Below are 71892 nucleotides of genomic sequence, written 5' to 3' on the forward strand. Positions count from 1 at the left end.
GCTTATTCTATTTTAATAATTTATTAAGAATTTACACAAACAGTCGATTTTTTATTAGATCATTTTAATTCATGCATAAAACAATTAAAGTTTTAAATTTAAAGAAGCAAAATGTAATTTTATTAGAATTTTTTTATTAAATTTACAAAAAAGAAAATTTGTAGCATCTCTTAATTTTTTTTTTTTGTGTTTAACTAGTTATATATATAGGTTTTTTTTTTTAAGGAAAAAGATCATGTATAACTGTGGTTTTAAAACAACAAGCTTACGAATAAAGAAAAATGCTTGCGATCATGTTATTTTCTTATGAAAAATCCAAGGAAAATAAAAATTTTGATAGCGAGTCTGAATCGTGTATTAAAGAGGTGAATAAGCTAAAGAAGATTTGGAGGAGAAAATTAATTTTATTGTTATATAATTTTATTTATTTACGTATTGTACAATGATAAACAAATAGTTTTTATTAAATAATTAATAACTGTATTGATAGGATTACTAACTTTGATACTAAGTAGGTATCGGTTTCTTATAGATATATTTTAAATTAAAAATTTTATTTATTTACGTTTGTTATGAATAATATATACATATGCAAAAAATTTATCACTTCATTTTAAATGTGTAAGTTTTAGTCTTTTTGTTCATTGAAGATGTTTTTAGATAGAAATATATTTAAATGTAAATTGAATATATTCATAATGTACTATAAAATACCCTTTATATACTTAAAATATATTTATATTATATTTATCATATACTTTTATGACACCCATTGTATATTTGAAATAAACTTGGTCTAAATTATATTACCGAAAGTATACTGTAAGTTATTAATCATGAGGTTTGAAAAACTACCATCCGTTGGTATGAGAATGTCAATTACATCAAAATTTACATATTTCATATTTTTTTACCAATATTTGTAGTAGTGAAAAAATAAATATTGTAGCCAATATTTAAATAACAAAAAAAAATTAAAATTGGAATGATGAACCTCAATGAGAAAAAAAAATTGAATGGTGAAATACACTCATAATATATTTCTATAAATTGTTTATTGGATTCATTTGGTCAATAATAACAATCCCAAAAGATTATTTGATTCTTTTTACACATACATTTTATTACATATCTAAATTGTAATATATGATTTAGTAAAACAATTACATTTATAAGTGATTTTTCATCTAAAACAAGAACTCAAAATATAAACACGAAAGCTAAAGAATATAAATCTTGTTTCTTTATTTACATAAAAGTTTCTATAAGCGTCTCAAACAATTCTCAACAACAACAAAAAGAATGACCCACTCTAAATTCTTTCAAAATTAATCCAAACCGTTGACAAGGGTAGCCATCCATCTTCTTTAATGCTTGCTAATATATGGTTCTTTTCTCATTATGATGTCCGTTTTAAAGAAGGAGTAAAGGCACTCCAAATCTTTTATGAAAAAATAAAAAGGGACATCTCAAATCTAAACATTTTGGGTTCGTATAGTTTTGGCCTATACTCTTTTTTTTATCTTGGTAGAGACCTAGTTTAGTTAATTTGATATAAATTATATCTAAATCTTTTGATATAATTGCTTTTATATTTTGATATATATATATTTTTTATTTTAAAACATATATTTATTTTTAATATATAAAATTTAAATTTATATATAATTTTTAATTTTTTAATTAATAATTACATTTTGAATTAAACATAGATTTTAATTTTAAAATATAACATTTAGATTTTATAATTTAATATTATATTAATTAATAAATTAATTTTCTAATTATTTGAAAATAATATTTTAAATTATGGTTTTAATATTATATTTATTAATAGATTAATTTTTCAATTATGTAATAACCTCTAATCTTTAAAAAATAATATCAATTATATTAATAGTACTTATGTAATACTAAATAAATTAATAAATATTTTTAAAATAATTTATATATTATTATAGTAATAAGAATTAAAAATAATATTTAATTACTGTTATTTTTTAAAATATTATAAATAAGTATTAGATATTTAAAGCTTTATTAAATTTTATTTATAAATGTTATAATTGAAATAATAACAGCAGTCCTATAATGCAAAAAAAACTGACTAATTTTAATTAATTTATTAATTTAATTAAAATTAATGACTAATTACCAGTTTAGGTTAATTTAAATAATAATTAAGTCAATAATAAATATCATGTTAATTTACATAATCATTTTCTCTAAAATTTATATAAACATTACATCGATTTAGTTTTCACGAAATAAATGAATTGATTAGAATTACACGTAATTGGTCAAATTGGGCAATCGTCTTGAAAGAAAGAAAGTAAGTCGATACATAATTGTATAAAATCAGAAAAATAATAGTTGAATTTTAATATCATTAGGTATTTAAAGACTGTGGCAAAAGATTTGATGTGTCTAAATTAGTACTTGTAAGTACTTATAGCAAGAGTAAGTTCACAAAGACTACTTATTATAACTATTAATTATCAACATAAAACCATTAATGTATAATTAGATTAATGAATTAAAAAATGTAATAGTGATATGAGAAATGCACCCAGGAGGAAGTAGATTCCAACACGATGTGACGAGTCTCTGTTTCTATTTATGATGCAAATATTACGTAGCTGTTTAACAAGCATGTGAATGGAACATAAAATAAATTATACTTTTTCGTTTGAAAATAAGTTTCTAAAACCATACTTAGTTAAGAATTAAAATAAAATAGTTCAAAATGGGAAGTACGAGTAGCGCATGCCAAACTAGTCTTAATCAAATGTGGTATCATATGGACAATAATTAGTAAGAAATGAGACAGATCATCAATTACCTAATCATCGGTTGAATAGATGAGTTAAGATATATTATCAAATGTTTTAATTTATTTTGGATACGGAATTCTGATTGAAAAATCTATAAAACGTTAGATGTTTTCCATGCATAAATTGAACTTAACGTATGAACAGAAGAATACATAAGTAAGAAAAACAGTATACTTACGAAACATTCTCTTATCCCCCATTATATATATATATATATATATCATGCAGGGCTCCTAATCCTGGGGATTTATGGTATAAAAGAAAGAAAAGAGAGCATGACAGCTAAGTTGACCACTAAGAACTACTCGTAGAAGATGTTGAGAATATCATTTCCGCTATTTACGAACATGAGTCAATCTAGTACCTTTCTCTGTCTGTCAGGACTTTTAGCTGATCACCTCTGGTCCAGAATTCACGACCAAACTCGGGGCTTTTCTGATCGCAGGCTGATCAACAAAGTTTTTGAGTCTTGTCATAAAATCTTGACAAGCAATGATATTTATCCCTGACCGACAAATAATTAATTTTAGAATCTTTTTTATTTTTTTATCCTCTTCTTATAAATAATATTATCAATTTGTTACTTTAAAGGTGTGGGTTGTAGAATTAAATCTGATTGGCGATCCCGCAGCAGTGTTGTGTAAACATGAGAATTAAAGAAGAAAAGGACAAGAATACGAACAAAGGCAGCTAAAATTAAGGAAGGAGACGACTTAAAGGATTGGTCAAGATGCATATCCTATTTAGACTCGAAACAATGTGTTTCTACGAGTCTCTAAAATGGAGCCCAGTTGCCTGAGCATTTTTCTGGAAAGAAAAAAAAATTATATAAAGTTTGGTAATATTGACTAAGTCTCCTTGTTAACGGGTTTACTCCGAAGATGGTTTAAAGTCTATTTTAAGTAATCTAGCCATTCATTTTATCCATCATTCACATGTCACATGCCTCTCATTCACATTTAATGTGAAAACTGCTCTCTAATCAAATTCACTTAATATATCATAGCAGCCCAATAATTAAATCTTGTTAGATATTTTATATTATTAAAAAAATAATAATTTATAAAAATAAAACTCCTGTTAAATTGCTAGTTCTAATTATTTTAATATTGAGTATTTGAGATTTCAAAATTTATAAGTCAAATTTTAATTGCACTTGAGATAGAGTATTAGAGATTTCAAAATATTAAAAATAAAAAATATAAATAATTTACAAGAGTTAAAGTACAAACAACTTTATAATTAGTTTTAGTCATTTTGGTATTGGTTGGATTCAAGTCCAATTCTATTCATTTGACTCTAATACTTTCTCATTCATTGAACTCTCACATTAATTAAGCAATGTAATTCATAATATGGTATCGTAGTAGATTTCTTAATTTTCTGGTTTTTTGTCTAGATTTTCAGTCTTAATACTTTGATCCGGTGTTGCCGTGTGTTTCAATTAAATTTTAAGTTTTAGGGAGAGAATCTCAATTTCAAATATAATTAGCAGTTAAAATCAAATTGCAGTTGCACCCTAGAAAAAATGTTAGAAATCCCATATCACTAAGGAATGAGAAACATAAATAATTTATACATATAAAGGTGCAACTAACCAAGTTAATTTAACATTAATTGGATTCAAACTCAATTCTATTAATTAAACTCTACACTTTTTTATTCATTTAATTTTAATTAAGTGTACGATGAAATTAAGTAGATGTCTTTTCGCTCTGTGATGTGTAGTGACAATGTAAGAGTGTTTAAATGAGATGATGATGGTTTTTTCCAGCTTAAATAAGGTTTCCAGTTTAAATCTTAAGCTGCGTTAAAACTCTTAATATAATGCTTTACTACTCGTGACGGTTTTATCTGACACGATTGAAATTAATTCTAGATATATATACATTAAAAAGATATTATTCATAATATAAAATAATATTTTTAAAATCGTGAATTCACTTTATAAGTTAATGTGATTTAACTAGAATAAAGCAATTAACAAGAAATAATAGATAAATAAGGATTAGTAGATAGAAAAAGCTATCAAATTGGATTTTTAATTATTGAGTAATAAAATTCAACCAAGTTAAGATTTCTTAAAGCAGCAACAAGCAAATAAAAACTTTTTTTCTTTTTTAGAAAAAAAAAAAAAAGAAGCAAATAAATACTTTAAGAAGCCCTCTTTGACAATTATTTAATAAACGAGTCAGAACTAAAACTAGAAAAACGGAGATATAGGGATTGCGCGGGTATCACGTGTGAGGATCAACGGAAAAAATGATGTTATCAAGAATTTGAAATAATTAGCATTCGTATTTTCTAATATAAACTTGTGAGATACAACAACTCTTTAATTACTAAACCATATGATAAAAGCTAATAAAATATTATTAATTAATTTGAAATAATTATTTTTTTATTTTCTTACTTTTAAGCTAAATTATATTTAAAATTATTTTAATGTTTTTCTTCCAATTCTAAATTGTTTCCTATTTTTTAGACTTATATCTACAAAACCTTCATAATTAGAACCTTAGCTGGTTATTTTAGTGATTTTCCTCGCACAGAAAAATTTAAATAATTTTATTTTATTTTATAATATTTAAACACTTATATGTAATATAAAAAAAAGATATATTTCAGTAAATATTTAAATATCAAAAGAAAACAAATTAAAATATTTATCAAATTGCTTTAAAAACTAGTGTCATTAAATAGAGAAAAGCATTGTCAGAAAAGTAAAAGGAGAAAAAATGCATTTAAGAGAAAACGCGACACACGGGAGAGCTTGGAGTTTTGGCAAAATACATCTTAGAGGTCTTTTCTGTTTTTATTTTACTTGGTCCTAATGATAGATTATATTTTAATAAATTTATATATTTCATTTTTGTTATTTCTAAATTTTTCAGCTAAGAATTTATGTTAAGACGCCATTAATATATGCCGGTAAAATATTTAATTTTAATTTATTAGATCTCTAAAAAACTATTTCATTTTAAAATTTTATTTTTTAATTTTAAATCTTTATATATATTAATTTTGAAAGCTTTTCTCTAAGAAAAGAACTTTAAAATAGACAATAATATATAAAAATTTGCAGTAATTTAGCAATATAAATTGATGATTCTCTATTTGAGATTGAGCATGTTAAAAAACTTAATTTAACACATTATGGATGATATATCAACTTAATTGAATCTTAGGAGAAATTACTTTTTTTCTTTTCAAAAATCAATTTGTATCTAATTGCAATGCCATCTTTGTATTATATACTCATAAACTAATGTATGGCAACTTATTTCAAAACATTATCACCATATTTTCTTTGAATGTAGTCAACTTTAATGAATTGCTATGAGATTCCTCTTTATTAAGAAAAATGAGCTTGTAAAATAAAATAAAAATAGAATTCAGCAATCCAGAAATTGAAAATTCTTAGAAGTGCGAACAGAAGGCAATGTGAGATATAATTCGTCAAGAAAGCTGCCGTGAGAATATTCGTCCATGAAACTCAAGCACTGCCACATCACATAATTCCGTACAGTTCATGAACTGGGACATTTCGTTCTTCCTTCAGTAAGGGGCCTCACTCTTCTATATAAGATAGTTCATTTTACAGAAAGATGAAAGAACACCATAACTACATTTTCGCTTTCTTTTCTTTTATCTAAAAGATGGAATCATCCATTAAAGCTCTGGTTCGAGATGTTAAGGAAGAGATGTTCCTAGACATTGATCCTTATTCCCTTATTGCTGCTTCTGCTTATGACACTGCATGGCTAGCCATGGTTCCTAACAATTCTGACCCTTCACAGCCCATGTTTATGAATTGCGTGAATTGGGTGCTTATCAACCAGAAAGAAGTTGGGTTTTGGGGGGAGGGTGATGGCCATGGCATGCCCACTATTGAGTGCCTTCCTGCAACTATTGCTTGCATGATAGCTCTAAAGAAATGGAACATTGGGCAAACAATGATTAACAAAGGTAATTATTCAAAAATTTGGTAATAGCAATTACATCAACCGCAGATATTGCTAATTATTCTACTTGGTACATGTACAATTCAGGTATGGCTTTCATTCAAGCTAATGCACAGAACCTTATTGAAGAAATATATGATTTGTGTCCCCGCTGGTTTGCCATAACTTTTCCTGCAATTCTTGAGCTTGCATGTGCAAATGGTCTAGAGATTATCTTGTCTGACCAATTAAAGGGAGAAGTCATGCACATATTCTATAAAAGAAAAGAAATTCTTGAAAGGTAATCAACTTTTATATCACATGCATAGTATATATGTAATAATTAGATATATAATTATTTTTCTGTGAAATCATATTATCACTTCAGTCACTTTTATTTTTATTTTATAAATATTATCTTAATCCTGTTACGCATATATATATATATATATATATATATATATATATATATATTTGGTACATAAAAGAGATCAACAAAAGCTAAAGAGAAATCCCCCATTTACCTTGGTACAACAAACAACCATGCAAGGACACAGGAATCTGAACAAAACATGCAGGCCTGAAGGTAACGTGCATGCCATCTAGGCATGAACTCAACTGCTTGGTTTCTTTTCTCGGTAGACACGCTGGATAAACAACTTGCCAATCTCCCTGAGTTATCTCCTTAATGCCATGCTACAAGTGAAGATTTAACTTTTGCTTGTATTAGTTTTAGCTGCTAGCGATCTTTGTTCTCGTGTACTCAAAACATCATTACCTGACTATTGTGGATACACATTTCAATTTCACAGGGACAAACAAGCGGACAGCTACAATTATCCTCCAATATTAGCTTATCTTGAAGCCTTTCCATGCAGTATTGATGAAGAACATGTGGTTAAGAATTTATGCAAGGATGGTTCCTTATTCCAATCCCCTTCAGCTACAGCAAGAGCATTCATGGCTACTAAGAACAAAGACTATCTAGCTTACTTGCAATCTCTAGTTCACAGATGTCCTAATGGAGGTTAGATTTACATTACTTCTTATTGTTAGAAAAAGTTATTAGTTAGACTATGACTGACACGTTATTCATAGCCATCCAATAAAAATGAACCATATCAATAATGATGCCATATCTTTTTAATTAAATGTCTATGGTTGAGTTTAATCAATTACTCTTAAATATTATATCATCATTAATCAATGCGGTTTATTTACTTTGAATGTGTGTCTATGAATAAGAATTTCTTTTTTATAATTATTAGAAATTAGCTACAAGAAATAGCCTGCTAATTGGTCCTATCTTCTTAGGGCATATCGCTCATATTTTTTGTCCTTTACTTCTTTCACCAAGTGAAAAGTTCCTTGTCAAACAGTTCCACCAATATATCCCATTGACGAAGACCTAATAAAGCTTAGCATGGTCAACCAATTAAAGAGGCTTGGTTTGGCTGAGCATTTTAACCAAGAGATTGAAGAAGCATTGGGACAAGTTTACAGGTAATTAATGCCAATGATTATACAAAAATATTGGTTTCTTAATTATAAATTGTTCATTACATTTATTTCTGTATTCCTTTTTAATTAGTTAATTACCATGCATTAGCCTAATTGTCAATATCTTTTTTTTATTATCAGGAATTACATGAATCAAGAATCATGTACAAAACCAATCAATTCAGTAGCATCAAAGCTATATAAAGACTCTCTGGCATTTTGGCTTCTGCGGATGAATGGATATAATGTATCACCATGTATGAGTTATGCATAGACCCAGTTGCAATACTTATGTATTAATTTCTTTCATAGCGAAGTGATAACTTCTTTTTGCTTTCTTGAATTTCAGGGATCTTTTGCTGGTTTTTACTTGATGAAGAAATTTTAGACCATATCCAAAAGGACCATGAATTATTTTCAAGTGTAATGCTAAATGTTCACAGAGCCGCTGATCTAATGTTTCCAGGGGAATGTGAACTTGAGGATGCTAAGTCATTTTCAAGGATGTTACTTAACAAAAGCACGCGGATGGAAACTAGAGACAAAAAGAACTTTTCACTCCCAAATTTTCATGAAGTGGTAATTAATTCTTCATCGGAACATGAAAAAGGAAAACCCTGAAATTTATAGGGTTCTTTTTTTCTTTCTTTTTTTTCTTCTTTTGTTTTAGACTTATTTCATCAAATTTAAGAAAAAAAAAATTGAGTTAAAAATATCATTTTTAAGAAACATGTACACAAACTTAAAATAAAGGAATTTTCCTGCCCCGGCCCTTGATCAGGCTACACGAAATTAAGAACATAGAGAATATTATCCAATTAAAATCTCCCGTTTTAGCAAACTATTTTTCTGGAAGCATTACAAATTTATAGATATATTTGATGAGAAACAATAAGAATTCTATGTGCTACTATGTATATATGATACCTCCCCTCATTTTATGAGATGTTCTTCTTTGGTTGCAACTTGGTGCCCAATGTATGACACAGATCAAGCACGAACTAAGGTTTCCATGGCTGGCTCGACTAGATCACCTAGAGCACAGAATGTGGATTGAAGAAAAGAATATCACTGCTCTATGGATGGAAAAATCCTCCTTCGTTAGGTATAAAAAACTACAAAAATTCGTACAGACAATAACTAACAAAGGGACTGAAAGAGAGTTGAAGCTCCGTTCACATCTAATAGTGTAAATTTCTGACATCAGGTTTTCAAGCCTGCGCAATGACAAGCTAATGCAACTTGCCACCAAAAATTACGAATTTCGGCAGTCTATCTACATGAATGAGTTGGAAGAGCTGAAAAGGTAAATACTAAAGTGTTTACAGGATTAAGCAAATGTGTAATCCTGAAGTGTAACATGCTTCATTGATCATGATCGTGTCTTGACTTTATTTGACAGGTGGTCTAAAAGCTGGGGTCTTGCTGATATGGGATTTGGTCGAGAAAAAACCACATACTGTTACTTTGCAATTGCTGCCAGTACTTCATTGCCTCAGGATTCTGATTTAAGAATGATTATTGCAAAGAGTGCAATAATTATCACTGTCGCCGATGATTTTTATGATATGGAAGGTTCTCTAGGCGAATTGCAAGAACTCACAGATGCAGTTCAAAGGTACTCACTTAATCATATGAGAAAACAAAAGTGCAAAAACATTCATCTGATTACTACTTTTTTTTCCCCTCCTAAATTAATGTGAAAAGATGGGATGCCAAAGGCTTGAGTGGCTATAGTAGATATATCTTTGACGTTCTTGATGATCTTGTGAGAGAAATGTCAGCAAAATACCTCGAACAACATGGAATTGATGATATAACGAACCGTCTTAGATATATAGTAAGCTTTCAGCCTTCACAACTTTTATCTTGGCCGATTGATTCTGTTCTTACCTTTTCTATCGATTAATCTTGGAAAATGTTCTTGTTGTTTAAATGTGAAGTGGTATGAAACTTTCAATGCATGGTTTACCGAAGCTAAGTGGAGCAGAAGTGGATTCATACCGTCAGCCCAAGAGTACCTTGAAACTGGCATGATATCTATTGCTACACACACTCTACTCCTTCCAGGTTCATGTTTCTTGAAATCGAAGTATAACCTCAATCCAACTCAACATGAAACCATCACCAAACTTGTCATGATTATTCCTCGTTTGTTGAATGATATTCAGAGTATTGAGGTAAATTATTCAACTTCTTTATTCTTAATTCTTTTTATCGTTTGTTGGGTATAAGTATAACTTAAACTCGAACCTCAGAGACAGCTCTAGTGATACCAGGGCCAAAATTCAATTGATTCCTTCCATGCCATAAGAAAATTCTAAAAGGTCATTAATAAATTTGCTCAATTGATTACAGAAGGAACAGAAGGAAGGCAAAGTAAACTTTGTTCTGCTCCACTTGAAAGAGAATCCAGAAGCAAAAATTGAAGATTCAATAGCATATGTCAAAGGAATACTTGATGAAAAGAAGAGACAGTTCATTGAGCAAGCTCTAGTGAATGGCTTCAACGATTTACCAAAAGAATGCAGGCATCTTCACCTATCATGTCTGAAAGTATTTCAAATGTTCTTTGATTCTAGCAACAGATATGACTCCAACACAGAAATGCTTCAAGACATTCAAAAGGCAATATATCTCCCTCTGCAAGTAGGACCGCCAAGACCATTAAAACTACCTGCAGAAACACCAGGGCCACCATTAATGCCTCCAGCACCTCAGCGTTCAGGATCACCTGAGAGGAATCAATTGGTTGCTAGCTATAATTATTCTGATCAGCGAATCAAGCGCTACGGCATTAATTTTGCTTCGAAACGCAATATTTGGCCTCGGACAAAAGATCGATCCATGGCCATGCCTATGCCATTCAACTTCAGACTATGTTTCATATAAGCTTATAAGTGCGCATCTGCAAACAGAAATGCATTTAGGAGAATGATTGATATGATACTGTGAGGATTAATTAAATAGAAATAAAAGTGGCTATCCTATGTTTTATTTATAAATAAAATATATTTTATATATACAATATATTATACTATTTTAAAGATGAATACTGCGTCTGCATATAATATAAAAACTTGTATAAAAGAAAAATTCGTGTCTGGTATATATATAATCGCAAGTGGAGCTTGGCACAAGTAAACCTTTGTTAAGCAAATTGGGGCTCAACCTGCATCAAATATTGGGTCGATTTTATAATTAGGATCAGGAAAGACATCTCTAATTTAATCAAATTAATTAATATTTCATGACCACATATAAGAAACTTGAGTGTAAATTAGTTAGCTGCTTAGGTTGGTAAAAGTATTGATCTCATCCAAGCTTGGTTTGCTGGTTTCAATACAGAGTGCGGTTATATCTTCTCCTTTTTTTTTCCTTTTTTAATAACTGCAAACATATTGTACTTTTATGTAACCAATTTCACTAATATGATGGAACAATTACGTTTGGCCTACATCCCTGAGTTGGATTTCCTGTCCATTAGCAACCCCAACTAAAGAACCTAGCCTGACATGCCTTTATACTCGCATAAATGGATGGATCAATTCATAAAGTATTTAAAAATGATTCAAAAAAATATTTGAGATTAGCTTGGTTTTTAGTTAAATCGAGTTCAAGCTATTCTCGAGTAATGATGCAATAAAGACAATAATTATAAATTATCATTTAAGCTTTCAAGAAGGCTCAAGTCCAAAAGGATGCAATAAGCTTTGTTGGGTTTAATTAAAAATATTTAGAGTGTACAAACACAACAAGTCTCGCCTAAGGTTTAAGATTGCAAAAATGATCCAAAATTATCAATTTAGTGCAATAAATTTAGGCTGAACTCATAGGTCCAATAAAATTCATTTGAAGCCTTTTTTATTTTCATTTTTATTAGGTTTTTCTTAAGTTATGGTGTGATTAGTTGTCATTTAGAGCTACAAAATGTTTGTATATAATTAGTCATAATTTGGAGTTACAAAATGAATACACATAATTAGTTGTCATTTGGGAGTTACAAAATGAGCGATATCAATGTAAAAACAACCACTTTTAATGAGTTTTAAGAAGAATTAAAGAAAAAAATGTGGGAGAGCTCAAAAGGCATCCATTTAGATTTCTTTATCTTGTTTTAGCTATAAATATCAAAGCTAAATTCATTTGTAAAAATCAATTGATGAATGATAATCTTTATTTGCTCTTTGTGAGTGTTTTTGTTTAAGTTCTTGTATGAACTTTGGACTTATCAAACTATCTTTTTTAGCTTGTGGCATTCTCTAACCAAAATCTTGTGTCCGATTCTTAATTTATCAAATTATACTTGGTTTGTGGCGTTTGGAGTTGAATTTAAGTGCTAGTTTTATTGTTGAAACTAATTTTTCCTAACTTTACTTGAGGAGATCCTTGAGTTTTGGAATCATCTTGATTGAAAGGAGTTTTCTTGCATTCCATTTATATCGTAGCTCATTAATTATTATGGTGTATGGTTACTAAGATGATGATTTCCTATCAGTAATTTCTCGAGCTTGGTTCAAGCTTCTTAATATTTAGTTTGAGAAATTCATAAACCCAATTGAATTTTTCGTCACTATTATTATATTATATATAAAATTCAATTAAATTCGAGTCAACTTCATAATAGACGTTCGACTTGATTCGATTGGCTTACAAAAATAAATTAATCATCATGAATTTGCTAGAACAAATTAGGCAATATACATCTTTAAATCCTTGATTGTTTTAGTTTTATAATTTTTTATTAATAAAAAATAAATATATTTCAATCACTAATTAAAATAAAAGAATTTCAACAATAATTAAAATTATATTTAATTCTAACCATTTAAATAATAAAATTTTCGTACTTAAACACAAAGAGAAGTTTCACAGCAATAAAGAGAAAATGATTTATTATTATTTCTGAGGAATTCGAATCAAGTTAGAATTTAACAAATAAAATTTTTTTATAGAAAAATGTATTATATCTTTACAAGTGTTAAATCCAAGCTCATATAAATTGATGACCAACAAATAAAGGGAGGGTTTGGCCCATCCATATAATCCAAAAGTTAAATGATAAATATTAATAGTAATTTATTTAAACTCTTATAAATATATTAAATTTATAATTATTTTTCAATACATGACGAGGTGTTAGAACGAATTAATAGTTACATTAACAAGATAGAATGGGGTTTTAGTTGGAGTGAGTGGAGGTCGGAACAACGAAGAAGAGAGGGTTGGTTGATTTAGCATTGTTGATCTTCAAAGGAGTGTGGCTGACATAGATAAAATGTTTTCCTGAAGTGAAGTCTTTTTTGATAATGCAGACAATGTAAGAACGTCTCTCTCTCTCTCTCTCCAAAGAGAACTCTGTGAAGATTTCAAGAGGCTCTTTTCTTTTGAAGGAAGGCACATCATTTCCAGCTCCTATATGCTGCAAACGTGAGCCCCAAATATTCTTCTGACCACCACCCATCTGATGACAATAATAACAAGAAAAAAATCTGGCTTAGTCAGCCCATTAAGTTCAGGATAATCTTTTTATCTAAATTATTTTAGTTTAATTAAATCAGGCATAGAAGGAGTTTGACAGGGTTTTTACTTTTCAATTTAGATAATTGCATACAGCAGTGGAAATGTTTTTGGGTAGCTATGTTTTGTTTTTTGGCAGAATGTGCACAGCTGGCCTTATTGGTATTGGTCTGAAATATGTTGTTCCTATAGTACCACTGCCAGGGCCTCCAAGCTTTAATAATTGGCGATGTGAGAGAACAATTGCTGACTCTTCCATCTGTACCTCCACTGAGGCACCCAAATTGTTGGCATCAATAGATCAAAACAGAAAATGTCATTGCTATTTTATTTATACAAAGCTTAGGTACACGTGTAGACCCACCCATATTCTAATTCTTGCTGCAAAAAAAAAAAAATCATCTTGTTGTATGCAGGAAGAACTGTTGGCTGCGTATTCCACCAAACGTCCAATAAAATTGAATGGTTGGATAAAAGAAGCCAAGTGGGAGATAACTTGCAAAGAGTCTTTAATTAACTTCAAAAGATTTTTAATTTCTTATGTTATTACTATAGTAGTAGACCAATATTTAAGTGATACATGTATTATTATTATTATTTGTTTGTCTAAAATTTTATTATATAATTAGTATGCCCAGGTTTCTCTTCATCTTTAGCCACTAGGGAAGGGCCAATCTTTTGTGCTGCTCTATATCCCACAGTGAAATCACCCAGCACCTGACAAATGAGGATGTTGTCACCTTATTACAGAACATAACATAAAAATGATAGAATAAGAGGATTATTTATTGGAAAGAAGTCTGTTTCTATAGTTGCATCGGTAAAATGAGAGGAAAGATTAAGCATGGGATTAATATAATATATCTTTCATCAAGAACTTTAATTAAACAATGGTTTATCACATAATTTTTTATTTTAATCATGTGTTGTGAACTTACAAAGAGCTACCTACAATAAAAGTATAGACCACTCTTACACGTACATGTGCCTGTATATTGATTTTGTTAAGATTACTATTAATGCTTAAATCTGAACGGGCTCGAATTATTATTTCCTATTAACTCGATCAATTCATTTGGTGTATGTTGAGGAAAATACGCAAGTCAAATAACTATGTTTTTGCCACCATTTAGGCATGGAACTAAAGATTTTAACTCGGGAGAAGTAGATGCCTCATGAAACCATTAAAAGAAAAGAGTACCCTTTCATTCTCTTGGGTCACCGTAGCATAGTAGTAGCAGGCTGGCCACGCAAATCAGTTACAAGATCCTCATGCTGATCTAATTGTTTCAGTCCTTCTTGATACAGCCTACCACCACTATATATACAGGCTCCCTCGCTCCAAACTGAGATCACAGCAGCAACAGCCAAAGTTTTCATCAAGAAATATGTCACTTTTGATTCCAAATCAAAAGTGAAATATTAATGTTAATATTATTATCGCATACTCTTGTATGTTTCATGACATTTGAGAGCTGAGTTGATTTTACTGATCACATACAGTGTAATTTGGCGTATTTATTTGCAATATCAATTTAAGGAGGAGGTAATATTGGGTATCATACATTTGTTTTCTTCTTGTTCTTTTTCTTGAAGACAAGATCTAAACTTGGACTTCTTCTCCGTCTGCAGCAAGACGGCAACAAAATGGATCCAGAATAGCTAATGGTTCCTTGTCCTGTAGTCTAGGAACAACATTACTAGCATTATCTTGTTATTTTTTTGTTTTAAATTACTATTTTTGACTGTTTTCTGCTGCCACCTACAACAACCTACATTACTAAGAGCAAAATCATTGGCGAACAAGACAGCCGAATTAATTACTTAGCATCAGCGACTTATCGCGAAGAAGGCGGAGAGCCCCCCTGAAGAAAGGCTGAGAAGAATGCCAATGACTCGCTCGGTTTGAAAATAGGCACAGCATGCCCTGCTCCTCTAAATGTTGCAAACAGGAGCCCTTCGTATTCTTGAAACCAACCGCTAACCTGATGGAAGTAATGAATCTGCCTTTATTAGCCACAGCTAGATGCATACCTTTAACAAATAATAATAATAATAATAATAATAATAACTTATTAACTCTGGACTAATTGAAAAGGATTTAATTTAAATACCTGCTTTTGGTGGTACCAGGGCCTCCATGCTTTAGTGATGGGCAGCCCCAAAGCAGCTAGGCTGTATCTTGTGGACAGTACAGGAACTCTTCCATCTGTATCTCCGCTGAGCCACCAAAAGAAATGATATCATGAGCTTGATGATAACACTCATTCTTTACAGTTTCTACAAACACAAATATGAGGTTACACAAATTCCATTGAAATTTGTTACAATCTTATGCAAGTCAGGGAACACAAACCTGTAGACCCATATTCTAAGCCCTGCCGAAATCAGCTTCTTGTATATAGGAAGAACTGATTGCTTTGAATCTTTCCACCCATCAAATATCTTATCACTGAAACCAAGGTAGTATATCAAACAGGTCAGAGTACTGCTTACAAAGCTTCCACTATGAACTAACGATTTTAATCAATATAGTTCCTGGTAGACCATATAGTGCTACAACTATTACGAAGAAGCAAAGAGGGAAAGAGAGATTTGCAGTACTTGCAGATGCTCCAGTTCTTGAGCCAGTGACCATCGCTGACATGGAGGGCCTTTTGAACGTCTGGTCCATTGTAGAAAGCTCTTGCATATGCATCCAGGCATGGATCATAACCACCCATTATCCTTGGCATCTGAAAGAAAACTCCCTGCCGTGTTAAATGCATGTAAAGCAAACTGCCATTATTTTAATTTTCCAGTCACAAATGATCTTTATCTACATGCCAGAACACATCACTTACCATTGTTGACGTACGCATAAACTTGATTTGCATAGATTTGTCATCTGAACTTGCTGAATCACCAATACATACAGAGGTGTAGAGGCTGTAAATATCTATCTCATTGTACTGTCTGAATAATTCTTCAACAGATCGATTACAGTCATCATTATTCCATGTGTCATTACTGTTGAAGTTGCAGCTTTTTCTAATTATCTTGTGGGTTTCATCTGATATAACAGCATGGCTCCAAGCAAAATCCACCATCCCAGCCCAGTCCTCAGCATCACTTGTTTCAGGATTACCCATCTGTAACAGTGAGAAACAAAGGTTAGTAGTAGTAATAGTCGAGCTATAAAAGAGAAATGCATCCAACTCGGTCTCAAGGATCATACCAGGATACCCCTGAGATCAATGTGAAGGAAAGGATCTGTGTTCTTGTCATGTATCAGCTCAGCAAGTTCAGGAACGTATTTTCCTATTAATGCATGTTGAAAAGGTAATGTTACTATTACATGAGATTTTAAACAAACTAGTGTTACAAAGTGTCAATAGTAAAAAACCTGCATAGCTCTCCCCTGCAATATAAAATGCCCGCATTCTGTATGACGGAAACTTGAGAAACCACTTATGCAGGAAAGCATAAGCATCATTTGCTAAACAAAAGAGGGATGGAGTAATTAGTTTCAGGATTTTCTGCTCATTATAAAATGGTGCAAAGCACTCAAATACAACCATCACTTTATTAAACCATAGAAATGCAAACAAAAATAAAATGTGTGAAAAACAGCAGTAATTATCAAACTCAGACATGGTGAAAGCTATTAGCATATGCATAGATCATTAACAGTTAGCATGTAGCTCACCAGTAAAATCATCTCCTAAGACACTGTAATCACTTGTTGTATTTGAGTATGAAAATCCCACACCCACTGGAGATTCCAGGAATAACATGTTGGCCTCTGCGTCTCATAGAAATGAAGAATTTAGAAATCTATCTATTATGTTAGTGCAACCGTAATAACATATGTCAATACTATTGTAAATTACAGGATAGTGTGCTTGAAACTGTGGGTCCCCATATACCTTTATTCCATGAGTAGGGATTATATTTAAGTCCATGTCCATCATTGTCCACTAGGAAAGGGCCAATCTCTTGTGTTGCCCCATATCCCACAGAAGAGCACCCAGGACCTGAAAGATGAAGAATCTTGTCACCTTTTTTGAGAACATAGAATAAAACCATAAGAAGAGTGACTGAAAAGAACTTTGTCAGGATGAGTTGAAAACTGAAGGAAAGAAAAATGCCCACTGAGAAATTAAAATATGTGAATTATCATACTATATCTTGAAAGAAATTTAAGCAACTGTTTACCAACAGAAATTTGTTAATGTGGTGTGAGGTTCGGTCTAAGGACCAGGCAACATGAAAACATTGAAAAAAAAAAAACTGTACTTATCCACTATAACATGTGAGTTAATATATTTGGTCAAAAAATTAGTATTGGAATCTGAATGGCCTTTAGATAATATCTAAATGACAAATTTTCTGCAGTAAAGATAGTAGTAGGTCTCCAAACCCTACTTTTAGAGTTTAGACCAGTCAAATTTGTTCCAGCCAATATTCATCATTTCCTTGTAGCAGAATACCAGCCGATATAGCTAGGTCACCAGAACAGGCGTGCAGCAAAGGGTAGAATAAAAAAGGTTTCTCTTTTCTTCACCTTTTCCTCCCCAGATATCCAAAAAAACAACAATTTAATGGATACTCTTAAAGTTATGCCAGCAGAAATCACCATGAGGATAACGTGAATTTCATTTCTGCCCAATAAATAAGGAAAACATTATGGAAGTTAAGTATCTAAAATGATATTGTTCTGATGTGCTTACCTCCATTGAGCCACAGCACTAGAGGTTTTTCATCAGGGTGAGTGGTGGCCTCATAGAACCAATAAAAGAGTGCCCTTCCATTCTTTTCATTCACCGTAACATAACCAGCATACTGCCTAAAGTCCACAGCTGGTTGGCCAGGCAAATTAGTTACAAGATGCTCATTCTCCAATGAGTTCAATCTCTTGTCACCAATGTATGGCGAATTCCTAACACAAACAACAGGCTCCCCGGGTAATACCGCAACAAGAACCAAAGTGAGGAAAACTTTCATCATATATACCAACATATTGGAAACAAAGTACTAACTTGGAAATGGCTTCTATAGAACTGAATGACAGTACAAGAACTTACATGTCTATTTATACTATTGGAGAGTACTTTGGAGGATGGAATATTTTGACAAAAAAAAAAATAGAAAATCAAAATAAAACAAAAACTAAGAGCAGTCCTACGTGGCATGGTGATCTTTATTAGATTTGAAACCTTACAGCATCTGACATGGATTTATTAGACTTCTGGAGTATTCTTGCATGAGCATGACTCAGTGGAGCCTCCATTTGTTGTGTGGGTTGTTAAGGCACTGTGTCATGAAAAATAAAACTAAAATCTATGTGATCCCTATATTATATTCTGAACAAAACCATATCAAGTTATTTTCAGAATCATGTTCTTTATGTTTTTAGAATTATCCCTGCTCAGAAGAAGCACTAGATAGCCATGATCTTTCTGAGTCATTACTCAGTTGCATATTTTAGAAAGACCAGTCAAACTTCTCCCTTTTCTTCAATGTTTTAAGAATTTTTCATTAAGGAAATGCTTCAAAAGAGAATCGTGACAAGGTAGGAAAGAAATTAAAAGTAAAAAGGTGAGAACTTGAAAAATATTCAAAGAATTTATTTATTTGACTTTAACTATGAATTTATATATTCCTTATTAATTATATTACTTTTTCATTTTATATCCTATCCCTTAGTCTATTTTTAGTTCCATTAATGGTCTGCAAGTAATCTAATTGTGGTTTCAAAAGTTAGGAATTTGTCTCTTGCTTCTTTAATATGATTTCACCAACTTTGAAAAGTTTCAAAATGGTATTTTCGAATGAGCAACTGTGAGTTCAGGAAATTATTTCTCTCTGCCTCTATCTCTTCTCTCTATCTGAGATTCTAATATCTGTTCTTACCAACAGCTATGCTTCTAAATGAGCTTAGAGCATAACATGGTTATCAATAGACAAGTACTTAAAACTGTCCATATTCACAAGCAAACTCAATTAAGCTTTGTTGTTAAGTTGACAGATCAACTGATGCTGGAAAAATAATCATGAGAAGTTTCATCACATGACAACGATTCAGAGGATCGTGGACCGTCATCTGATTCTTCTAATGCACATTCATAACCTAGGAGCATACATAACTAGGATGACCCAAGATGCAAGAAAAACAAAGTACAAAACCACCTAAGAAAAAAAATGAACATTTGATACTAATAAATTCTCGATTTCAGCTCCAGTAAAAAACGTGAAAATCATCAATGAGTTGATAATATTGATAATTCAAAATGAGGAATATTAAACCAGAAGAATCAAAGAAAATGTAGTTAGTCATCTGTGTGCAAAAAACAATGCTAATCGCTTTAGAGCTTATCCAGAAGTAATTGGTTCGCACAAGCATTAGCCAGTGGGAGTGTCTTAAAATCTAAGAATACTAAACAAACCTCAAGAACATATAACCTGACACCATCCCAGACTAAGAATAGTGGCATCATTTCGAATGTTAAACTACTGTTACAGAGTCAACACAACAGTATCGAATATCGACTTTCATGATTATTAAAAGCTTAGATCAAGTTACAGCACGTGGCGATAGCCCTGTTCAGATTGATCGTGTTCTAGGTTGTCAATCATCATCTCATGAAAGTGCCAAAGTGGAAAAGACAGCAGTATATATTCCAATTCCAAATTGGTGGTGCCTCTAACATAGACAAAAAGGTAAACTACTTTTAAGAATCTAATTATCACAAAGTTGAAAGACAGAGTTTTGTGGCGAACCTGGTCATATACGACTCTTGAATCTGATAATGAACTCTAGGTGGTGAAAGGTATGAAACGAGTAACTAAGTTGGTTGGTTGTTGAACAATGACCTGGATTCCAACTTTATTTAGTTGAATAATGAGATGGAAATCATCTCTGTGATATTCAGTTTATATGTGCATCTTTTTATTTATTTTCAATTCAAAAATATACTTGCATCAAACCATTATCAACATCATTAACAAAGAAAAGCTTTCAAAGATGCTATTCTTACATCAATTTTCTCTTTATCTTCATATGCAGCTTTTATTTAAGAAACAAGAATAGGATGTTAACAGTACCTGAGAACTTAAATAACAATCCTATTCTCATTTCTTCTTTCATAAATAGCTTGTGATGATGCTAGTCAATCTCAATTGGATACAATGAAAATTGGCAAGATCTTTAAGTAGAGTATCACACTTTTAAGAACAAAGTTGTAAACTTAGTTTGATCTCATACCTCCAAGACTACGGAAATGATCCAACCTCTTTCTATTGCACCTAAGTTATGAGGAAACTAATATCTAACACCATCTTATTATCTACAATTAATATACCCATCATATTTTTTCCACCAGAATATGACAACCAGCAAGGGATTTGGTACATCAACTTCAAACTACACATAGAGCAGATCCAGCTCCAAATTGGCCAATGGATGTCCACTCATTCACTTAGCAAACTTATTAGGTAACTAACTTTTTTGGTTTGTTTCACAAACCACTAAGAGGGATTGGTCAATGTAAAGAAAGAAAAGTGCAAATCTGTCTAATCTCAATAGCATATAGCTTTTAGATTATACTAAATAACAGAATATGTGCATCACGACATGGACTTAAAAACACACATGTGTAGTGTGTGAGTGTGACTTCTGGTGCATCATCGAGTTGGTTGTTAAGCAATCAATATGAACCATGAGGAGACACGTTAGCCTATATGACAAATTTTTCTTAAAGCTTTAGCAGTCGCTTTCTTTACAAAGGGACAAATTATAAATCATGTCCAATTTCCACATTTCTTTTTCTAATTTTGCTCTCTAGTAGACAAGCAATAATCAAGCCAATGACCTGATCAAAGTTAGTGATAAAACGCACTTTCAAAGAAGCTACAGCCTACAGGTTTGACATCTTACTTGCAAAGAAAGGGGTCATATCATTCATCCTTGAGTAGTTAATTGCCATGGAGAGCAAAGATAGGAATCTTGTCTAGAGTCATGCTGTTTGTTTCTAATAGGCCTAAGATTTCTTGTACTTGTGAAGTTTAAAACTATTAGATAGGTTGCTAAATATCTAAAAATAGTTAATAACAGCATAATGCAGCTAGCAATGAACTGTTATAAACAAATCCCAGTTACAAACGACAGATCTTTTAGACCAGAATCATCCCTGAAAGATAACATTGTTCATAGAATTGGAAGGCACACATTTTCTATAAAGGGAATCATGAAACTTGCTGATATTTGTAGTATAATTTAATCTTCCTAGCCAATACCTATATTCTATTGATTCAGGTGCCACCTAAAAGAAAAATGTTCAGCAGAGCAATGGGCAAAATCAGCATGGTATTCTTACTTCAGCAGTATGCCAAATACACTCAGCATGCTAATGTACAATGCAAATGTATATGACTCTTTCCATGTCATGTCAATAAGGTAAAAGAAGATATAGACCCAAGCATTATCATGCATCCACTTGGGATCTGCCTCAATTATTTACTCCGCTTTAACTTTCCAATTTCAATCAACACATCAACCATTATAATCTTTCTTCTCGTCCCTTAAAAATGAGAGGATTCTGCACAGGATCTGTAAAAGGAGAATAGGAAAAGAAAATTGTTCATCATTTACATTCAAATCTATGAGGACCATTTCTTTTTTTTATCCATCCAAAAACCAAAATGATGTGGCAAAAGCTCTGGAGGATCTTATTATAGCATTTAAGGCAACCATCCACCCACGTTTATCAGAAACCTAACTTTGGTGCTCACCATTTTCTCAATCAAAGACTTAAATATGTTTATATTATAAATAAAATGTGCTTAGGGCATTTATCTAACGTCTTAGCCCTAGTTTCTTATCCATTTGAGTGCCTGATTACCCCTTCTGCAGCATGAGAAGGCAGAATAGCGTACAACTGTTTATACAGTTTAACATTGGTGAGAAAAATGATTCTGATATCTCTCGATTCATGCTTGTTTATATAGATATATATTTTCAACAGGATATGATGATGGATCGTATGACAGAAAGAGGTGTCTGAAGAAAAAAGTTGGATTTCCTTTTTCTTGTAGGTGGTAGTCAAAATTATCAACTCCATGTTGACAACCAGGGATTTTAAGAAGACAGGGGCCTAATTGATGAGAAGAGGATGAATTTGGCACAAGAGATTGGCTTTGTTCAAATGCACAAAAGAATTTCATGTTAATGCTTCTTAAAACTTGTAATTTTCTTTTTTTTTCTTATTCTGTGACATATTTCTATGCTATGCAGTTTCATATGCTTTCCAAAAGGACTAAAAAATGTGGGATAAATATATTCTTCTCAGAAACCCCTTGTTACAACCTCTTTGCCGGCGCTGTTCGTTAATGTCCAGAAACCTAAACCTAAACCTAAACAGTAAACGCGACTGATGAATATGCAGGGAAAAAGGATGTGTTGGTACTGCTGTGCCATATTTGAGCCTAATCATATCCGGTCTGCTTTTAGGCTTTTCACCGCCACTTCTAAAAGCAATGGTTAGTTGTAGATAGTTTGACCAACCGAACCTTGGCATCATTACTTTGATAAAAAATTTAAATCTTCAGACAAACTTGTACATCCCTTCCATCCAAGAAAACTAAAGTAGCTCTTAGTATTTGATACTGCAATATTCATCTTTGATTTGTTTTCCTAATAAGGAGATTAGAGGGCTTTAAGAATAAATACTAAACTTCCCCCAGTGGAGTATATCTTTTTCCTCAAGTTCCGTGCTCCTTTTTTCCTCCCAATTTACCTTTTATCCTTTTTCCATAACTGCATGAGCCGCCTGAAATTAAGCATTCAATTTTAAAAATATAATTTATAAATTTATAAATGAGATAATAATTTTTTTTAAATTGATTAAGATTTTAAATTTAAACTTTTAAATATCTAATTATTTTAAAAATTTTAAAAGAAATATTTTACTGTCAACAAAGATTTTGACCGATAAAAATTTTAAATTAAATTTAAATATATACATCAAAAAATAATAAAATAAAATATATTTTTATTACTTTTCATTTTATTCTTGTCTTGTGTATTTTCATTGCTAACACCCCATTACAATTTCTGCCACTTACTATTGGTTGTTAAAATATAGATTGAAATCTATAGGTTATAACTTATCTAAATCTGAGCTAAGAGTTTCGAGTTAAGAATTATTGTATATCGCTCTCATAGTAATATACTATCGGCAAAAGTCTTATCCTGACGCCCTTTAGATTACTATATGATTTCTTCAAATTAGCCTCTAAGGCTATTAAGGACTGGAGCTGAAGTCGATTGGCCAAAAAGAGAGGGAAAAAGAAAGAATTACTAGTACAGTAGATGTAGAGTAGACCCAAGCCTGTCACTTAGTATAGTAGATGTGGAGGATCTTAAAGCTGTGTTAGGCCCCCCTAAGGCCGAAAAGCAGCCCAAAAACTCTGGCAAATGCCTCTATTGACGTAGGCCAACTGCACATTTAATGCAAGAAAATGTGAGTTGATTTTCACAAAAACTTGCTTCTGATGAGTTCCGGTCATCTAGATTTGGCACAGAGTTACATAGTTGTGTTATGTCCAGAAATAGTTATAACACTACTCAAGTGAAAGTTGCTGCGAGTGCCTTGGCAAGAATCTTCGATTGATCAAGGAGCCGTATGAATTGAAAAGTACAGAACAGGGTGGATACTGGCATGTGGCAATAAGGATCTTGCCTTCTGCATAATATTTCCTAGTCAAACCAAATTATAATTTAAGTACTATAGATTGAATCCCGACGACAACTTATCTAATTCTCAGAAGCTATTCTAACATAATACCCAGATTTTAGACCTCGGAAATTCTGCAACATTCTTGAAGCTTAAAGTTTTCTCTTACTGAAAAAAGTTAATTAGGTTAACAGCTCATTATCTGGGGGAGTGTACGCAGTAGATGATTACCCAGTTGTATAAGGAAATCTACACTAGAATAGAATCTATGTTTCTGCTAATATTGATAGAAATGGACACATAAAATAAATGACATATTTATAAGTTGTAACCGTGGCTGCAGTTAGTGGTGTCAACCAATTGTAGGCCTTAAAGGTTTTCTTGTTTAAGTCTAAGTATATAGGTCGAGCATCTTCTGCTTTAAATATATTTTTCTTTCTATCAGAATATTATAGCATATATAGGCTAGCAGACTGAAAATTTAAAATTTACAAGTACGTTAATTTTCATGACACTTAAAATCATCAACCTCAAACTATGAATAGTAATCAAAGTTGGACCCGAGGTGTTATGTAAATTAATCAAGCATATATCTTATGCCTTCGTCATAGGATAAGAAAAGATGAAAAGCATATGCTTTATGCTTCAACCTAAAACGACACATTCCCTTTTTTGGTACATTTTCAACAAAAATAAGAAGCTACATTAATTGCCAAGTATGCATTCACAGAATCATTGTTTGTACCCAAAGAAAATAAAGGACACTTGCCCAAGAATTTCAGAAATATGCACAAACAGATAAACTTTATATGTAAATATTGTTTGCGCAAAATTCTATAGCTGCATTGTAGCAAGAGGGTAAGGTAATTAGGAGGGCACTAACCTCAACTTGGAAAATTGTAGGAACTAAGAAGGCCCCAAATTTGAAGTCAATTAAGTTGCAAAACGGAGTAAGGCAGTCAGAGTCAGCTACCCACCTCAACAAGAAAAGTAAAAAATTCAGAGCCAAGCATCCAAATAAACCCCAAAAATCACGAGAACAAAGAACCCTCCTTTATCCCTCATCTTTTGTCCAAGAATGGAGGAGCAACAAAATCTTTCAACTGAAACTGAACTTCACTACTGGGGTAAAACCCCAGAAGAAGAATACTACAAGCAACAAGGAATCAGAGCATCCCACTCATCCTACACCTCACCAAGAGGCCTCTCTCTCTTCACCAGGCGTTGGTTTCCAGACTCCTCCTCCCCTCCACGTAGCATACTCTGTATGGTCCATGGGTATGGCAACGACATCAGCTGGACCTTCCAGTCTACAGCAATCTTTCTTGCCCAGATGGGTTTTGCATGCTTTGGAATTGACATTGAAGGACATGGCAGATCTCAAGGACTCAAAGGTTATGTACCCAATGTTGATCTTGTTGTTCAAGATTGCCTGTCGTTCTTTAATTTTGTCAGGCAAGAAGATCCAATTCTTCATGGGCTGCCTTCTTTTCTATATGGTGAGTCAATGGGTGGTGCTATTTGTCTCCTGATTCATCTTGCAAACCCTAATGGATTTGACGGAGCAATCTTGGTTGCTCCCATGTGTAAAATCGCTGATGATATGAAGCCCAGATGGCCAATTCCTGAGGTTTTATCATTTGTCGCAAAATTCTTGCCAACTTTAGCTATTGTACCAACTGCAGATGTTTTATCAAAGTCAATCAAAGTTGAGAAAAAGAAGAAAATTGGACAAATGAATCCAATGAGATATAGAGAGAAACCTAGACTGGGTACTGTTATGGAGTTACTGAGGGTTACTGAATATTTGAGTAAAAGAATATGTGATGTTAGCATTCCTTTTATTGTATTACATGGCAGGGCTGATGTTGTTACTGATCCAAATGTGAGCAAAGCTTTGTATGAAGAGGCAAAGAGTGAAGATAAAACCATCAAGATTTATGATGGCATGATGCATTCTTTGCTGTTTGGTGAGACTGATGAGAATATTGAAACTGTTCGCCGTGATATCTTGTCCTGGTTGAATGAAAGATGTAAAGGAACTTATTAGTAACTTGATAGTCTGAGTTTGTCTATAAGGAACTTAAATTGCTGCTTGTTGCCTTCATGGGCAGAGCAGCTGTTTTTAGGAGTTCAATTACAGAAAACTTGGTCAGCACTATAGTTTTCCTTTTCTGATGGACTTGATGAATGATTTGAATTCACTGTGAGATCCCAGTTCTGTTTGTTTTTTGAGTTTAAGCAGTCATAACAGTGACTATATCTTCACAACAAACTGTATGTCTTTTGCCTATGTTTGGTGTAATGTGCAGGGAATGGGGAGGAGATTTTATATCTGCTCATCAACACCTTAATTTGTAAATAGAAGATCCAAATTCTGCTCTAGGAACATAGGAAAAGGGAAGATAGGTTAAATTCATATTCTGCTTCATTATGTGTAATGAAATCAAATACTAATGCATTGGAAAGCAATAGAGGCTATTCATCAGCCAACAGCCAATGTGGGTAAATTCTACTTCTCCCCACATACTGAGGCCCTCTAATCTAATACTAAAAACTGTTGCATCCAGAAGACACAGAAAATAAATTATAAATCCATGGGTACTGCGTTACTGATATTCCTACTCCCATGTAGTATGCCCAAATGAATATGCATCAAACGACAACCTTTGGCACAATTCATGCCCGCAACAGCGCCCATCACCATCAGATTATGATAATTACAGAGCAGATGAATCCTAGTTTTCACCACTTTCTCATCCATCGGAATATAGTTTTACTGATTTATGGTGGACCATATAGATTCCACCATTTGAATTCGGTGTGAATCTCATAATTCAGGCGATATAGTTTCCTGTAAACCATGTGGTCAGTACAAGAATTTGTTAACAGAAGGATATATAATGTCACATAAAAGAAGGAAAGATCAGTGAAGAGAGTCATGGTTAAAAATTGGGAAAGAAATGTGATATTGTGTTCAAAGTTAAAATCAGACATCAATGATGGAGTGTCTAATTAGTCTTAACAAAAGGAAGACTTCCATTTGGACTGTTAGGATGTCTAATTCTGCGAATGCCATAAACGACACCACGGGAATAGGAAAAAGCCATGCAATTAAGACTACCAGTCATCTGCAAAGATGGTCTAGTATCTGATCCCTTATGGCTATGGCTGGTCAGTTTTTAAAAGAAACTTTACACCATACACACATAAATTTACTTGCTTAATTTAAAATACTAAAATATAACATGTTCAAAACAATCAATTTGTATCCCAGTACATGACCTATCTAAATCTATTCAAGATTTTTGTACCTTATGTTGATATTTTTTTGTCCAATTAAAACTGTGAAGAAAAATAATTTTATGAAATAACTTATATATATATATATATATATATTGAATTTAAAATATTCTACTTTGTTTATCCAATATTGCATTTATATATTTTTATAAGGTAATTATATTGATAATAATCATGTTGTTTTTCTAAAGAACTGGATTATTAAGACATTTTTATGGCAGAGTTTATAATTAGGTCCTTGAGTTTCTTAACTTTATTTTATTGAGGCTTTTAGTTTCTATTTTATTTTAAAAACTCTTATATTTTGATTAATCAAAGTAAAAATAAATGTAAAAAGGCTCAATAAAAAAATAAAATTTCATAAGACATATATAAAAGTTTTTAAACTAAGTAAAAATAAAAATATAAAAGCTCAAAATAAAAAAGAAAATAGAGACTCGGTAGAATAAAGTAAATTCAAAGGCTTAAATAATGAATTTTGACTATATTTATATGTAGAATTTTAGTAAAATATTTACTAAGAAATGGAAAAACATTAAACAGATGGATTTAAATGATCCATTTAATTTATATATTGACATTAGAATTATTTAAAAATACTGATATAATTAAACACCATTTAAAAAAATTGCTCAAAAAAAAAAAGAAAGAGAAATAAAAAAAATTAAAAGTGAAAAAAGGTTCCACCGAGATTTGAACTCGGGTTACTGGATTCAGAGTCCAATGTCCTAACCGCTAGACCATGGAACCTTAGTTGCCTTATTTCGAAAGGTTAACCAAATGATGCGCTGGCAAGATAAGCACAATGATGTCCTCACTGCGCATGCCCCTGGCACAATAATGTATCTTCCAGATATGCAATTGCAAACAGAATTGATAAGTTCATCAATTAACTCCTCCCCTAAAGTCAAAGGGGACCAATCAGTGAAATCGGAACATCTCGAACATACTGGATGCAGTTAGTCATAGGCATATCTTTAAGCGTGATTTTGAAATCTATTATTTGTTGTTGTCCAACTCTTTTAGGAATTGTTCTTCTAGGTTTTGGTAGATTGATGCTCGCCTTAGTATTATCAGCTTTGCTTTTACTTTTTATCATTAGCTAATTGAGTAGTTCCTGCAACTTTAAGAATCTTTTAGGTTTTTTTTTAAAAAAAATCTTATGTACTTCTCAATACTTAAGCTAATGGCATTCAGACCTACACGATATGTTCTTTACTTCTTTTTCTTGTTTCTTTATATGTTATTTATTTTTCTTGTTTCAAATCAATTAGTCATAGGAAAGAAAATAAAAAACCTATAATTTCTTTTCCTATCAAATCTAAAATCTATCTCTTAATCTTTGTCTAATATGTTAATTGCGCCTTCTGAGTTGCTTCCCAGCCATCTTTTAGCTCTTCTAATGACATCATCTTTATTGTTTATTTTACAGCATAACAAGGACAAAAGATAACAACTAAAGACATCATGAACAACTATCTAAAAAAGAAAAGGAAAAAATATGGAACAGGAAGAATACATGATACTGCCCAAGAAAGCTATTATTTCATCACCTCTGTACAAGGAGAAACAAAATGTAACAATAATAAACAAAACGAAATACCAGTAGCCAGGGAAAAAAAAAAAAAAAAGGAAAACCCCTATCATTTACAATTGGGGAAAATTGAATATTAAAAAACAAATAGCAGATCTGTGTTTTATACCTATCAAACTCGGTATGTTTACTTTTAGTAAGACTATTAGAATTCAAGATCCTATCACTGTGATGGGGGTGTAATGGAAGGGAAGAACAATTGTTAGACCCACCAAAAAATGGATAAAGAATGGCTCACCTTCATCTTCATCGGCATCTATGTATGTATCTTCTTGTTATAAAAGACCTACTTCCTCGAATTATCAATGCTGATACTATGGTTCAATTCAATTATAGAGTTGCAGCAGCAGACAGCTACCAAAACCTATCTACATATCTAGGCTGCTACGAACCTACACATCTTTTCTGACTTAGCAAAGAAATGTCTGCCAGATATTGTATCCTCACACCATAAAAAGGTATTTCAAGTCCTCCACTGTTAAGCGAGTCTGACGACCACCAGTTTCATCCTCACCAAACGCAGATGCAACCATCTCCCTCTTCTTTTGCTGCAAGAAAGAACACAAGGATTTTTCGTACCTCCACAAAAATGAATAAATATATCAAGAAAACAAAAGCTCAAAATACAGGAAGCTCCCAGTAATTCCCTCCTTTTAATTAATACTGAATTAAAATAATACAAGATAAATGAATTCCAAAAAAAGAAGAAGCCAGAAACTACATATTTCACAAGCTGCAAATCATGCTAAATAAACATATTTATCTGGTGTCTAAAAAACCTCTTATTTTTAATTATAGGAAATGAGACAAAAGTTTGCAGAAAGGTTAATCCAACTCAACTTGTTCAAGCCATGTTGTTATGTAGAGAATTAGAACAGTTGAACCACATTGGCTAGCTTTATTACTACTTCCTAATGTCCTGAAAAAATATGAACTAAAGCCTTAAAGTTGCAATGAGCCAATAACTGCAGTTACCATTACAAACAACTAATGACTTAGAACAAGTCAATTAACCTCATCATAGGTTAATGATTTTAACCACATAAATGCCTCTCCGACCAAATCAGCAAAATGGTCAACAATGAGTCATATTAAGTCCTCCAACTTTAACTAATCTAGGAGCTCGAATCCAGAAACATCAATCACTAACATGCCTGACAACTAATAGATGCAACACAATAAAGAATCTTCTCATAAACTGTAATGTAACCCATATATTTATCACTATATGATACTTTTCAATATGAAATCAGGAGTCCAGACATTTTTCAATACGAACAAAAAAAAAAAAAGAGCGAGAATACAAGAATAGTGATACCTGCAGGGCCAAAATACGATCTTCAACAGTATCTTTTACAGTTAAACGGAAAACAGTCACCGGACGAGTCTGTCCTATGCGATGTGCTCTATCAATTGCCTGATCTTCAGTAGTAGGGTTCCACCAGAGGTCCAAAAGTAGAACACGACAAGCTGCAACCATATTCAGTCCAAGACTAGCAGCTTTCAAAGACATAATCATAACTGAAACCTAAAAGCAACAGAGGGCCAAACTTCAGAAATGAAATATTTCACTAAAAACACTTAACAACATGATATTCTATACAATTTCTATTTAACTTAAAATTACAGATATAGTATCCCACAAACCTCAGGGATTGTATTGAAATCCTTCACAGCTTTATCTCTAGCAACAACTGACATCGTTCCATCAAGTCTTCTGTACTGAACAGAAGAACTCTTAAGACAAGCTTCAAGCAAATCCAACATCCTTGTCCACTGGGAAAACACTATAGCTTTCTCACTTCCTACCTTAACTGAACCATTAACATTGTCATCTACAAGTATATTTTTCTTATCAGTATTATCATTGACTGAATTCCCAGTAGTGCACAAATTTTCAGAACAGGTGACACTTCCATCAAGAGATTTCTCTAAGGAATCATTTGTAGATCTACAGTCCTTTGGTTTATTCAGTGATTTCAGGACATCAAGTGCTGCCCTAATTTTTGAAGAATCATATGGAAGACCCTGAGAATAAGGGTTGGCTGCCCCCCCAAGTTCAGAGCCAGAACCATCTTGAGCTAGCTGACCAGAAAGAGAACTGTTTAATGTGGCTTTTGAAAACACTGATGATGTATTTAATCGAACTTTGCATTTTGAAGTGGGGCATTGGTTGTCATCACCAGTCATATGTTCACATATGCACTGATTGCAGAAAACATGACCACAAATTGAAACAACAGCGTCTTCTGGTGGATCCTATAGAAATCAACAGAGATATCAAGGAACATAAAGGTTGAATAATGAATAAGCTAAGTTGAGAGTTGAGACTACATAGAAACTACAATGTCAGACAGGGATATTGATATAACAGTATAACACTGCAATTTAGACTGGATATATGTAGTTCTCACAGGGGGGGGGGGGGGGGGGGCGGGGGGAGAGAACAGGTAACAACCTCAACCAGAGATTGTCTCAGCTTGTCATTACAAAATCATTGACCACCTACTTTACACCATAAAAGCTTACTTATGTTACCGGTGATGACTTCTTGAAAAAAATCCATTTAACAACTAAATACAAGAAAGTAGAGATTAGGTCCTTAAATTGGAAGAAACTGTAACCAGTCAGAAGCATGATTTACACAATATTTGCAACATCTTACCAAGCATATAATTACTATGCAGTTTTTTTATTACAATCTTAGACTTATGGCATCTTAAAGGGACCACACGTAGAGGAGTTTTAAGTAGAATGAAGTTTAAATTTTACCTCTTAGGCTATGATAAATTTTGTCTCAACTTCTTTAAGGTTTTAAATTCCAGGGATTCAGTGAATCCCAGAATTTCTGGAGCAGGCTCTGATACCGTCCATGTGTCTCACCAATTATTACATAATCAAAATAACGATGTGCCTAATCCTACACATCTATGTAGGGATCTGAGTCCTATGGTTAATTAATATTTAGAAGGCATGACTATGATATTATGAACGACTGAACTGTGATTTTATCAATGACAGCGTATAAGTATAGCCTCATTAATTTGAACTCTTGTTTGTCAAAATCTCTTATCTGAAAAATTTCTAGAAGATCGAGTCCCTAAGCCATCCTCTTCAACCCCTAGGATGCTTCCTTCAAATTTCAATCAAGAATAAGTTGCAGATAATGAAAATCGAGAGCATTGAAACATGTAAAGGACAAAATGGGTAAGCACATACATTGCAGATGCCACAGATAGCCAAAGATGCTTCTAGGCAATTCAAAAGGCATATCTGTTTTTCCCTAGGAAGCTTCTTTGCCATCTCCATTGAGGATCTACCGAACAAATTTGAGTCTATACCCCTAACTAGAAGAGGGTGATCACAAGCTTGACGAAGACGCAACAGCATCAACAAGATGTTCACATAATTTTGCTTGACTGTTCCAGCAGCTGCATATTCCTGACAAGAAAAAAAAAAAAAACTTGAGGTATTAAAAAAGAGTTTATACACAAAGTATGTAGAAAGCCAAAGCTTGGTCGCAACATAAGAATATTTTAACCATTACCCGAATCACAAGCCTTGGTGGAAAAAAATGGAAGAGGTGTGGGGGTCTGGAAGAAGAAAGAGGGAAAAACAAAATGGAAAAGCATTTTTAAAAAGTTACTATCTGCACATTACTTATCTATGCAACACATACTCTGAATTGTGCCCGTGAATCATTCTCTAGTTGTGTGTAGAAATCACGCTCTTCATCAGTAAAATCCACTTTTTTTAATTCTACTACTTTTGGTGGTAGGTTTATGATCGGTTTCCCATCAATGTGTGTCCCTGTATCAATTAACATCACAATGAGCATAAACAACGGGGATTAGACGCCCTATCTAGAATATTATTGTATGATCTGAAATTTCAAGTACATATCAAATTGGAAATAATAACAGCATGCTCATGCATAGAGCATTTGCAGCCAAGATTTTTGAGGATCAAATAATATTAATGCACGTACATGAACGCAAAATTTAAAAAATTAGTCTAGGGAAGCATCTCGTTTCCGCAACCACTTTTGTACTTTGCTTATAGCTTATTTAAGGTTATGCAATAGAAGGGGCTTAGCTCTGGATCCCCCATTCAGAATTTTCTACTAGGCGACAATAGGCTATGCAATTATGGGATGGAAGACATACTCTTGGGGTTAGAATCCATCAAACAATTAGAGGGATATGCTATACGTCCCCATATCCTGAAGATGTAGTTCAGCAGGAGTTCACAGAAAAACCAACGAGGAAAAAATAGAATGCAAACTAAACCATAGCAATAATTTAAATCAATCCTTGCAGTGAATAATTCAGCAATTAATTTGTCGATGAGGAAAATAAATATTAAGTAATTTAACCACTATGCAAGTAAAATGATTTGAAAGATAAACAAACACCAAGTTTCAAGAAGCATAAAGAGAACAACTCTTTGAAGCAACTTGAGGCTGTACTAGTTTCAAAGTCACAATAAAGTAAGGAATCTTGAGGAGCATCAAATGAAGAACATGTTCAAAAAAGGATTAACATATGAAAATCAATGCCAGCAAAATTCACATGAAATCTCACCTTTGGTGCGACGAAGCATTATCGTTTTTAAAACGGCTTGCAACTTTTTGTACCCTTTTGTTGGACTCTTTTGAATTGGGATCTTTATTGTAGAGCAGAATGAATTGTAGACAGCATAAGGATCATATCTAAGGAATCTGAAATAGCTATAAAGATCATCTATTGCATTCTGGATAGGAGTTCCAGACAAGCACCATCTGCGTTTTGCACGAAGACCCCAACAGGCCCTAGCCACTTGTGTTCTGTGATTTTTGATGCTCTGGGCCTCATCAAGGACAACCCTAAACCATGCCACTTTTGCAAGAGGTCGAGCAGCAGACTCAAGTAATGCAGCCTCCATTCCCTTCTTATTCCTGGAACCTTTTTTGCCAGAAGTAGGAGGGTATTTCCTTTTCTTACTCGATGAAAGCCCCAGTGATGCAACATCATCACCTTCCACTTTTACTTTCTCATCATCATCTTCGCCGACAAGAGGTTGCTTTGGGACCTCCATACTAACAATTGAATATGTTGTCAGAACAACATCATACTTCGCTAACAAAAACGGATCTTTCGTTCGATTGCTCCCATGGTATACCAGAACAGAGAGATTAGCTTCACTGGTCACCTTTTTATGCAACTCCTCGGCCCATTGACGTAGAACACTTGTAGGACAAACAATAAGAGTTCCTGCTGCAGGCCTTCCTTTAGATTGTCCAAAAGTATTAATGCCATTTCCTGGACCCAGATTTGACTTGACTTGACAACTCTCAGCATCTTCTTTTCTTTGACCAACCTCAGAAACCTCATCATCATCTTCATCCAAATTCAAAGTTTCAAGCTCTTCCTTCTTAACAATCTTTAGATCTGCTTTAACAGATGGAGGTCGTTCCTTAAGTATAAGAGCAATTGTAGATACAGTCTTTCCTAATCCCTGCAAGAGGTCATTGGATAATCCCACAGATCAAATAATGTGTCTTGAAAGTAATACAAGCAATAGCGTTTGCAAGTTAAGAAAATGAATTCCACCTGATCATCTGCAAGAATTCCTCCAGAACAGTACAAGCTAGAAGTCTCCTTCTGAACCATCCAAGACAAAGCAATTCGCTGTCCAAGAAATATTATAGATTAGCTGGAAAACTCATTAATAAGCTTATTTACAAGTACATTAGACAGAAGTACACGGAGTCATCAGGATTGACGACTAAAACACATATCCTTGCTTCCCAGGGTTAGTATTACTATATCTAAAAAAAAAAAAGAAAAAAGAAATAAGAAAAAGACAAGGAGAAAAAGCAGAGCATTAACCAGTTGTTATGCAATTTATGCTAGTGCTATTTAACTCGGATTATCAAAAAAAATAACTTAAATCTAACACAAATAAGTAGAGGAAAACCAAACACCTGTTTTGATCTAGAGATGTACTTCCACCACAATAGCTTTTAATTCAATTAAATTTGACATGGACTAAAGTGAAAAAGGACTGACAACCTGGAGGTAACAAAACATAAACTTTAAATAATACATACTGTGAGTTAGTACAATATCTCCAACTTAGAGGCAGTTCTCTAGGTAACATGCCTCCTGTTGGAATGGGGTTTTAATAGTCTACTTCTTGATGCTTTTTTTCCCTTCTTTCATGTTACTCGAAAAAATAACTGAGAAACATTATCTGACCTTGGAACTAAAAAGACTTGTTTTCTAAACTAGGGAATAAATGAGAATTATAAACAGGTCTGTCAAGACAAGTGAGACTCTCATGATGATTTACTATTGTGATTTTTCCAATTCATCACACCATTACTTTAACCTTCTTTTAAATATTGCAACATATCTTTCCGGAGTCAGGCCATCAGAGTTATTCATTGTGCTGACTAGATACATTTTATCAATAAAACAAGGCAGAAAGGAAGTGGGGGATTAACTAGAAATTCAGAACCTGGTGTCTCATAAGAGGTACAGCCAAAACACCTTCCGGCAGAGTAGCTTCAGACTTTGGCTGAGAAAGATCCTGTTATACGTGTCGCACATCATAGTTTCAATAATTAGAACAGCTGTTATAACAGGCACACTAAGAAAGGGCATCTTTCTAATAGAACAGCAAAATTTATCTTGAATTTGTTTAAAGAATAACAATAAAACAGACTCTGCATTATCCTACTAAAATAGGAATCACGATCAATGCAACAATTAAAATGAAGTATGAACAAGCTTTGCGTATTATTGCTCAACAAATAAAACAAAGGATTATGTTTCTACTTATGTGCCAGCTCCACCATATGGTCCCAAGATTTAATTTTTGTTTCTAAATGGCAACTCAAAGATACATATAAATCTATATATATATATATATATATGCACACACACAGGAGACTAGCTTTAATTTGTTAAAAGGGGTGGATAAAATAAAAGAAATTAATAACAGGCCCTCATATAACAAAAATGAAAGAAATAAAAAAATTATAATAAAACCAACTAAAATGCTATAATAGCTAGTACTTCTTAGCCAACCTGGATGTTTAGAAACTAACAAAAAGAAACAAATCACCACCCAAATGAAATAAAAAGTGAATGATCGTTTATGAATCCATCAAAATAGGGTCTAGTAAAGAGAATTTATGCCCTTCTGCATTTTTTGCCCTAAATTACTATTCTCAGGCCTTGACTGCAAAGTCCAAGACTTTACCATAGCACTGGGGCCTTAAAAAAAATGAAAATGCATGATGAAAAACTACTTAATTTACGTAAACATATAATCTACATATTTATAAACATCTAATGAATGCATATCTATGAAAGCCTGAACGCGTCCGAATAAATATTTCAGTACATACTCATCGTATCAATATGATACTCTCTGACCTGAATGAAATACAATATAGTGCAAACTATTCCAAATTCTCTAGGCACTTATAGTTCCAAACATTTTTGAACTTCAAATAAAGTAGGATAAAAGAGTCAGTGTAATGTGGCTGCAATGCAACAAAAGATCTAACCTGCAATGCAGCCTGAAATATGAACCGCTCATCATTAGCCTTAGGCCTTGCAGTTGCAACTCCAGTGTAATGACTGAAATCACCATATGCAGAATGTTGCAAAGGAATGTGGGCCTTTCCAAATGCAAGAGATTGATGTGAACGAGCAGGTTGACTAATATCTTCAAGAATACAGATGTCAGAGTCATCATCAATATGGGATTTGTTACCATGCAAATTACTCTGAATTGATTCATGACTGACACTTGAAAGATGGCGCAAGCATTTTGGACGAATCAGTTTACTATCTATTTCCTGCTTAATGCAACTCGATTGCTTATTTACATTCGATTTCTCTGCACATGACAAATAATACCCTGAAGCATTTGAGTTCAAATGTGTCCTGTCAAAGGGAAATTTTTTAGCAATTTCACTAACTTGAGATCTCATAGATGTCGAATTCATGTCTCCTTTCTCATCCTTCATGTAAACAAAATTCTTGTGACTCGGGATAGAAGATGATTGCTTCAACTCTTCCTCAACAAAACGACTACTTTCATCAATGCAAGAAATTTTCCTATTAACAACTTCATTAATCATTTCATCAGAATGGCACATCATCCTACTACATGCAATCACTTCCGCAGCTTTTTTATCTTCTGTTGGAACCAGTGGCTTCTTGCTGATGGCTGACTGGATACAACTCAATGGCATTGCTAACGACTTGTCATCAATAATTCTATCATCAGTATTAGATGAAAAATTTGCACTGATAGGTGACATACAATTAAAGCCTTCATTTTTAAAATTCAGTCCCTTGTCATCACTGTAATCAATCATTGGCTCAGATGCAGAACATGCACTCTCGGTTTGAAATTCCCCTATTTCATTGCTAGACAGTAATTCAAAACTGAAATCTCCATCGAAACATGGCGGTGAATCAATAAAATATGTGTTATCAGAATTGATGCCGAATTGCACAGCTGAATGATGAGCATGGACATCTGAATTATGACAAAAGGTAGACTTAGTAGTAGCTAGATTATGCAAAGAAACATCTGTGTCCTCGAAGGGTGTATCTGCATGCCTAAAAAAATCATTTTCAGATCCTGAACTCCTTGAGCTGTTTTCAGTTAAAGCATAACCATGTGCAAACTTGCCATCCAAACTGTCTGTATAAAAGTCACGTGAAGCATCTGCAATTCTCAAGAGAAAAAGAAAAGGTGGGTACCTTCACCAGATATCATAATGATCTATGTTAAACGATCAAATGCAGAGCAGAAGTTTGAAATTGTTAATGTAATTATCAAATGTGCAAAAGAAATAATTAAAAGAAAAAGACTTGAAGAGTTTGCATACCCTTGGAATCAGTGTTCCCTCCTGCATATCTGAACTGAGTTCCAGTTTCGCCAAAAAGAATATTGAAATCTAAATTTCCGGTAATATCTGAAACATGATTAGATTCTCCATCAGCAAAGCTAGATGATGTACTACAACTAGGAATGCCAGATTGCAATAAACCATCCCTCTTGTCTCCTTGACTGCTGACTGGAGAAATCCACTCTTTAAAACTTCCAGAACAGGCATGCATATGACAGCTAATTTGTGATGAAGGCTCTAGGTTTACGTCATTAAAGGCCATGGTATGGCTCCCTGCATTATCAAATGAAGTAACTGAACCCCCAATTCTAGCATCTGGCTTGTGTGATGGGTAAAACGTAGCAGTATCTATAGACTCAGATTCCAAAGCATGTGCTCCATCTAACATCAGACCCCCTAAAAAGTAGACCAGCGAAAACAATTATACTCGACATAATAATACAAAATCATCCAACTGAACTCCACATGCTTAAGAAACCAGCATTATTCCACCCTTGAACTCAAAACAGAATTTAGCATAAGGTTATTGATTACCACTCGGAAGCTGACAGTTCTTTTGGTTGCCAACATCAGTAGCTGACTCGACTTTCGCATTCTTACATGAAAAATCCTCATGACTACTCTGCAATTTTATACATCCAAATAATAAATAGTCATTAACGAAACAACTAATTAACTAAACATGTATCTATATATCATAATACACAAATGAAAAGTTAAAACATGTCAGTCTATAGGGAGGAAAAAAAAGGCAGCATTTTCTCTATCTTCTATAGATTAAATGTATAAAGAATCCCAGGAGACAATTCATACAATTATTGACCAGTTGAAGCTGAGTCGGTTAATCTTCAAAACTTAGTTATAAGTTCCAAAGATCACATATTTCCACAAAATTCTCTTCAAAACCTACTATATGCAGATGCCCAGAACTAAAACCATCACAATTTTCTCTCCGGACCTACCTGAGAGGGATCGACAGGCTCCGAAAGAATGTTAAAGAACAAATCAAAATCCATGGACAAGTCGTCTCCTCCTTCTCCTCCTCCATCAAGCTCATCAACGTCCAGAATTTCTCCACCTGGCCAGTCCCCCGAACCACCACCGTCCGCCATTAACATCATCAATAATAATGAAATTCAAAATTCAATTGGAGAAAGGCCCAAACCCTAACTAAAAACCCTCTACTATTTCTACTATTACAAAAATTGAAAGTGAAATTGCTTAGATCGAGGTATCTCCCACCGCACATGCACACGAAATCAACCAAAATGACAGAATTTCGAGAGACCGAAATAACGACGAAATTCCCTGGTTTCTTACTTTTATTCGTTTAAAAATTTTGGATGCGGCTTTTTCTTGATGGAGAACGAAGATGTAAGAAATTTCAAAAAAAAAAAATAAGAAAAAAAAATCAAAGAGCGTTGATTTGTGTATGTAAAAACTATTTTTATTTTATCTTTTTATATTATATACAAACAAATAAAAGATAAAAATAAAAGTCAGGAATCGTGAAGAATGCGGGTGGCGCAGGCTTCATTTAAATATGATTACACCAGTTGGTTTACGACTTAGGCTAGGCGTCTACATGAAGGTACAAAAGGTTGACGGTGGATATGCTTTTCATATATTATACCAGTTACTTACTAATATTTAAAAATAATCTTTACTTTTTTATTTTATAATTTTAGATTAAAAATATTTCAATCAGAATTTCTATTACATAACTATTAATCAGTTATTTACCTTTTAATCTTTGATATAATATATAAATTTATTATTTTATTATTTATTTATTATATACTATAGTTTTTTTATTTGAATTTATCTAAAAATTTATTCAAATTTTAATTTTAGTATGTGTTCGAAAATAATTAATTTGTGTTATTTAATTATTAAAACTTTAACATAATTAAGTGTTTTTAATTATCTTAAAATATTTATATTAATTAAAATATTAAAAATTTATATATTTAATTTTAAATTGTTAAATAAAATATATATTTTTCTTATTATTGATTTTGGTACGCTAGAATTGTAGCTTTGATAAGAAATTTAAAAATAAATTATATTTTTTTATCAATTTAACTTTTTAATTGCATTGATTTTTAAAATATAAAAAAAATTAGTCCAACTAATAAAATATATAAGAAAATTTGTATATTATACAAAAAGATAGGGACAAACAATATAAAATTAAATTTAACTAAAATTTTCTTAATAAAAGACTTGACAAAATAGATATTTAGTATAAAATTATATATTTTTTTAAAAGATTATAGATCATTAATATAATATAAAAAACAAGATAAGCAAACAGTAATTCTCTTTTTAGTAGAGTGCGTGCATTAAGGACTTTGTTGTTTTCACGTCATGAAATCAATATTTGATGTATATACTGTTACGGATTGAAACTTTAATGATTAATTGCAATTTTTGAAACTGTTAAGTTAGATTCTTGGGACCTAATTTTGTAAGGAAGTGAACTTTCTCTTGGATTTTTTTAAAATTATTAGCATCGACCAATCAAATAATCAATTTTAATTATTTTAATATTAATTAGGCTCGAATCCGATTCTTTTAGCTGCACTTTACGTTCACTTATTCAAGAAAATCGTGAAGAAATAAGAAAAAGAATACTAACTATTTAAACTCCACCGCGGAGAAACTTCCTACTTCATACCTAATCACGGATTGAATTTGAATGTGAAAGGTAAAATTCGTAGCAATGCGGGAAGTAGAGGCCAGGAAGTCTTTCTTCTTTTTTGTTTTTCTTTACAAAAAGAGAAAAAGAAAAACAATGACTTGTGAATATTTAGTCCACTTTTTTGTCGGACTGAAAGCTGCTTTGTTGGAATTTCCAGTAGCAGGGGAGACTAAACCAAGATTACGGTATTATCGTTGGATCTAATTTCTTTACACATCTTCCCTACTAAATTAGCCATTCTGCTGCAATTTGTTATTATTTAAGAATTCTTATTTTGTTTTTGTTTCTATCTGTAATTACAGAAATAGTTCCAATCGAAGTTTTGTTCTTACGATTTACATAAAATAAGAAGAAAGATGACTTTTCTGGGAAGCAACCATAAATTCTTGTCGGCGTCCATGCTTCCGTTCACAGTGATGAACTTTTCTCATTTTCAAAAGCCTTTGATTTGGTAGTACGAGTAGTGTGATGAAAAAGTAAAAGAAGGGGCCAAAAGCAGTTAGGTACAAGTGTGATTGGAAATTTCGTGCCTGGTGTAGGGTGTTTTAAATCTCGCTCGGAGCTTCAGTGGCTTCCCCCTTTCATGAACTTTTCATAGGATGAGTCATTGTTTTGAAATAAAATTGTGATTATACAAAATATTTAACTCATTAATTTGGTTAGTTGAACGGTTTACCGTTATTTTTTTTTATTGATAAAAATACTAAACATTGACCTGATTTATAGAAAGATATATTTATAAAATTTAATTAAATTTTTCATGTAATAATTAAAAGCGAACTAAAAATGAAAAAAAAAATGCTAAAAATATTATTTTTACTGGCAACAATTTTATTCTTTCAGAAATTGTATAAGTTTATTTTAGAACCTTAATAGTGTATGTTAGGTATATTTACAAAATGATATATATGTTATTCGTAATTCAGTATATATTTTCGTAATGTTTATGCTATTTAGCCTTTTAGTATGTATTTAGTATATATTTAATATATGTTTACTATATATATATTCGATAATATTAGTTTACATAACTAAGTACTAAGACTATCTTTTGTACCAAATTATATCTATCAGGACTTAATAATAATTTGGTACTTTAACTAAATTACCATTATGGTCCTTATCCCACTCTCTCTGTCGTCTGTCCTGACAGCTTGTCCCTCGTCATCCACTATTGCTCCGCCGTTGTCTCACCGCCAAACTAATGCCAGTCACTCTTCTTGGCGTGATCAGTCTTTCACCACAGTTGTCAACATCTTCTCATTGATCAGATGCTGGAAATAGATTATTTGACTCCTAAAACTTATGGACTGAGCAATCCAACCATCAACGTTGATTCTTCAATGGTGAACAGACTAAAACAATGAAAAATGAAAAAAACAAAAAAGAACTGTATAAATGATATGCTTTGTAACATAAACTTAAAAGAAAATACTGGGTAAACGATATTTTTTCAAATATAGTGTAATTTTCCATTGGATTAATTGATTTTTCAGTTCAGTTCTGATAGGTTTTTGGGTGGGTTGGATTTGGTCAAATTTCTTGGTCCATCACTAGGTTTTCGTGCTGAACGTGCAAAACACACAACAATGAAACTAATTGAAGCCCAAAACAAAATGGCGTCCAAAAATACCCAATAAGCATTCAAATAAATAATACCAATGGGCCAAATAAACCCACACCAATGTATTACTGATTGCCGGATCCAAATCCGAACCCAACCCGGAAACAATAAACGAAAACCAGAGACAAACAGAAAGAGAGAAGCCAAGCATCAAATAGATAGCGCGACGCCGATTTAACGACAGTAAACAGAATCGTGATTCTATAAAATACACAATATAATTCCTATCATCTCCCTAGATAATTTTCACCGAAAATCATAGCACTGTCTTTTTTCACTTCGTCACTTCGCATCCTAGGGTTTTCTTTTTCTATTTTACTGGTAAGTGTCAGTGAGAAGTATATAAGATCTTAATTAATGTGATTTTCTTAAAGAGATTCTTCTGGTTTTTCTGTATTGCTGCCTCTATAATTGTGTGGTTTGTTTGGATACAGAGGTTAGCGGTATCCGAATTTTGGGGGGATATCAATGGGGTTGATGTTGGTCGTATACTGATGTCACTGTTCTGGATTGTCATTCGTCAGCTTGCAGAGATCGAGGCAATGGTAGTTAAAACTCTTAACTGTGTTAATTTTAGTTTGCTTTATAATTCTAATTCACGGTATTTAAGTAGTTTATTTCGATTGGTTAATTTAATGAGTTAGTGAAAGAACTAGAGCTGATTGTGTAGGGTTTTGGATTCTGTTCTTTTATACTCGTTAACTTCTACTGTGATACTAATTATGTCGTGGTGCATTTTGAATTTAATTGGATTTTACTAACTGGCAATGCAAAATTATTTTGAATCAGACTAGCTAGATTGGATCAATGTATGTTAGGATGCTAATGTTAATGTTAATTGTGCACAGGCTACGTCGAAAAAGGTGATTACAAGAGAAGAGTGGGAAAAGAAGCTAAATGATGTAAAGATTAGGAAAGAAGACATGAATAAATTGGTAATGAACTTTCTTGTCACTGAAGGTTATGTTGACGCTGCTGAGAAATTTCGCAAGGAATCTGGAACTGAACGTATCCTTTTGTTCATCAGTGTTATTAAGTAGTAGTTGTAGTAGAGATTCTTATTTTGGTGTCTGATGATTCTTGGTGGCTTAGATAGACTTTGTGGAAATTGTGTTATTTTCTTATTGAGAGAAAGCAGATATAGATCTTGCAACAATCACTGATCGCATGGCTGTTAAGAAGGCTGTACAGAGTGGAAATGTGGAGGATGCAATAGAGAAAGTTAATGATTTAAATCCTGAGGTAGGATGCTTTATTATGTAGCAACAGTCTTATTGTGTTCGTTGGTTTTGCTTTTTATAACTTTGTCATTTTAATGCTTATTTTGTTTGCTAGTTTCTTCGTTTTATTAGTTTCAGCATTTTAAAGGGCTAGTGAAGTTACTTTACTTTTTCATGGATATATTTTCTATCTGTTTTTTAATAACACTAGGAAAGTTAAATTATGAAGCCATCAATATGAGTAAACATGTATTACCTTTGACCTTTGCTAACTAGTCACGTTGTCTTACAGACTTTCCAGCAACTTTTGCAAAATTAATGGTTTACCATCCTAATGAAAGGTGCTAGAATATAATTGCTGCTTCCTTGTTTTCAATACCACTAGATTGCTAAGCATATGCTTTGCATTCATTGTTATGTTAAAAGGATTCGGCAAGAAGATGATTCCTTGGGAGCAGAGAAGCATTTATGTCTCTTGGAAATGACTTATGTGACAGAAGAGCCACAGGTTCATATTTTGCAAGTTATGTCATTCCAGCTCTAGTCAGGCCAATCTTTAGGATCTTGTATCCTATTCCTGTAGATGGTTGTTGAAATATGTTGCAGTTTTCACCAACTAGAAAAAACTGAAATGGAGTGATTAAAACTAGGAAATAGAGACCTGATTGGGTTGTAATGGCTTAAATGAATTTTAGGTCTTAAGATTTATTTTAAGTATTCGTTGATGAGCTTTGTGTGGTTTATTGTTTTCTGATTATGTGAGTGACAACTGACAAGCACATGATAACATTTCTTTCCTTTAGATTTCTCTCATGTGAAATTCCATATGCAGATATTGGATACAAATCCCCAACTTTTTTTCCATCTACAACAACAGCGGTTGATAGAGTTGATACGGAATGGAAAAGTAGAAGAGGCTTTGGAGTTTGCTCAGGAGGAGCTTGCACCCAGAGGAGAAGAAAATGTAATATTAGATTGATCATAACTTTCACATGCCTATAATGCATTTTAAGTTGGTCTAAATGTTGTTCCCTCTGCTCTTTGATTTCTCAGCATGAGTAAACCTCATCATTTGACTGATTTATTAATGTTAAAGCTTGATGTCATACAAAGTCAAAGCTATCATGCAGCCATGTTTCAGCGTTGAACTTCATACTTTAATGACTATGTGAGACTGAGAATTTGAAATTTTCTACAGCAAAGCTTCTTAGAAGAATTGGAGAGGACAGTTGCCCTGCTGGCTTTTGAAGATGTCACCAACTGCCCTGTTGGAGAACTTCTGGATATTTCACAGCGCCTGAAGACAGCAAGTGAAGTGAACGCGGCCATCCTAACTAGCCAGAGTCATGAAAAAGGTTTGTGTGTTTGTTATTAATAATATTTTAATTAGTCATTTGTTGATGTTTGCAATTATTTCATCATCACGGGCATTTTTTACCACTAGCTTTCTCTTTAAGTTGCATAAGTTGTTGCTAATATGAGTTTCAGTCTGAGGCCAGTTAGATTTTTCCTAAAATGGAATTTTGATTTCAGTTATTAATGTTTTTGAATAGTAAAAGACTTGGGAATTGTTAAAATGGTCATCAATGGCCATGTTCTTTATCTTGGAGTGGGATTTTAATGATGTAGCTAAACGGAAGAGCTTTCTTCTACATCTATCTTCGGGAATTGCTAATGAATATTGAACCTGAAGGAAAAAGAGATTTTAGAGAAAACAAGTTGCTAAATAGGCCTTTCCAGTGTTCTTTTTGACAATTATCTAGTAATACAAGCACCTCTGCCACATTTGATGTCTAGCTGTTCATATCCACAATCGTTTGGGCTGTGCTACTATATTGCTCTTCCCTATTTCATAGGAGAGAGCCTTATTTGATTTTATATATATATATATGAATTATTCATCATCTAAATAGTTACTCAAGAGTATTTTTCAATTTCGTATTATCACAGACCCAAAGCTTCCAAGTTTGTTAAAAATGCTGATATGGGCTCAGAACCAACTTGATGAGAAAGCTGCTTATCCTCGGATAAACGATCTATCCACTGCCATGCTTGAAGACCCAGCGGTTTGAAAGGGAGGTCTTGTGGAAGCTGTGGATTGTCTTAGACTGAACACATAGAGTTGGATGGATTCGTCAATTTGTACTGTTGTCACATAATGACTTTAGGCAGTTATTTGTTGGATGTTGTTAGAATCTGGTTGGTGCTTGTTTTCTTCTTCTGAGATATTCATGGCCCGAGCCCTCTGTGAAATTGATTTTTTTATGCAGTTTGCTTCCAGTATAAGATTCCACATATTCAATTGACATTTTATCTGGAGATAACTGGGTTGTATCACAAGTGAATTCATTGTAGTTACTGCCTTTGTGGTCCAGTTATTGCTGCATCTCCTGGGGAAATGGCTGGCATGCCAAATAAGCGAATGTGTTACTTTCTTAATTGTGTATTAGATTAAACACCCAAAAAATAAAAGTATATTAGACCCCATAATTGTAGCTCTTAATGGTGTAGTAGATCAGATAACTATAGCAAAGTTTCAACGCCGCAGCAAGACAGACCCGCAAAAGGTAAGGTCTTTGGTCAAGAAAACGAAAACAAGCGTTAGCTGCCTCCGTCATGGAACTCTGCACATTTGAGCAGCCGTGAATATCTGGAAACACTGGAGAGGGGGAGTCCCCTGAATTTGCCAACAGGAATTAGATTATTGGATGGATCACAATAGGCGTTGCGGCAAACTTCTACCAAAAATCTTACTGCAGACACATTTATGAATAATGGCGCCATTACTTATGACTCCAGAGTTCCGCTAGACCATTACTCATGTCACAGCTACAAGCTGGTCAGTTGCGAAAATTGTTACCCCATCTATATTAATTAATTGCTAAATTACAATTGAAAAGACCAAGAAAATGATAACTGAAATAGAAGGGTGACACAAATCATGCCCTGGACAAACTGCATCACATCTTTACTAAGTGAAAAACCAAACCTACATTGAAAAGATGTAGCAATTAATGCCACAGAGAAGGTCCAAAATCTAGCAAACAAAACAGAAATAGCAATTTAATAAACAAATTTTTCTGTCCTCTACTCCCTTTAACATCGCTCAAGATTCTACCCACACAACATAAACCCAAACAGTCTTGTTATTGCCATCAAGATTTTTTTCACTTTTCACTGCGTATCCTCCTCTTCCTCCCCCACCACCACCCAAGTGACAGCAGCCACCATCATCAAAATTGAGAGCATAACTTGAAGGATCATACTGGAACTTGACTTGTTGCTTGCCTCCATTTTTCTTCACAGCCTTCTTCACTGCTGCTCTCACTCTCCAAAATAGGCTCTTGCATTGCTTCTTGCTGAAATTATTCACCCATTCCAAACTCCCAATAAAACCCATATTCACGACCATAAAAATCTGAACTTTCAATCACAAATTCAATAACCCAAAAGCAAGCTCTTGAAGCTACAGCAGAAAGAATGAAGCAAACCTCTCTCTAACTTTATAAGGATGGAAGTAGAAGATATGAGAATAACAACACCCAGAAAAGCCTAAACTTTTGAAGAGAAGGGAAACAAGAGTGGATGGGGAATGAAAGAAAGAAAAAAAGGCAAATCTTTTGGGTCTTTCAAAGAAGCTGGTAAAGCTTCAGTTGGCAGTCTCAACAGCCATGTGCTCTTTTTGGCATTACATTGGGATGCTCAAATTCCATCAACTAATACAAGAAAAATGGTGAGAGAGAAAGAAAAACAGTAGAGAGAGAGAGAGAGAGAGAGAGAGAGGGGTGGTAGAGCAGAGAGCAGAGAGCCTCTTTCTTTCTTTCTTTCTTTCTGTCTGTCTCACTCTCTCTCTCTCTCTCTATCTAATCTATAGTCCTATCACTATCAGATAGTTGTTGTTGTTGTTGTTGTTATAGGGGTGGTAGAGCAGCGATCTTTGGTTCTTTGAGCACTCGATATTGAATTCCTCGTTTCTGTTGTTTTAGGTTTTCTTGCTGCATGTTTTTAGTGGGCACTAACTCCATATTGCATTTGATCTAACAAATTTGGTTAGATTGGTTTTGGTAGACTCAGTATTCCTAAATCCTCTTACTATTCCTAAAATCTTGCGATTTCTTTTGATTCTAAATCATTCTACTTTGAATGCCTCCTTCCCAATTTAAACCACCAACAATTGAATTGAATAACGCAAAGATTCCCGATTCTAGATTTATTATTATTATTATTATTATTATTCTTTAATTGATTAATTCAAATATGTTAACTTTGGCTAATTAATTTTTAACTATATACACAATGTTTTCCAAATTCGTTCTTATATCTTATAATCTGATTTTTAAACCTCCAAACAAACGTTATGTTGAATTTAAAGCTCACTGCAATCTTTTATTTATTTATTTATCTGTTTTGTGTACCTGTTTCATAAAATTAAATTATTTAGTTTATGTCAAAATAGACTATTCATTTTATGAAATCGAACTGCAAATCACTTTTACTTAAGTAAATTTGATTTTTTAAAAAGTAATCAGTCTCAATTCGATTGGAGCAGGCATTAAGGAAGGCAAAGGGAGTGGAATCAAATCAGAAAATCTGTATTAGGACCTAACTGCTGTGTCGCTGATACAAGACAAATGTGGGTGTGGGTGCTTCCATTTATTACCTTCTGGTTTTTGTATTCTATCTTCTCTTTTTCTTTCTTTCTTTTCTTGTTTTTTTGTTTTCATCTCCAAAGCCATTTTGCCTTTCCATATTCTCTCATTTAATTCCCTTTTGTCCCACTCTTTTTTAAGCGCCCAATAATGAAACGCAATAAATCCACTAGCAAATAATTTTGAACATAAATAAAAATTTAAAAACCCAAAAAATAATTATTTTGATCTTACATAATAAGGATCCGATAAAATCTTTTTTTCTTATCAATATAAAAAAACACTACTTTTCTTATAATTATTAGAATTCTTTATCTTTTCTCTGTGTATATAAAAACTTATAATTATATAATTAGAATAATATTTAATAATATTTAAATTAACATTAATATTAATAATTTGTCACGACTCATGACCTGTGGGAATGGGCTTGAGCAGGCCACCGAAACCCGTAGTTCGACACTCACCGATTTAAACAAATCTCAACTCAAATTAATATTATTAAAGCCACAATTTATCTTAATAGTTACAATTTATCTTAATAGTTACACTTTACAAAATTACTTCCGGTCTACAAAAAAAAAAAAAAAAAATAGGCGAGACCCAAGTACATCCGCTAATTACCGAAATCTAATAAGAGTCGCAGGAGAACTAACAGTGGGAGTTAAAATCAAATAATCTAGGGACTATTGCTTCTTCTCAAAAACATAGATTATTCAAATCAGATATCAAACCACTGCCCTACTATTTCCTTCACATAAAATATTAATCATTCGAATCAAAATATCAACCATGCACGTAAATACAAATCACATTATAATCAAATACCATAATAAATAAATAAATAAAAATATATATTTACTTTTACGGGACGAGTGGCTCGGTAGAACCCTAAACCCCAAATTCTAGTAGCCTTTCTTAATCCAACGGGCGCCCGTGAGAGCAAGCTTGATCAGGTCCTTACATCCGACTGAACACTTGAATTCCAAATAAGCCCGGAGAGCAAGCTCGATCGGGGACCTTAACTCGAGCAATGCTCGATCAGGCAAACAAATCCATAATAACCTTATATCCAGGATCATTACCGCCCCTGAAGTGGCATGTTCTACAAGCCACATTTTCCAAATCGCAATCACCGTGATTTAATAAATATCATTGTCTAATGAAATCATTCAACACATATCAAAATAAAGATTAAAAATTTAGGATAAGGCAATCGAATAATAATATATGTATTATTATAACGTTACTAATAATAATATTTATATTATTTTCAATAATTAATAGTCCAATGAAATCATTTACGCTGCGATACTAATAACCATATTATGCATAAACTTTCAAAATAGCATATTAAATCACACTTAGTAATAGTGCAATGATTAAATGACTTTAACTCACAGGGATTGGCGACCTCCTAGCTCTCGGTAGGAGCGAGCCAATGCATGATCATCTAATCACGGAAAACAATTTATCAATACCGAGACAATCCATCATTAATCCTAGGTCTCAGACTCCTACTGATCTGATCTAGACTCTGATCATAACCTCCCTATAACACGAACATTACCCCCCGTAAAAACGGGTCCCCAGAAAAACACTCCAAATATCCAACAATTAAAACAACGGGAGTCGGGTCCCCAAACTTCACTATTTCCGACCTCACAGCACAAAACACAAGGCAGGCAACTGACAGACAATTATTTTGACTCATAAAATCATCAAATACTCAAAATAATCTAATAGACACAATTAAACCAAGAATTTCTAAAATTAACGGGCCAAAGATAAGGGCGCTCATCGCCGACGCTCGGAGTCCGATCGACGATCCGAACACACCATCGGACTCACAATGACGACAATCCCGCCTGATTTTCCGATCCGACACCCGATCATCCGGAGAGATTTGCGGACGATCTCGACGTCGATTTGCCAACGAAGCCCGATCGCCACAAAATCGCGAAGAGGAGAGTCGGGATACGCCCTCCGATCGTCCATCCTCGGATCTCGCCGGAAAAGTGGTTGCCCCTACTTTCTCTCCACCGGATCTTCCGCTTCCCGGCCACCACAGCGCTGCCAAAAGCCGCCAGAGAGCCGATCGCCATCCAACTGCCAACAACGCCAACGGCCGGAACACGGCGTTACACGTGCGCTCGCCGGTGCTCCACGCCCCTGACGTCGACTCTCCTCTCTCTCTCTCTCCTCCTTTCTTCTTCCCCGATTTCTTTCCCTTCAATATCGACATTTGACCCCTGAACTTTTCCTTATTACAATTTGGTCCCTCAACTTTCTTAATTACTTACAATTTTATCCTGCAGAATTCCAATTTGACCCCCAAACTTTCCTTTAGCCTTTCAATTAAGCCCCTAACTGTTTAATTTGGGCCAAATCCGAATTATTGAAAATACACAATTACAAAAATACCCCCGACATATTTATTTACAAAAAACCAAGCTCACAAATTTCCATTAAAACCCCATAAAAATAACATTATACTATCAATCCTTATTCCAAAATAAATTTCCAATTTAGTACTAACACACAATTAAATTAAATAATCAATTTCCAACTTAAAATTTAATACTACTAATCAATTATAATACCAATTTTTTCAAAATTCTTTTATAAACACATCCTTTATAATTTCTTCCAAAATTTTCCGATATATAATTTTACTTATATAAATATGCATTTGGAAAAATTTTGAATAACCAAAATATAATCATTTCAAATTAAACCCAATAACAATGAAGCTAAAATTAACTTAAATAAAAAATTCATTATTAAATATATAAAAAAAATTCCGGGTGTTACATAATTAATGTAATAATTATGTATATGGAATTAATATTTAATAATTATGTAATGTAATTAATATTTACAATAAAATAAAATAAGTAATATTAAATATTAAATTGTGTTAAATAATATATATTAATATATAATTTGTATAGTATAATAAATTAATATATAATATAAATAATTAATATACTAATATACTAATATTAAATAAATTAATAATAAAATAACCATATTTATTATAATAATTAAAAAAAATCATATTATTATAATTATATTAATTTATAATAATCTAATACTATATAATAGTATTATTATATAATAAGAATTATTATTATTATAAATAATAATAATTAATAATCACCCTGAAATATCGAGCATAGCTATTCATAAATATAATCTAGATATTGTATATTAAGAACGAAAAGAAACACGGATATGGTCAAATATCTTTGCTAAGGAGAAGATGCGGTTTCGATTCGTGTAGAGGTATTTTAGAACTAGATTTTATAGAGATTAGCCGATCCTATTTGAATCTCCATTTCATTATAGTATTTTTGAACAAGTTGGTGGATAATAAGTTTAAGGATAACCCACCGACCCCCCTCCTATTCCTCTCTACTGCAACACACCGTGGACCTATTTTACTCATGAATTGTCACTCTAGTAGTCTTTGCCAACATTCAACAAGGCCCCTCTTTTGCTTTAAACCTTGACAATTTTCCCATATGGTTTTTTATCTCGATGGTGAGTTTCTTAGCATTTGGTAATTAAGTTTTATCTCTACATAAAATTAAATGCCACTTCATTTGTTAATACAAACTATTACTTTTGTCTTATCATTAATATTATAAAAGCTAATTTTATTTTATTTTATCCTTTAAATTTTGAAAATTATATTTTAAAAAATAGGAAAATTTATATTTTCTTTATATATAAATTAAAAAATATAGTTTATAGAAGATAATTTATAAATACAACCTTAAATAAGTGTGACTTCAATATGGAAATGAGAGAATTCTCTTGGTTTCTTTTTATAAAGAGAAAAGATAAAGTAGGTTTTGATGGGTCAGATTTTGGCACTTGGCACTTTCTTGAAATGAATCTTTTTTTATCATATGGGTTCAGATGAGCTTCAGCTGAGGATGATGAGTCATTATCTTTGGTATTGATGGGTGAAGGGTCTTAATACAAAGTGGTGGAAAACAAGACTTAACCATATGTGTAGAGAATAATAATGTTCGTACTTTGCACAAGTCTAAAATTATTCATGGCAGATTCAAGAAAACGTTCATTTTGTCAGTCCAATTATTTCCAGTCCCTCTCAAAATCAGCTGGCTCTCACAAATAAACCCATCCACAGTTTTTCTTGTTCTTATTTGTATGTCGATGTTGCCTATTCGTATGCCTTTTATAGGTTACTCTGCCACAAACTGATATCTAATCTTTTGTGGACTGTTTTTGAAACTTCTTTTCTTTTTGCTTCCTCTAGCTCGCCAATTTTTATTTTCAACAATCATATTTCACTTCAGTGTAAGTTCAATTTGTAAACTTAGCCAATTTTATTAGGGGGTAATTTGCAATTTGCCTCCTAAAGTTTGCCATATTGTACTAGTCATGACTTTATTTTTGAATATTATACTAAATACCCCTTGTAGTTTGTAATAATACACCAAAGCTTCTTTACGTCAATTATTTTTGTCAGTCTTGATGTTATGTTAAAGTGGAAGAACAAAAATGTCCGAAATAAAAATAAAGTAAATCACTATTTATCTCCTAAAGTTTTTCGTATTATACTAGTTAGTATTTCTATTTTATTTTATTGTACTAAATCTTTATAATTTATCATAATATATTAATTTACTTTTTTATTACTTTTCCATTAAAAACTATTTTTATTTAATATTTTATATTTAATTTATAAATATAAATTTTTAGATTTGATATTACATTTAATGTTATTCAATGAATTACTTAATTAATTATTAAAATTTGTAATTCAACTAAGAGGTAATAATTAATTACTTTTAGTAACTACTTCAAAAGTTTTAATAATAATGGATAATTTAGTAATTATTTTAAGATTTTAGATTCTTAAATATATTGATATGATAATGACTATTTTATATTTGTATAAATTTAAATAATTCAATTAGGTTATAAAATATATCATCAATTTAAAATAAAGAAATATTAAAATATAAAGATACTTTTGATTGAGATGTTTCAGTAAAATATGCTGAAATAAAAGAATAATAAAAAAAATATTATTATATTATTATAAATTATAGGAAAATTTTAATATAATATTTAAAAAGTGAGGGATCAATTAGAGTAATAGAAGAGATATATAGAGGAAAGTAATAATTACTCATTTATTTTTGAATTAATTAATTAGAGGGCTTGTTTATCCTTTCATTTTAACTTAACTACAAAATAATGGGAAATCTAAGAGAACGAGGAATCAATATATTATTATAAACTATAAAGGAAACTTAATATAATATTTAAAAATGAAGTCCTCATTACTATAATATAAAAAATCCTAGATAAAATGTAATTAGCCTTTTATTATATTAGTATAGAAGTTCCATTATAACATATGAAACCAGCTGTCTATGGTAAATTATATCATCGACCTAAATACATATAGCATTATCTTACACGTGAGTAGTTCTTTTTTTTAGAGCTTTGTTTGGTTATTTCTCAATTGTATTCATTTTTTTTTATGTAGCCTTTTGGATAATATAATAATAATGTCACAAATTAAATAATTATAAAATCCATAATATGATTTTTATTTTTGATGTTTGATAAATTAATAATTTTATTAAATATTAAATTTTAAAAATTATTTTATTTATTATTAAATATTAGTTATTGTCTTATTTAAATTTTTTTAATAGTTATTTTCTCCATTCCATACTAATGGACGTTTTTTAGTATTTTATTTGGATTAAAAAAGTATTTAATAGGTTTAATTATAGAGAACAAATAGCTAATTGAGACTAAATGACTATTCTATAGATATTAATGTGTGTATTATATTAAATGAACCTTAAATGTACATTTGATGAACTTATAGTTTATAGATAATGAACATGTTGTTTTTTAACCAATGAATACTGATTTGTTTTATGTACAAACGCTATATTCATTGCTTATAAAATGTATATTCATTTATTATTAGTATCAGGTTCATTAAATATGAATTTTAAATCCATCATTTATAAAGTATACATTCATTTGTTACTAGTATCACAATTTTAGGTTCATTGCTTATAAATCATAAATACATTTGTTATTAGTGTAAGTTTTATTAAATATAAAATGTGTCTTCATTAATTTTTAGTTATGTACTTGTTCTTAACATATAATATGCTATTTATTACTTATAAAATGTAAATTTATTTATTATTAGTATCATGTTCATTCATTACTTATAAAATGTATATTCATATGTTATTAGTGGCAGGTCTACTGAACATAAATTTTAGGTTCACTGCTTATAAATTGTATATTCATCTACTATTAGTTTACTTATAAAATGTATATTCATATGTTATTAGTGTCAAGTCTATTGAACATAAATTTTAGATTCATTGCTTATAAATTATATATTCATCTACTATTAGCGTAAGATTTATTAAGTATAAAAGTTTATATTTATTAATCTTTATTGGTGAACTTATTCTTAATTTATTTTTTAATTTATAATTTTTTTAAGCTATAAGCTATAAATCACACACACACACACACACACATATATATATATATATATATATACATATTATGAATTTATAATTTACAACATATAAACCTACAAGTCATTTTATAAATTTAAATTATAATATTGATGTTTGGAGAAAAAAAGGTTAAAATTATTTTTACTAATTTAGAAAAATAAAATTATTTTTTATATTTACTCTTAATTATGTTAATAAAAATTTATATTATTTTAATATATAATATCTTTTTTATAAACATATTAATATATTCTTAAAAATGAATTTAGTGTTGTAGTAAAAAGGAAATATAAAATACAAAATTGAAATAGAAATATTATAATGATTAATAATAATATAATAAAAATTAAGAAATGAGACATATGATAAAAAAATATTTTATAGTATATTGACTTATCTATCTTGTAATAGATTTAAATTTATGATATTAATTTACTTTTTTTTTATCTATTAACCATTTAATGATATAAGATAGTGAATCAATATCCAACTAAACAAGTCTTAGTTTTATTATTTATCAAAACACATACCTAATTTTATTATTTAATAATACACATGTATTTTGATTTTGATATATGATTGTTCATGTTTCCGGTGTATTTTGATTTTGGCACATGATTCTTTATGTTCTCGAGACATGATAGAACAACTCCTTGTCTATCAAAGGAGAAAAACATGGATTAGCAAATGGGCCTCCTCTAAATGGAAATTGCAAACTCAAAAGGTTTCTATTGGGCTAAAACAAATACACTTGAAGGCCAACCCATTTCAAGAATCCAACTATTGCCACCCATTCAATCCATTGTCCTATTGTTTCCTCATGATCCTAAAATCATTGCAGTACATAAACATGTGGTGACCACCCATTGAATTAGTAGCCTAGAAGGGTTCAACTTCTTAAGGAAATAATATGCTACCTCCATGACTCGGAGTTCTTATAACCCAAGTCGAGATATTCGTAACATGAGTGGGCAGTCCAATTCTATTTGTTATATAATTCTCAAGCAACTCGATTGTTGTTTCTTGCCACATGCTTCGATTGCTGCATGTTCCCCAAAATTCTTATTTCTTTTTTTATAAAAAAAAAAAAAATTAAGAAATGTGAAAGTTAATGTATTTGAAAAAAGAAAAGCAAAAAAGAAACTGAAAAGAAAGAAAAGCAGAAAAAGAGAAGAGATCCCAGAAGCTAACATGTTGAATAATAAAAAAGAAATGGTGTGCTTTTGCAGACACGAGTAAAAAGAGATACATTTCTTGATAAGGAGCCGAAGTTGTGTTGTGGTTAATGAGAGCAAGAATGTGAAGAAAAAAGAGATTCTATAGATGTTTGCTATCATGGCGTAGTATCTCATTTGGATTTCCTCCCTCCCTCTCTACTGACACCTCTTTTTCAGGCTGCTTACAGTGGTCTTCACATGCTACTTTTTCATATTGCTTCCTTTGTTTTCTCTTCTTCTCTCTCTCTTACACTAAATAATTTAAGGGCCGGAACTGAATGAAATTAGAATAAAGAACAATTATTTATATATTAATGGCGATGATGATGATCATGCTGGTAACATGAAATAAAAATGTTTGAATTGCTTCACCTGTCATGGCAAACGTTTTCAGCCTCCTAACAGATTCTGGCTTGTGATGTTGTAGACAGAATTACCAAATTAGATCCTGGTTGACATTTACAAGGCTAGTGAGTAGTTCCTAGTCAGTGATAATATCGAAGTGTGACACAAATCCATTACATATTTTACAATAATTAGATAAATAAGTACACACCCAAATCCAAAATTTTCATTTTCGGTTAGTGTCCTTTCATCTCAGTACAGTCCATGACCAAAGTGCAGTGCTATTAACAATGTTCATTGCTAAAAATATAACAAAGTGATGATTTTCCCAAATTTTAGAATCTGATTTCCTGTCTATTTTAGCCTTGAATTCTCCGGATGATATTTTGCCTCAGTGCAAACATATGACAATGCAAGAGACAAAAATTGTACCTTTTCATTTTTCTGATCAGTGATCAACAAGAAAATCCTAGATTTCATCTCCAGTTTTTTTAAGAATGTACATACCCTCCATGCCAAATTCTTAGTCTATGTCCCCATACAAAAACAGGCCTTTTGTTGTTTTCTCCGCTATCCTCCTCTATATCTTCGTGTAACTCTTTATTTTTCATTTCCCCTTTGATCTTACATTGGAAGTTGAACTATATAGGAAAACCTTGATTTAATACCAAAACCCCTCTGCTCCCTTACCAGTCCAATGGGTGCCTTACCTTCTCCACCACGACTAACAACGCCACAACCTTCGCCATCACCTGAATTTTCTTTATCAAAATATAGAGTTTGTGCCTCATTTTGTCACCAGAACATTTCCAATTGGATAGAGTGCTACGATCCATCTAACAACACTTGGAGTCATCTTAGCCTAATTCCAGGCCTAATTGATAACCATGTCTTGAAGGATTTTGTCATGGTTTCGTTAGGTAATTCAATTTATATAATTGGTGGAAGGTTATGTCACAGGGAAAGATCATCTTCTGAATATGATGAAATTAGTGACAGTGAAATCGAAGTACGATCAAAAGTTCTACGATACAATATTATTTTAAACGAATGGTTTGAATGCGCATCGCTAAAAATACCCCGTTATGATTTTGCTTGTACCACGTGCAAAAATAAAATTTATGTAGCAGGAGGGAAGTCCAACTTGGGTAGTGCCAGAGGAACTTCAAGTGCTGAGGTATATGATCCAATTGCTGATGAATGGACTCCACTGCCAAGCATGAGCACATTAAGGTACAAATGTGTAGGTGTAACATTTCAAGGAAAGATTCATGTGGTAGGGGGGTTTGCAGTGAGAGTGGATTCGGACAAAACCGAACCGTTTGTAACGGAACGAAGCTCTGCCGAGGTGTACGATACGCGAGCAGGGAAGTGGGACCTTGTGGCGGGGATGTGGCAACTAGATGTTCCACCTTACCAAATTGTAGCTATTGGTGAAAGGCTGTTGAGCTCAGGCGATTGCCTAAAAGCCTGGAAAGGTCATATTGAAGCATATGATGGGAGGCTTAATATGTGGGATGTGGTAGATGGGTCGCATTTACAAACTCTAAATTCTCCAATTTCTACGTCAGCTGCCAACTCAAAACATTGGTCACCAAGCCAGCGTTTATACCTAACTATGGCGCCAATAGGGACACACTTGTATTTCTTGGCAGGTTATCGGATGGCAGGGGAACTCCCACGTACGGTCTCCACAGTCCACAGTTTTGACACATCAGCAAAGGATCATGCATGGAGGCGCTTTGAGCCTGTGGAAGAGGAGGGTGAGAAAGTTCTTTGCAGCCATTGTTGTGTTGTTCAAATTTCTTAATTAACAACTTAAATTTTGATTACCAGTTACACTCTTTGTGGCATCTTATAAGTAGATTAATATCATATCATATGATGTAGTTTTTTCCTTTTTCAAGGTTTGTTTTACTCTTATTAATGTCCCTGAAGCTGTTATAATCTCAGCTCAGGAATTTACTTACCTTTGTCGCTAAATAAGATTAGATTTTGTAAAAACTCTTTAATATCATATCAGAATTTTAACAGCTTTATCAGTCTAGGATTGGTTTGGTTATGAATCGGCAAGAAAGGAAACTGTATGATTAGTCTTAGGTCCCACGACATGTACTAGTACACTAGCTCGTTAAGCAATTAAGCTGGCTGCCGGTGGCAGTGCTGATGATGTTTTTATCCAAAAATAGGAAAAAGAAAACCACTGACCCTGGTCATCATTATATACTTCTCTGCAAGTTTTTGAAACATTAAGGAACCCTACTTTTCCATAAAATTTGGAAATGAGACTGATTACTTAGTTTGGGTTTTTCCAAATTTAGCAAGAACAGCAGATGATGATAATCTTGTTTAGTTAGTTTGAGACAAACCCAGTTGTGTTTCTTGTTACATTGAACCGAGGAATGATCATGCTGTTTCTTGTCAAGTACCTTATATACATTAAAATAAAAGTAAGTAATTTTTGTTTTTCTCTTTGCCCCGGACAATCCCAGCGTGATGCAAGTTTTACAATTATCCTATGTTTATTGGAGCATGATGTATTCAGGCTGTAACTGGAACTAATTCCTTAAACTGCCTGTGAATCTTGTTTGTGACAATCTTAAAAAGACATTCGGGTCGTATCAGATAAACTTATCCTACTATTATTTTAAAAAAGATCAGTCTTTTATAGTTTTTTCTTTTACATTAGCAGCCTCGAATAATATATTTATTTCTCTTATTTAAAAAGTTAAAATTAAGAAGAAAAGAAAGGTGTGATATTATACATTTATTATTTTGGCCTTTATTTTATAAAATAAATTTTTTATTATTATTTCAAATATGTGGAGTGATGAAATGGACGCAGAAAATTTTCTTTTGAACTTTCCTTCGGTGAATAGGGAAACATAAAGATATACTTATTTTTTTCCTTTCAAAAAAAAGAGAGATACTATTTTTTTGTTAAAGTATAATCAAATAATGTTAAGGGGAAAATAGTGGGTATTATACAGTCACTTTTTCTTCTTATTTTGGACAGCAAATAAAGTTTTATATTGTTTTTTTTTTACTCCCTTTTACCTTCTTTTAATTTTTAAAAAAATATAATTTTTGTTCTTTGTTTTTCTTCTCCTCTCCTCTTATTTTCATCCAATCCAAACACATAGTTCCCAAAACAAGAGAAAATAGAAAAGCCCAAATGGCCTAAAGATCTTCTTCAGGAAGCAAAAGACACATAAAACCCTATCTGATCCACCCATTTCCATATGGGCCCCACCTACTCAATTTTGGGTCACAGGAATATTGTATATTATTTATATATTTATTACATCTTTAGGTAGTAAATAGAGCTATAGGCCTGCAAGCCCAAGTCCAAGGCTTGTCTAATGGTCAAGGATTTTGGTTCCAAAAGCTAAATTCAACACCATCAAAAGAAGAGAAAGTCTGTGACCAGAAAATAAAATATGTAATCAAAGGAAAAAAAAGAAAAAAGCAGAGAAAGTGACATTACCAAAGATTTTAAAAAATAGAAAACAAAAAAATATGATACTCAACAAAGGCAAGAACTTTCAAAACCAAGTAAAAGATCCTTTCACGTGAGCCCAAAGCTCAGACCCAAGCACGAGCCACCCTGACTAATTGACCCCACAAAAGCTGACCACCCTGGTCCAGACCCTGACACGGTACAAAGCCCTCTCTTTCTACTACAGTAGCAGTGTAATTAGCAGTGGCGGTCAATTTTTCATGCTCACACGCTACCCGCACGTGAGAACCGTACGGTTCCCCGCATGGGTTACTACAGTTTCCATGCATGTTTTGACCCTGCTTCTTGACGTCTGACAATTACTGACCCAGGATCCCACGGCTTACATTTGATCATCTAAATGGAGCAAATCAGACCGTTGAGTTTTAGGAGACAATCTCGAGAATTTTGATGTCTACATGTTGGTCAGAACCTGGAAAGGCCGACAGAGGGAGCTGATATGTCGGTTTAATTTTGGGAAAAAGAAATTAAATGAGTATTATTTATCAATTTTAATATTCTATTAATGAGTATAGTGACACGTGGGAAAAAGAGGCATCGGTTGGGGACCATGGGGTTAGAGACATGGTGCATGTGGCTGAGGGGTCTCTCTGGTCTTCCATTGGATCGCTATTCTTTTTATATATATATAATATTTATTTATTTATTGTATACATTAGATGAGAGTTTGGGTCTGGATTATCTGATTTTAACATCTAATTGGGTAATACAATTATAATACCAGCATATTGTATTGGATTGATAGTGTAATCAAACATGGACAGCAATAAATAGATAAGTAGGAGAACAGGACTAGAAGAGCGATGCGTGATGATTGGGAAATTGGAAGGCTCGTATGTCATGACAATTAGGAATTCAAGTGCTGTGTCCGAGTATCTCTGATTTTCTTTTTCTATTTTTGAACAATCATATTCAGTCATTGTAACTGTCAAAATCTCATATCAATTAGTCTTTTAAACAATAAGATAAGACACTCTTTAAGAAAAACAATAAAATCACACACATATCATTATTAATTGATTAATTGTAAAAAAGATAGTTCCAAAATATTTTTTCCTCAAAAAATATAGAATTAAGAATTTTTTTTTTTTATGTTTAAATCGAATATAATAAATCATATGTTTTCAATTTATATATTTCATCTGAATAGTTAATTTTTTTATTAAAAGCTGAAATTTAAATTTTTAAAATGGATAGTGTTTATTAATAACAAATCTCAATCGTTCATTTTGAATTAATGGTCAAAATTATGCAAACACGGTCTATTATACTCAACTTGATTTTAATCTAAAAATGTAATATCTGACGTTTATTTATAAACATCGTTAATATTAATAATTGAACTAACTGTCTATATTATATAAATATAACTACTATATTTGTAGTAAAGAATATATTTTTAGTATTATAAATTAACATGATATTTGAAATATATTATTTGTTAACTTTTAAAATTGAATTTACATTTAATGAGCTATTAATATTATTTATTATTAAATTTAATTAGCAAATAATTAAATTAAATTATTTAGCTAAAATATTAAATTTACTTTGCCATTGTATAAGTCTCTTCCTTGACATTGCCACTCACTTTAGTAGTGTCCCGCAAATTAAATTAGGAAATAATTTATAGTATATACAAATAAGAGAGAGATTAAATAGTTTTATTAGTATATAATATTTGATGCCGTTGAAAGGAAAACACAAAAGTTATTATCTGGGCCTAGATTGTTTGGAAAATCTCATGCAAGCATAAATAGGAGATAGAGAGCTCACATCTTTAACCTTTTGCATGCTTTGTTCGAGGAAAGAATTATTTTCCTAATCTTCCAATTAAAGCAATTGCAGAAAGACATTTTGGGTGATAGATGTTAGCCATGATCGTGAAATTGGTCATGCAAAAAGTTGTATAGATTAAAAGCAAAAACATAAAAGAATTATGTTCTAAATAATTGACTTCAATCCATTACATACACACACTGCTGTTTCAGGTCCTTTGTAATGCCCAAAATTTGCTGGCAAAAAATAAGAAGAATACAAAAAATTGGCCCCTTAATTTGATGTTTCACTGAGGAGGCTTTGTTTGGGTGATAGAGGAGATGAAGTAGCATGTTTGAGAAATACAATTTTTAGTTATGATTTTACCAAAAGTGGACAATTCAATTTTCTTTACATAGAATAAGTAACTTAGTTAAAGTTCTAATCATATTAATGTCTCTTTCTCCAGACCCGCCAAATAAAAAAAAAGAAAAAAAATTACACCATTTCTGTAATAGATAAATGTCTCTTTTTCTTCTGAAATTATCAAAATTATTTGTAATAAGATATTGCTAATATTCAATTTAAATAAATTAAAGTTTTATTTTAATTTATTTTAAAATTTATACGTATTCCAATAATATTTTTTATTTTATTACATAATTAATTTTTTATTAATACAGTATAAATATAAATAAATAAATAATGAGAGATAATATGATTCTTAAGGAAAAGTATTTTAAAAAGCAATAATAAAAAAAGATATAATATACTTAAAAGTTAATTTCTTTCTTTTTGAATTTAAGGGAATGTCATTCTTACAATTTTCTTTTTTATTTCTAACTATTTTTTTACACTAAACTCACTTGTCTGTCACGATTTTCTTCTTTGACATTCTCTTGTTCCACGATTTTTTGATAATTTTCTTCTGTTCTTTTTGTCTTTGTCTTTCAACTTTTTTCTAATTTCACACTATTTCTTATTTTTCAAGTTTTTCATATTAGTAAAGATTTAAGTGTAATAAGTAAGAAAAATAATTCTCATTCTTCGGCAAACGGAGCTGAGATTTTGAAAAAAAAAAAGATAAAAAGTTTAAAATTTTTTACTAAGCAATGATGGATATTCTCTATTAAGAATAAAAAAGTTGTTGATGATTCTCCTTCAAATAATAATGTTGATGTTAAAACTTTTTAAAAAAAAAAAAAATATTGATGCCGGTGGTAAAGCTGTTATTTGTGTTAGCAATGAATGCACTCAAAGTATTTGATGAAATATAAAACAATTGCAATGAAAGAAAAAAAATGAAAATATATATATATATATATATAGTTTAAGAGTTTAAAAAGTGAGAAGGTAAATAGAATATAAAATAGAAAATTGGGAGAAGAAGACTAAAAAAAATTTTAGTCATTTCTTCTAGGCACTTACATGCCCTTTATTTTTCTTTTGCTTTATTATTGTTTTGGTTTTAGTTATTATAATGATAATGGTAGCAGATATTCATTATCTACTCATAATATACTCAGAGTGTACTATATATTTTAGTTTCTCTAATGTTTGCTTGAGAATTATTGTTTAGTCAAGTCTAATTATTAGTTAAAATTTGGGGCAAAAAGTCTAATTTCTTTTCTATTCCTGTGATATGATTGTGTTAGATCATGTTAATTAATGCATAGGACAATTAAAATTTTGAATTTTAAAGAAGTAAATATAAATTTTACTTATTACTTATGAGCACTAAGACATTAACTTCATTTATGCTGCTTTTTTTTTTTTACTTTATTGTTGTTGTTTTGATTTTAATTATTATAATGATAAAGCAGTAGACACTCATTATCTACTCATAATATACTCGTAGAATACTATATAATGTTAATTGTATTTTTTATGTCTGAAAACTATTATCTAGTCAATTTTAAATATTGGTTAAAAATTTAGGTAAAATAATTATAGTTTTTTTTTTTTTTCTGTTCATATGATATGATCTTGTTAGATCATGTTAACTCATGCATAGAACAACTAAAGAAGTAAAATATAAATTTTGTTAGTTTTTTTTTTAATTAGATTTTAAAAAAAATGAAACTTGTAGCTTTTCTAAGTTCCTTTTTTTATTTTACTAATTTTACAAATGTAGGATCTTTTTATGAAAAAAGATATGATGTATTTATAGTTACTAAATAATAAACTTATAAATATCGAGAGAGATTCGTGATCGTGTTGTTTTCTTATGCAAAGTCCAAAGAAGACGAAGGTTGTGTAAATCACGTGGGAAAGTTAAGAAGCTCCACAAGCCAAAGAAGATTTGAAGAAGAAACTTTATGTAATTCTCATATAATTCTTCTGTCAATATATTATACGTGATGGACAAATAGTTTTATAATAATATTAATAAATTTATTAATGGAATTATTTACTTTAATACTAAGCAGGTATCATTTTTCTTAAATATATTTTAAGATTTAATTATTTTATTTATTTGAATTTATTATAAACGATTTTGACTCAATTTTTATCATTGTATTCATTATGGTGAAAAAAATAGATAATTTGACCATATTCATATATCAGAAAATATAAAAGACAATTTTAAAATCTAAAGGGAGAAAACTCAATTAGAATCATAATATCATATACCTAAAATAAACTTGTTATGTACTAAGTATATACTTTTCACTGTATCTTTTAAAAATTATTTTACATATTTTAGAAGATAAGTTTTCTATATAATGTATAATTATTATGTTTCTTTTATATATCTATATCATATAATAGTCAATATACAAAAAATTTACTAAATATATATCAAACACACACAATATAAACACAAATTTACTAAATTTAAAATATATACTTATAAAATATCTATATATATTTATTATATACCTGTAATATACTCATCATATACTTTATACGATTATAATATGTTTATCCATTTTTTAATATTTTAAATTTTATTTTTAAATTTTATTTAAAAATTTATTCAATTCATCCACTATAATCTGATAACATTGATGCAATAGTATTACAAATTTTAATAATTATGAAATTGTTATAGATACTCGTTATATATTCATATGATACTTAGAATATATTGTATACTATTACATTTTCTTTATGTTTTTATACATATTTTTAATATTTTCTCTTTGTATAATTTTTAATTTGTGCATGAATCATATTCTTATAATAATTAAGTTTTTTTACTATTATTTAAGCACTTTTTATTTACATTTTATTATACTTAAGGAATAGTTATAGCTTTTTAATTTTTAATATTATTTTGTGCTTTTATTTTATATTTTAGTTGGAACTTAATTAGAGATTTAGAGAGAATTTTGGTTGTTACTTATAGGCACTGAGACTTGAACTTCATGTCATGCTCTCTATATTTTTCTTTTACTTTATTATTGTTATATACTCATAATATACTTGAAGTATATTATATATTGTTAATTGCATTTTTTGTGATTTTTGGTCTTATTTTTGTTTTGCTTGAGAATCATTGCTTAGCCAATTCTAATTATTGAAGAAACTTGGATGAAAAATCTAGTTTTTTCTATTAATGTGATATGATTTTGTTAGATCATGTTAATTCATGCATAAGACAACTATAATTTTGGATTTTAAAGAAGCAAAATGCAAATCTTGTTCGATTCTTTTTAATTAGATCTTCAAAAATGAAACTTGTAATTTTCTTAATTCTTTTTATATTTTACTAATTTTACAAATGTACGTTTTTTATGGAGAAAGATCACGTGTAATTATAATTTTTAAACAAGCTGATGAACATCAGAAAGAGGCTTGCGATTGTGTTACTTTCTTTGTATATTCGAGATAAAATTAGTATAAAATATTTACTCATGTTAAACTCATAATATATTGTATAATATTAACCATGAGATTTTAAAAATTGTTATCATTTAATATGAGAATGTATATTACATCAAAGTTTGCATATCTTATATTTTCTTTTCAGTATCCATTATGGTGAAGAAAAAATAGATATTATGTTCATATTTAAATAAAAAAATATAAAATATATATGATTTGCATATCTTATATTTTCTTTTCAGTATCCATTATGGTGAAGAAAAAATAGATATTATGTTCATATTTAAATAAAAAAATATAAAATATATATGATTTGCATATCTTATATTTTCTTTCAGTATCCATTATGGTGAAGAAAAAATAGATATTATGTTCATATTTAAATAAAAAAATATAAAATATATATGATTTTATAATATGAATGGAGAAGCTTCAGTAAGAATCAGACTATCATATACCTTAAATAAACTCATTATATACTATTTACTCTTAGGTCGATAATAACAATACCAGGAAAAATTATTTGGTTCACTCCATATTGATTTTTTTATCAAACATTTAAACTGCCATATCAAATTCAACAAAATCAATTTCTAAATTGCAATATATGATTAAAAAAATTAATTACATTTTAATATAATTTTTCATCTAAAAAAAGAAACCAAAATACAAAAACTAAAGCTAAAGAGTAATAGAAAAGAAAATATAAATCATATTTCCTAGTTTATAAAAAAATTTCTATCAGTGCCTCAAACAATTCTCGACAACAATAAAAATAATAGTCCAATTTAGATTCTTTCAAATCAATCCAAACTCAAGTTACTTTAGTTATTTTACTCTTCTCTTCTTTTATTTTTATTTTTTTCTAAAAGAAAATCTTTATCTATCAAAATTCATCTTCCATTACCATAAATCAAAACCAAATATTCAAATATAATAAGATAATATAATAAATAAGAACAAGTTTAGAAAGACAAATAATAAGAAATGATAATAGCGATAGCGCTTTGTAAATTCTCTTCTTTCATTAAGATGCATATTCGTCTTCTCTTCAATGCTACTTTTTTTTATTGCATATTGTTTATTATAGATTATTACAGATTTTTCGAGATTTTAGTAAGATAATCTTATTTGATTTAGTTGTTGTAATCTTTTAACTTTTGACTTTTAGATATGTTATTTTTGAGTAAAACACATATGTTTTTACATGGATTATATGGAAGTAAGTTTGTTGATTTTAAAGCATATTTCTATAAGATTTTAAAGATAAAAATATAAAAATTAGACATTTCTTATATTTAGATATTGGTGTAAATTTCTCAAACCTAAATCTTTCTAAGTATAATATTTGGTCATAATTTTATTAAGACCATCAAGTCCCCAAAATCCATAGTGTTAGTGACATCATCACTCGATACCGAATTATTTTATTTTAGCTAAACCTTTAAATTTTTATAAAGGTGAAATAAATGTCGAAATGTATATTTAAACACTTTAGTTTTAATCAGTTATATTTATATATATGTTTTAATTTTAATTAATTTAATAAGAATGTATAAATTAAAAATTCATATTTTTTTAATATTTTAATATTTAATTTAATCTAAAAAAAATTAGATTATTCTTTTATAATGGTATTAGAATACCTACAAAACAATACCTATAGACATGTTGCATGTCAAAAATATCTAAATATTATAAAAAAATACAATTTGAAGTGTCTATTAAATTACATTGAAAGTAAAAAATATTAAAGTAATTAATAATTAAAATTTAATATCGGAATATACATTTTGTCAATATATATATATACTAATAATTGCAGAAGTAAAAGTAAATAATTGTATAAACACTTTTATCTGGGATAATTGCCAATAATCTTATCCAACTTTAAATGTTTGGTTGTTAATCATTTTGGAATACACTTCTTCCACTAGAGCAGTAAATATATGAAAAAATAAAAATAAAATAAAATAAAATAATATAATATAATATAAAAGATATTTTAATATACTAAAATATATTAATTTTATAATATAAAATTTAATTTAAAAAAGTTAGTCCATTATAATAAAGTTCTAATTATAATGATTTTATAAATTTAACTTTAATTATTTCAATTCAATGCGTAATTACTCTCTTCTAAAAAACACCTAAATAGTCTTAATATTAAATATTGTTTGTATGTTTCTTTTGAAAGTAATGATTAAGTGATTTTAAAGATGTGAAATCTAAATTGAGATATATATATATACACCAACAGATGTAGATTCTAAATCTTTGATCAATTAAATGAAAAACGAAAATCCACCTGCTAAACTAATGTTTGAAAATTAATGTATTTTGCTTATTACATAACAAAAGATAATTCTCATTCGTTTTTTTCCTTTCCTGTTTTTTCATTATGATTCAATAGAATTGAGAGCTGAGATCTTTTATGACAAATTTCTAAGTTCTAATCACTAAAATTGTAAATCTTATAAATTTCACTCATGAGCAATGATGAAGAGAAAGAAAAACAGTCTCACATGCTTAATTTATTGCTGTAAGACCAAGACAGTAAAAAGAAAACCCAAAGGAGACAGACTAGGAGAGGGGTGAAAGAAAGTCCCATTAAGAAAATGAAAAGAAAGTACCCATCTTTTTTGGTTTATAAATACCCAATTTCACTGCCAAACTCTCTGATTACAGATAAACTGAAAAGTCAATTTCAACTGCCAAAACAAACCATATTCCTATTTCTGTTGCCAAATGACTTAAAGCATAGCCATCCAAATTCCAAAGCTCTCTCTTTCTTTCTCTTTCTCTAAACACCTTCCTATGCAGATACCTCACATGCCCCCTCTTCTTCCCTTTGGCTTCTTCTCCTTTTTGAATCCTTAAAACGAGTTTAAGTTTTTATTTTCTTTCTTTTTTTATGTACTACCGTTAGTGTTTCAAGTTTCAAGCTTTGATTCTAGTGTTAGAGAAAAGCCTTATGTACCGCCTTACCTTTTGATATAACTCACTACACTACTCTACACTACATCAACCTTTCTTTCTCTCTCTCTCTCTCTCTCTCTGTCTCTTGAAAATGATTACGAAAGGTAGGATCTTTATGAGCTAAAGGTTTAATCTTCCCAAAATGGTTGAACAATATGGTGGCTATAATGCCTGGCCGCCTATTGGATCTCCACTGCTGAATTTACAAAGAGATGAGAACTGGAAACAAGAGCACTTCGATAACTCTGTCAACGCAGTGTCTTTTGGCTTTGTAGCTACTGCTATTCTTATCTCTATGTTCTTGGTCATGGCCATCTTTGAAAGATTTCTCAGACCCGCTTCTGGTAGAAGCCATGGTGACATTGAGTCCCAAATGGGCCTTAATCCTAAGCTCGGACACCCATCTCCAAAAGTGAGTTTACCTTTTATCATATTATCTTTTTAATTGCTTTTTTTTTTTCTTTCTTTCTTTGATGGCTGTTGGGTACCTAATTTGCTTGTTCAGTACTTGATAAAAATCGGTTTTCTTTGCTGAAATTTGAAGGAATGCTGTTCCTTTCTTTCTTTCCTTGTTGTTCTTTGGTTTTGATTTTTGGTCAGTTTGGGTGGTTATCTTGATATGTGCAAATAGTGATGACTGATGATTGCTAGTCTGACATAAAGTCTTGCTGCTCTTTTTTTCTGTTTTCCATTTTCTTAATTGTGGGTTTAATTCTTGGTTGTTTATAATTATGTAAATATGCTTGTCAGAGCTGAATTTATTGTTCCTCAGGCGTGTAGGTCATTATTATTTTTTGAATATATCAATGGATTATGCAACATTAGTATAGTCTCTAGTTTATTAACTCATTGCCCATGTTTTTTCTCCCTGCTTCTCTGAAATTTATCATCTGTCTACTTCAATCAAGGTTATGTTTAGACCTAGTTCTTTTCCTATCTTCTTTATTCATTACTCTACTGCTGTATCTCATTACCAAATCTTAAATCTCCATATACATCAGAGCTCTCGCTTGCACGGCCTTTTACTCGTGCAGATCGTTGAAATCTGAGGACTCTCCCTTCTATCTCATGACACCATCTAAAGCTTGTGCATGCATTGTTGCAGAAGTCCTAAATTTTGAGACTGAAAAAGTTAAAAATCAACTCATCTGCATCCACAGTCTTTAGTCAAAATTTCATCATTTAGGAACTCTCCTGTCTCCTAAGTTTGAATGTTGGCAATGGCTCATCCAAGAAGTAGCCTATTGAATGAATGATTAGTCCCAAGCCAAAGACTCACAAGAGTAAAATGTTCTTGTTGTTTTGACCCACTTGTATATCAGTACATGTTGGTTGGTTATTAGCTCAATAGTACCAATCTTTTTTGCTGCCCCGCATAGTGAGGGCCCTTGGTCGGAGACAGGTTCTCTCTGTGGACAAGCCTTAGTCTATCATCTTATTATCAAATCTATCCGTGTGGCCGGTCTAACTACTGCCTTTTAAGTCTTGTGGTTATATGCTATTATGATGGGAAATATAAACTATCTGGGTTAGATTGATAATTTATTTTGGAGTATCTCATTAAGGGGTCCTGCATGATGCATCACATCTGTGGTCTACTCAATAGTCAATGCCATACCTCTTAAGCAACATACAAGGCCCACCTTTTTGATCCAACCTTATTGTTCGATTTGAAGGTGAAGTCTTATAATAAGGGGCATGGCCTACAAAGGAGGCTGTCTCAGCTATTTAAATTGATCAAATGCTAATTAGATATCTCTATATTGTAAAAGTGATAATTTGAAGGTTTGAAGAGAATCATCCTATTGTAAGGATTACTTTCTAGATTACATTTGAAATTCCGCAGATGGATGCTAAATCTACGAAATTTTAACCCTATTATGATATGATTGTTAAGGACCCACTTCTATATTTCTATACCTTCTTATCAACTCAGACAAGATGGTCTCTAAAGTGTTTTCAGATTATTAGTTGGGGAGACATTGCATTTCAAGGGGGTCCAGGGTTAGAGTTAACAGTTATTCTTGTTTTGGGGGCTGATTCTCATCGAACACATTTGCTCCACATCAATATGTAAGATCTTAATCTTTGATTTGATGTGATGTTCAAATACTAATCAAGCCCGTTGGCAATTAGGAAGAGTCCAACAAAAAAAAAAGGCATAGCAAAAGGTGTAACCTTAGCGTGAAGCATGTCTAGAAAGCTGCTCTGGGATCACAAAAGAACATATAGACTTAGAGCAGAATTGATATCTTAACGCACTAGCAACACATAAGTAACAATGGTAAAATCATGACAAGAATTAGAGAGTACTTGTTTACCATGGGCATGGAGTCTGCCCCCACATGTAGCTGAACGGCACCAAATCCAGCTGGCAAGTGGATAGAACTTACAATCCTTAAATATGCATCTGTTGGAACTTGGAAGTGTTATTATATTGTTAAACATCCTCATAACATAGTTATTTTCTCTAAGAGTTCCCTATTCATACCCAACCATAATAATAAGAAAAGGGCAAAAGTCAAATGCACATGTCAGCTGTTGGGATAATGTCATTACCTTATCTTTCAGAAATGAAAAAACAAAAAAAAAGCAAATGAGAAGTGGATGCACCATCTAAAACATGACCATGTGATAGTTTGTTAACATTTAATTTGTTTGTTTGATGTTTCTCCTTGTCACTTTTTTAATTATTACTTTAATTTTCCATTCTCCAAGTAAACTATAGTTAAGAGATGATCCTAAAGTCCTTGTTCTGTTCAATGCTGTGTTACAAGGGTGGGCACAAAATTCCATGACACTGTTAAACAGCTAAGTAGTGCATAAATTTGTCAGTTCTGTAGCTTGTAAGTGGAACTGAATTCGTTTCTTTTCTCCTCTAGATAATATTTCTTTGGTTATTATTTATTTCTGTTCACAATTCTTTACTGGTTATTGCCTTTCCAAGGTCATAATCAATTTATATCGCTGTATAATTGTATGGTTTTTTGGTGGACCTAGATTAAATATTATCAACAATGTATGCCTAGGAAAAGGGTACTGTTGATACATTTTTGCCAAAAGAACAAGAAGAGTTTTGTTCTTATCATTAATTGATGGCATTGTTCTAGCAGAGAGCTTCCTTTTTGGTTGCTTGTGAAAATGTGAGGCATAGCATGGAATGGCTGCTT

At 31.5% G+C, this 71892-nt stretch overlaps 7 protein-coding genes and 1 non-coding gene across 12 annotated transcripts in view; 5 read left to right on the top strand and 3 right to left on the bottom strand.

The window, feature by feature from the left end:
- Positions 1-6492: 6492 nt before the first annotated feature.
- Positions 6493-11255, top strand: LOC8279109 ((E,E)-geranyllinalool synthase). Its single transcript, XM_048374712.1, has 12 exons — positions 6493-6803; positions 6887-7079; positions 7591-7805; positions 8158-8281; positions 8420-8535; positions 8628-8857; positions 9268-9383; positions 9486-9584; positions 9681-9896; positions 9986-10118; positions 10222-10458; positions 10637-11255. The coding sequence occupies exons 1-12, from the start codon at positions 6494-6496 to the stop codon at positions 11168-11170; spliced, it is 2523 nt and encodes an 840-aa protein (XP_048230669.1). The 5' UTR covers position 6493; the 3' UTR covers positions 11171-11255.
- A 4041-nt stretch (positions 11256-15296) lies between these two features.
- LOC8281726 (serine carboxypeptidase-like 31) lies at positions 15297-19344 on the bottom strand. 2 transcript variants are annotated; one of them, XM_015720727.3, is made up of 10 exons: positions 18511-19344; positions 17707-17814; positions 17487-17582; positions 17184-17276; positions 17016-17098; positions 16642-16929; positions 16403-16548; positions 16155-16250; positions 15913-16018; positions 15297-15783 (listed from the first exon to the last, which is right to left on the bottom strand). In XM_015720727.3, exons 1-10 carry the CDS (start codon positions 18797-18799, stop codon positions 15637-15639), a joined length of 1452 nt encoding a protein of 483 aa, XP_015576213.1. In that variant the 5' UTR covers positions 18800-19344; the 3' UTR covers positions 15297-15636. The 2 variants fall into 2 exon arrangements, with proteins under 2 accessions (XP_015576213.1, XP_002521402.1); XM_002521356.4 differs by having other exon boundaries at positions 16403-16533; positions 18511-19337.
- A 5956-nt stretch (positions 19345-25300) lies between these two features.
- On the top strand, positions 25301-26754 carry LOC8281727 (caffeoylshikimate esterase). The gene has a single exon (XM_002521357.4). The coding sequence runs from the start codon at positions 25592-25594 to the stop codon at positions 26561-26563; it is 972 nt and encodes a 323-aa protein (XP_002521403.1). The 5' UTR covers positions 25301-25591; the 3' UTR covers positions 26564-26754.
- A 1740-nt stretch (positions 26755-28494) lies between these two features.
- TRNAQ-CUG lies at positions 28495-28566 on the bottom strand. The gene has a single exon. It is a non-coding gene; the product is annotated as a tRNA-Gln (tRNA).
- A 766-nt stretch (positions 28567-29332) lies between these two features.
- On the bottom strand, positions 29333-39881 carry LOC8279107 (helicase-like transcription factor CHR28). 3 transcript variants are annotated; one of them, XR_007216154.1, is made up of 12 exons: positions 39290-39881; positions 38862-38949; positions 38307-38723; positions 36969-38143; positions 35912-35983; positions 35002-35079; positions 33994-34906; positions 33090-33220; positions 32630-32851; positions 31058-31669; positions 30729-30880; positions 29333-29958 (listed from the first exon to the last, which is right to left on the bottom strand). XR_007216154.1 is itself a non-coding variant. In XM_048375129.1 (12 exons), exons 1-12 carry the CDS (start codon positions 39446-39448, stop codon positions 29854-29856), a joined length of 4059 nt encoding a protein of 1352 aa, XP_048231086.1. In that variant the 5' UTR covers positions 39449-39879; the 3' UTR covers positions 29333-29853. The 3 variants fall into 3 exon arrangements, 2 of the variants coding, with proteins under 2 accessions (XP_048231086.1, XP_048231085.1); XM_048375129.1 differs by having other exon boundaries at positions 30729-30938; positions 38307-38600; positions 39290-39879; XM_048375128.1 differs by having other exon boundaries at positions 30729-30938; positions 39290-39878.
- A 2860-nt stretch (positions 39882-42741) lies between these two features.
- On the top strand, positions 42742-46183 carry LOC8281729 (protein GID8 homolog). 2 transcript variants are annotated; one of them, XM_015720726.3, is made up of 7 exons: positions 42742-42976; positions 43090-43200; positions 43504-43663; positions 43794-43897; positions 44708-44839; positions 45074-45230; positions 45826-46183. In XM_015720726.3, the coding sequence occupies exons 2-7, from the start codon at positions 43150-43152 to the stop codon at positions 45945-45947; spliced, it is 726 nt and encodes a 241-aa protein (XP_015576212.1). In that variant the 5' UTR covers positions 42742-42976; positions 43090-43149; the 3' UTR covers positions 45948-46183. The 2 variants fall into 2 exon arrangements, with proteins under 2 accessions (XP_015576212.1, XP_015576211.1); XM_015720725.3 differs by having other exon boundaries at positions 42746-42976; positions 43791-43897.
- An 11040-nt stretch (positions 46184-57223) lies between these two features.
- Positions 57224-58629, top strand: LOC8281731 (influenza virus NS1A-binding protein homolog A). Its single transcript, XM_015720686.2, has one exon. The coding sequence runs from the start codon at positions 57329-57331 to the stop codon at positions 58439-58441; it is 1113 nt and encodes a 370-aa protein (XP_015576172.1). The 5' UTR covers positions 57224-57328; the 3' UTR covers positions 58442-58629.
- A 9793-nt stretch (positions 58630-68422) lies between these two features.
- LOC8281733 (uncharacterized protein At5g65660) overlaps positions 68423-71892 on the top strand; it is a 4367-nt gene continuing 897 nt past the window's right edge. The window contains exon 1 of the mRNA XM_002521363.4: positions 68423-69134. Within this exon, the coding sequence (XP_002521409.1) occupies positions 68865-69134 (270 nt within the window). The 5' untranslated portion in view covers positions 68423-68864. The remainder of the gene's footprint in view (positions 69135-71892) is intronic.

This window comes from Ricinus communis, chromosome 5, assembly GCF_019578655.1.
Source record: "Ricinus communis isolate WT05 ecotype wild-type chromosome 5, ASM1957865v1, whole genome shotgun sequence".
Classification (NCBI taxonomy): Eukaryota; Viridiplantae; Streptophyta; class Magnoliopsida; order Malpighiales; family Euphorbiaceae; genus Ricinus; species Ricinus communis.

Excerpts from the sequence above, each read along its gene's own strand:
- LOC8279109 (XM_048374712.1), top strand. The coding sequence starts at position 6,494 with ATGGAATCATCCATTAAAGCTCTGGTTCGAGATGTTAAGGAAGAGATG. Across the intron at positions 9,897-9,985 it reads CTCACAGATGCAGTTCAAAG|ATGGGATGCCAAAGGCTTGA; the intron begins GTACTCACTTAA and ends TAATGTGAAAAG. Across the intron at positions 10,119-10,221 it reads CGAACCGTCTTAGATATATA|TGGTATGAAACTTTCAATGC; the intron begins GTAAGCTTTCAG and ends TTAAATGTGAAG.
- LOC8281726 (XM_015720727.3), bottom strand. The coding sequence starts at position 18,799 with ATGTTGGTATATATGATGAAAGTTTTCCTCACTTTGGTTCTTGTTGCG. Across the intron at positions 17,277-17,486 it reads CTTAGGAGATGATTTTACTG|CAAATGATGCTTATGCTTTC; the intron begins GTGAGCTACATG and ends TCTTTTGTTTAG. Across the intron at positions 16,549-16,641 it reads TTATGCGTACGTCAACAATG|GGAGTTTTCTTTCAGATGCC; the intron begins GTAAGTGATGTG and ends TTAACACGGCAG.
- LOC8281727 (XM_002521357.4), top strand. The coding sequence starts at position 25,592 with ATGGAGGAGCAACAAAATCTTTCAACTGAAACTGAACTTCACTACTGG.
- LOC8279107 (XM_048375128.1), bottom strand. The coding sequence starts at position 39,448 with ATGATGTTAATGGCGGACGGTGGTGGTTCGGGGGACTGGCCAGGTGGA. Across the intron at positions 38,950-39,289 it reads AGCCTGTCGATCCCTCTCAG|AGTAGTCATGAGGATTTTTC; the intron begins GTAGGTCCGGAG and ends ATAAAATTGCAG. Across the intron at positions 35,984-36,968 it reads TATTTCAGGCTGCATTGCAG|GATCTTTCTCAGCCAAAGTC; the intron begins GTTAGATCTTTT and ends CACGTATAACAG.
- LOC8281729 (XM_015720725.3), top strand. The coding sequence starts at position 43,150 with ATGTCACTGTTCTGGATTGTCATTCGTCAGCTTGCAGAGATCGAGGCA. Across the intron at positions 43,664-43,790 it reads CAAGGAATCTGGAACTGAAC|CAGATATAGATCTTGCAACA; the intron begins GTATCCTTTTGT and ends ATTGAGAGAAAG. Across the intron at positions 45,231-45,825 it reads TAGCCAGAGTCATGAAAAAG|ACCCAAAGCTTCCAAGTTTG; the intron begins GTTTGTGTGTTT and ends GTATTATCACAG.
- LOC8281731 (XM_015720686.2), top strand. The coding sequence starts at position 57,329 with ATGGGTGCCTTACCTTCTCCACCACGACTAACAACGCCACAACCTTCG.